General features: G+C 35.2%; 1 pseudogene; it reads right to left on the bottom strand.

Moving 5' to 3' along the window:
• Window positions 1-30,702: 30,702 nt before the first annotated feature.
• On the bottom strand, window positions 30,703-58,309 carry LOC141507354 (V-type proton ATPase subunit E 1-like; annotated as a pseudogene).
• Between the last annotated feature and the right edge of the window lie 13,780 nt (window positions 58,310-72,089).

Below are 72,089 nucleotides of genomic sequence, written 5' to 3'. Positions count from 1 at the left end.
ACTCCTCAGAAGGTACTGATTTTTCCCCTTTGGAGGATTCAAATAGAAGTTGAAAGCTATCTTGCTATGTGTGTTATAGTGGCTATTCCTTTTGGCCAAGGATTGGCCCCTACCAACCCTCGAAATCCAGATTCCATGATTCTGAAATAAAGGACATTAGCCTGAGGGTGATGGAAAGTTCAAGCAAATATCATTCTAAGATGGGAAATAGGTGTAGTATCCTTAAGGTCCAGAGAACTCCCCCAGAGAAAGAATTTTTTGATCTTAAGCAAGAGAAAAAAGCAAAATTAGGTTAAACGCACTTTGTTGGTAGTTCTCTAAAATCGGACCTTTAGCTAGCCTGCTTCAGGAAGCCCAGCTAGAGGCTCAAATTTCCAGTTACTCAATTTAAACACCATTATCCCATCTACGTCAGATGGTGTGGGGACAGGGTACAGAAGAGGTAGTGTAAACCTGGGAAGAGGTGGGGGAAAAAGGTAGGGTAAAAAAGTATTCAGGTAAGGACCTCTAGGGTCTATTTATAGTGTTAGAAGGTAAATCTTTTGCTTTGTGAGTCATCTCTAAATATTCTTTTCAAATGCTAATTGATTAATTACCAAGGGGGTACTAAAAAGGACCTCACTCAGTCCTCTTTGTTCCTTAATTTGAGCAAAAGAAGGGTTATATGAAATAGGGAAATTCCTAGTAATTTTTACAGTAATATGTTTAAAACTCATTCACTTTTTACAAAGTGAATGGCATGTTTATAGCAACTCTTTTTGTGTGGGCAAAGAACTGAAAATTGCAGAATCCCCATCAATTGCAGGATGGTTGTGGTGTATAGTTGTGATACTATTATGTTAAAAGAATTGATGAGCTCATTGATTTTAGACAGTAAAAACTTGTATAAAATGGTGAAGAGTGAAGTGAGTAGAACCAAGAGAATATAGTATACAGGAAGAATGTTTGATTCAATCCTTTTAATTATTATAAATACACAAATTAAAAATAAAGGACATATTGATACAGGGGAAAGATGAAGAGAATTGTGAATGTAACAAAGAAAATTGGGTGGAGATGTAAACTGAATTACACTTGAGATGTAAATTGACTAGAAGTAGAGAATTATGATTGTAACAGAAACAATTTGTAATCTTATGGGCTGCTCAAATTGAGTGGAGATCCCCATTCTTGATGTACCATTGATTCATAGTTTAATGGAAAATTTGTATCCTGATCTCCTTAGGCTTTATCCTCTACCTAATTCCAGGTCCAGTATAGGGGAAGGGAGTTCACCGTGTGCCCTCTGGATGAGAGGCAAGACATGAAAATTGAACTAGAGCTCAGGGCCACAGTCTTCTCTACCAACCTGTGGTCCAGCCAACATTGAATGACTGCTCTTTTATCTCTCTCTCTCTCTCTCTCTCTCTAGCTCTCCCTCTCCCTCTCCCTTCCTATGTCTTGTAATCTTTTTAATAAATTTTTGTTTTATTTCCACCATTGAAGCGCTTCCCCAAGTCTGAATAATGATACCTCATAGGTAGAACTGAACTCAAGTAGCCAGCAGGTACAATATGAAGAAAGATGCTATCTGCATCCAGAGAAAGAACTAATAAATAGAAGTATGTACAGAATAATCTTACATATTTATTTTTTGTCTAATGGCAACCATCTCTAGGACAAGATAGGGAAAGGGAATAAAAAAAGGGGAAAAAAAAGAAATTTCCATGATAACTTTTTTATATAAAAGGAATAGCAAGTTGTATGGAATAGATTTGTAGTTTCCTGTTTAATTGTCTTTTTTATTGCACTGCTAGGAAAATTCTTTGTTTTATTCAATAAATTAAAAAAACTCTGAAACAACATTATACAAATAGTACTGGGTGCAGTGTGTCATTAACAACTGGGGAGAATCAGGAAAAGCCTCTTGGTGGAGCTTCCATTTGAACTAAGTCACAAAAAGTGGTAAGAGCTATAAGAGGCAGGGCTGAAGAGGGAGAAAATTCTAGACATGGGGCCACAATATCTGCATGAAGACATGAAAGTGGGGAGTGGAACATTGAACATGAGCATGGAAAGGGTAGAAAGTAAATTGAATTAGTAAGTAAATTTCCTTCAAGTAAGAAAAACTTGTGCTACCGCTTCATTTTCCAAATGTCTCCCTGTGACTGTCTTCTGTCTAGTCTGTTGAAGTCTAACCAAATTGTTCTTTAAACTTGGCTAGGCAAAAGGAAAATTGAGAAACCACACCATCTGGATCAAATGAAAATTGCAACAGAAAACTAATGACATCAGCAACTTGACATTTGAGTCCCAAACATTTTAGCATCTTCCTCCATATCTTCATATACATAAGCACCAAAAATGGGTTTTAAGCTGAGCTCTGGGATTTATTGTATGAAAGAATCCTTTGAATAGATAAGCATCTGTCCCTTATGATTATTATCATTTGAATTAGTTGGAATCTGAGTGAACTACTGTATGCTGACTTAATTGGGCCAATGGGATTTCTTAAATCTCTAGTTAAAGAATATTTCTCATTTGTTTACAAAGTATTAAAACTTACCTTTTCCCTTCCCACAAATTTTAAGAGTTTTAAAAAATGCATTACTTCATTCTTACCAATACAGTATCACTCATTGTAAAGTTAATTTTAATTATTCAGTTGGGAAAGCTCATTACTTGATTTGTCTGATTTGTTATCCAGATGTATATAAACATAAGTTCAGAAAATATTCATGGTGGTGGTGAGTTTTAGAGAAGGGAGAAGTATTGATTGCCTTTTATTTTTATAGTGTTGCTTTCTTAAATCTGTAAAACTAAGTGGAACAACTCAGTTTATGCTAATATTACTCAGTTTTATAGTGAAATTAGCAGATAGCATTCTTCACCCTTTCTAGTTCAGAGCTTTTCAAGTCTGGAATTATTGTTTCCTTTTTCCTTTCCTCAATGAGAGGGTTTTTTCTAAGTAATTAAAATATTTTTCCAAGTAAATAAAATAATTTTGAAAACTTTTTTCCACAGTTCACATCTCTTTCTTTAAGGATTTGTGTGAAAGGTGACACATAAGCACTTAGATATCACTAAGGGTTTGAAGCTATGACTATCTTAAAGCCCAAATAACTGGTTAGTTCAGGAAAAAAAAATTAGCCAACTCAGTTAAAAAAAATCAGGCAGAATTGCTTTCTTTTTTCCTTATTTTAGTTCTGAAAAGAGTTCAATCACACTGTTTTAATATAATGCCTAGCTTTAGGAAATGTCATTTATTTTTTTTAACATATAGGTGATTTACCTGATTGCCTTAGTCATCCTGGTACCACAAATATCATTATCACCATTTTATAAGTTGAGGACTAAGAAGAATCTTACTCAGATTTTTATCATGGTTCTGCATACATACACAGTATTCCTGCAGTCTTAGTATAGTTGACTTAATATTGCACAAAGGCCTTTGGGACACCTTGTTTCCTACAGGAGTGAATTGGATGGGGGTGATAACATTAATTTTATACAAATATTTTTCATATCTTTTGCCTCCCACATCAGGGAATACTTTTCACTCTGTTACCTTGGTCCCTAGAGAAAGTAGGCTCAAATTAAAGAGCTTGTTAATAAACATTTGCCCTTTCAAGATTTCTTCTGATTAGTGTAGTTTTGAACAGGTTGCTCTCTTGCTGCAGAACTTGGTGTCAGCTGTCAAGCTGATCCTTTTCTGGGTTGATCTCATAGGACCCTCTTGCAGACTACACTTCTCGTCAAGTTTACCTGCTGGCAAACACTTATATGGACTCCATTTATTGGATTTCTATTCTACATAATTTATGCCAGTGCTCCTTTGATTCAATCTGATTCCACACTTATAAAGCACTAATCTTTTACTAGCCACTGTGCAGGCTCTGGTGTTACAAAAACAGAAAGCAAATTGTCCTGTCCTTTGGAAGTTTATATTTTACTGAGGGTAGAATTACACAAAGTTATTTAAGTTTCCTAATGGTTAGTGGTATACCAGGACCCTGTGACTTCTTTTTTATGATGAAAATACCTTCAAGGGTAGTAAGGTTTCATCTAGCATGTAATACAACAATCCATTTTTGAAAGCTTCACTGCTTGTGAGACTCACTAGAAAAAAATTCTAAACTTCTTGAGACTTGACTTACTGTGAGTATTCGATGGGAAGCACTTGAATCTGAAGTTGCTTTGGAGAATTTTCATATTTTGATTCTGACCTGGGAAATTCTGCCTAATAATCAAGTGTTCTCTGAAAAGAAAAAAGAAAAAAAAGTTGCTCCACAAAAGCAAACATACCTCCCAAGTTTAGAGAGAGTTTAATTACAATTAACTGTGAGACTAACAGCTGTCAAGAAATCCTATAACAGAGAGGTTAATTATTAAGAAAAGGATCAAGTGAAGAAGAGAAAAATGCTTGGCCAGCCTCCAGACTATGAGTTGGAGTGTTGTGAAACTGTGGGAATTGTGAAGAATTAAAAATCTTTCTAAACAGTAACAGAAAAACTCCTGTCTTGTGTTTTTCCTGGAGGACTTTACCCATTAAGGCTTTTAGGTATTCTCCTGAGCTTTGTGAATCCCTGGACCTTCTTTTAGGGTAGACTATTCTAGCTCTCTAAGGATTCATTATCTATGCTGTTTCATTGACTAGTTCTTGAAGATCTATTGAACTTTAAAGACTATATTTGTTCAGTTATCTCAGTTGTATATGATTTTTGGTAACCTCATTTGGGGCTTTTTGGCAAAGACATTAGAGTGATTTGTCAGCTCATTTTACAAATGAGGAACTGAGACAAATAGGGTTAAGTGACTTGCCTAGTGTCACATAGTAAATATCTGAGGGTGGATTTCAATACAGGTCCTTCTGATCCTGGTACTCTATCCACTGTACTACCTAAACTGCTCATAAAGTCTACCATATAGCCTGATAACTTGATGAGTATGAGAATGGCAGTCAGTATAAGATTGAAAGAATTCTAGAATTGAATTTAATCTCAAATCTAAGGCAAGATTTCAGAGAATACCAAGAAACATCTCTTTATTTCATTGCACCTAGGGAACAAGTATTCCTTGTTACAATTTAATATACTTTGTCTCTTCACCTCTAGCCCCTTCCACTTCCTCAGGACTATTACATTAGCTTCCTAGTATTTTTCTTTCTTTCACTCTTCTTCCAATTCATCCTGCACTCCAAATTCCTTAGGTAAAAATACTAATTATGCAGACTATGCCTTGTAGATAGGAGTTGATTTCACTGAGTTTCTTTTTATACAATACTAAATAATTCATGTATTACACTAATAGTACATATATATATTATATATATATATTTGAGACAGATGTTGCAAACAGACAATGAAATGGACCCCTAAATAAATGAGTAAGAGGAAGAGAACAGAAAAGATTGTTTTTTTGGGAAATTGAATAGTGCAATCTCAAGTTGTTCTTTGCCATTAAAATTCATCTTTTAAATATATTTCCCCTTAGTTACTGGAGACTTGGTTTGCAAATCTTTTTCAGTTCTTTCCTCTCCTGTTCTCATTTAATTTATAGTACTATTTTAAACTCATTAAAATAATTTCTTTTAGGAATTCTAATGGATCTTGTAGGAAAGCTGTATTTTTCTTCAAGTGTTGGTAGTAGGTATTTTGGAATAATTCTCTGCTCCCAGTTTGTGTCTGGGGCATCCTTGGTCTCAAAATAACTCTTTATCTTTTTTTTATTTAGTTATTCCAGAAATCTTCTTTTGACAACCTGAAGTAGTTAGCTTAACTAGAAACTCTGGGAACCCTTTTGAGAGACTCCACATTGCTGCTCTGAGTCCTGGAAGAGAGAATAGCTTTTAAAGTCCCTGTTTTTTCCTAGCTTTGACCAGGATTCTGGAGATCCATGTTCCACAGTTACTGTCCTGGTTACCTGTCCATAGGTCTAATTTATGGTCTTATGTTAGAAAGATGACACACACTACTTTTTCAATTTCCTAATCATCTTTTGGATCCACCATCTTCTTAGATGGTTTTGAAGTAATTGTGGGAAGAGTTGAACTGGTATGCTCCTTCCTCCTTCATCATAGCCTGTCTTGTTCATCTTTTTTTAACTTTCCTATTTTTGTCAGTAGTGCCACCAGTCTTCCAGTTTCTCAGCTCAGCAACCTTGACTTCTTTTTCTCTCATCCCATATATAATCATTTGAAAAATCTTGCCATTTCTGCCTCTACAATTGCTCTGATAACTGTCCACTCTCACTAACCACACAGCCAGATCCTTAGTCTTCATCTACTCTCAGACTGCTGCAATTGTCTCCTATTAGAAGTATCTATATCATCTTTCTCTACTTCATTCTGTTTTCCAAATAACTGCAAAAGTGATTTTCCTTAAGATTAGATCTGAACCCATTACTCCCCTATTTAGTAAGCTCCAGCAAATTCCTTTTGCTTGTGGAATAAAAGACAAACTTCTCTGTAAGGTATTTAAAAACACTTTACAAACGACCCAATCTATCTGATCAATTTCAGTATAAATAATTTGTCTTCATGTATTCTATTTTGACTGCAAAATGAGTTTCTCTTTGTTTCTTACATGGAATACCACCTCCCATTTCCAAGCCTTTATACTTGACATTCCTCATACCTTGAATATATTTCTTCTCTTCTAGGCATTAGAATTCTTTGCTTTCTTCAATACTCCACTTAAATATTACCTTCTCTATAAAACTTTTTTTGATTTCCCCAATTGCCATTGCTCCTAACCCCTATCTTGATTTGCTTTGTATTTATTCTGTTTTGGTTTTTTTTTTTGGTGAGGTAATGGGTTAAGTGACTTGCCCAAGGTCACATGGCTGATAAATATCAAGTCTCTGAGGCTGCATTTGAGCTCATATCCTCCTGACTACAGGGCTGGTGCTCTATCCACTGTGCCACTTAGCTGTCCCTTTGTATTCATTCTGTATATTCAATATAAGTGTCTTTTTTTTTCTGAGGAGGTCCTTGATGTCAAAAATGGTTATATATATATTGTATTCCTGGTGCCTTGCACATAGCAAACAATAACTCCTTCCTGATTGACTGATATGGAGAGGTTAGGCAAGGTGAGAAGGCAAGCATCTTCTAAAAACTCTACTGTATGGAGATCTTCATATAGAAAGAGATTCCAGAACCTAAAACATTTAAGGAGATAGTTTTGGGATGGAGAGTTTTGCAAGAAGGAAGCAGGGCCATATAGGCTTTCCTAGGCTTTGGTTGTTGGGTCGAAGACAATGTATCTTGTAATGACTGAATTTACAAGAGGAAAGACCATTCCTAGACTCAAGATTCTTTCCTTTATGTAATGGTGTTCTGGAAAATGTTTAATAACTGACTATATTGAAAAAATGTATACATCACATACTTTGAAGTTAACTCTGTATTATTGATGTTTTCTCCTTCATCTTAAATCTAGATACTCAACAGAGCAGAGAGTTGTACTTTTTTGCTAATTAACCAATAAACAAACTTTAAATATTGACATTGAAAATTTCAAAATTGGCTCTTGTGAACTGGTACAATCTGACTCCCATACACTCCTGCATATATTAGGACTGAGAACCAGATTTTGGAAGGCTATGAATGGCAAATCTGGTCAGTACCATGGTAATGGAACTATAGTTAAGTTTATAAGAAGGCCAAGACTGTTTAGGCAGGATGTTAAGCTAAGGAGAGTAGGTCATATGTCTTATAGGTAATGCTAAGAACCAGAATCACTTGAGAATCTTTGTAAACCACAAAATTATTAATCTTTACATTTATTACTATATCCATTCCCTCCCACTGTATATTCATAAGATTGTAGATTTAGAACTAGAAGGAGTCTTAAAGATGATTTCATCCAATCCCATAGTTTATAGAAAAGTAAAATAAGATCCAGAAAGGCAAAGGCAAAACTTATTCAAGGTCTTTCATGTTGCAAATAGCAAATTTGGGGTTCATCTCAGGTCTTCTGAATTCAAATTCAGTTTTCTTTTCATGTTATGAGCCATTTCCCCATATTAGGTTATAGTAATATTCTTCTATAGCTTTTCTTAGTAGTTAAAAATTACCAGGAAGTTTAATGTGTTATTAGGGAGTAAGAAAATATTGGGTGGGTTAATAAGATGAAGGAAATCCATGTGTTCTTTTCCCTAAGGGAATATAGGATTGGGCAAACTCCAGTAATCTAGGAGAAGTGGTGATAATTAAGAATGTGAAAGTCATTTCAGTAAACACAGACCTGGGCTTCCTGGTATGGAAAAAAAGTAATGATGAATTTAGATCTAGGGTTGGAAATGGCTTATTATATCATCTAGTCTACCCTCACTCCCATTTTATAGGTTAATAACTGAAGCCCAATAAAAATGTCATTTACCCAAGGTCACTTGAATTGTTAGTTATATTGTAATAATGAAATCTTGACCTTCTGTTTCTAGTGGAGCCAAGATGACGGTCTTCTGATTCTAAACTCTGTGGCCATTTCATTGTGACATGCTGTCTCTTCTGGCATAAATTGCTTAGTATGCTCAGCAATCTAATAATTTTACTGTTTTGTTGTCATGAATCAATTGTCCTCATTTGATAGGTAAATCCTGAATATTATTTGTTTGGTATTTTTAGCTTAAAAAAGTCATAGACATCCAATATTATCAAAACCATTCACAGCTCACATTATTGGACCAAGTCATTTAACTATAAATTAAAGGGTCAATGATAAGACTTATGGCTTATCTCCTCATTGATAGTATTTATTAGCTGAATGTCTTCTCCTGGAAAAATGAGAAATATGATAGAATTAATGGGAATGGACTTTGAATGTATGGGTTTTTGTTTGTGTTTTTGGTGTTTGTGTGTCCAGAGAATGTGTTGGTCTTTTCATGTTCTTCTACCTACTAAAGGTATTTAAATGGTACAGGAAAGAGATACCCTTGGTTTTTGCAAGGCAATGGGGTTGAATAACTTGTCCAAGGTCACACAATTAGGTAATAAGTGTCTCAGGTCTAATTTGAACTCAGGTTCTCCTGATTCCAGGGTTGATGTTCTATCCACTGTGCTACCTAACTGCCCCTCTTATTCTTTTCCATAATAATTAGCAGAGAACACCCTGGAATGGAGGCCTGGGCTGATAATACTGGTGAAAGATTCTTTAAAGGGGTATAATATAAATCATATAGGGAGACATGGTCTTGCTTCAAGGGACCTCATTTATCAGTAGGAGAGGGACAAGGACCTTAACCTCTCCGTTCCTGAAATTCATGATTTCCTTAGCTGATGGTACCAGGACATACTGGTACAATTCTTCGCTCTGGTTTTTTTGAAGGCTTGTTGTTATACTTGTAATTAATATATTTATTTTCCTTCTATTACTATCACATAGTCTATTTTAGCTGTTACATTTCTATTCTCTTTGCCAGTCAAATAAAAATGGAGGCTCTTTTAGCCAACACTGATAAGGATATGTTTCATGTGGTATCCATCACCCATCCTCTCATTTTTCCCTACATTGTAAAAGATTTTTCATGCCTCTTCTTGTAAAATAATTTACCCCATTCTACCTCTCCCTTTTTTCTGCAACATTTCTCCTCTTTCTCATCCCTAAACTACTTTTTATTTATCATTCTTTCAAATTCACCCTCTGTCTATGTACATTCCTTTTAACTGTATTATTAGTGATACAATTTTCAAGAAATACAAGGATGAGGGCAACTAGGTGGCATAGTGGATAGAGCACTAGCCCTGGAGTCAGGAGGGCCTGAGTTCAAATCTGATCTCAGACAGTTAATAATTACCTAGTTGTGTGACCTTGGGCAAGTCACTTAACCCCATTGCCTTGCAAAAATAAAAAAATAAAAAATAAATACAAGGATCATCTTCCCATGTAGGGATATAAATAGTTACACTCCACTGAATCCCTTATATTTTCTTTTCCCTATTTCCCTTTTTAGAATTCTCTTGATATTAAAGATCAAATTTTTCTTCAGTTCTGCTCTTCTTCTTATGAAAGCTTGAAATTCTTCTATTTCTTTGACTGACAATTTCCCCCTTGAAGTATTATTGTTAATTCCACAAGGTAGATGGTTCTTGTTTGTAGTACTACTTTCTTTTCCTTTCAGAATGTCTTTTTTTTGGATGCATGTATAAATTGGATTTAAGTGGAGTAGAGCTGCATGAAATCATCTGCCTTACTCTCTTCCAAAGCCAACATGATCCAGCATGGCATGACAGTCAAGACAACTGGTGATGCCTCTAGATGTAGTGAATGAACTTGGCATCTTTGAGGTCTAACCAAGCTGTAAGTACTTCAAAGCACCTGCTTCAGCTGACTTCATGGCAGTTGGAATGAAGTGATCTCATCTGCCCATTCCATTAGTGGAAGACTTCAAATGCTTGGGGTAGACACCCCTCACAGCTCACTGATGAGTTTGAGACTCTCTTGGTTACCCTCAACCTTGTTTAGCCCACCTGCCTAAAGGGTTTACTGAGGTTTGGCCGCTGACCATACTAAAACTTCTTGGAACCACAGGTGAGAGTTAAGTGACTCAAGTGGGTATCAAAGGTGGAAAGCAGACTTGAAAAGACTCAGCAGCCCTCACCTCAAAGGTATTAGTCTTCATTGAACACACCTTACACCCCATCAGAATATAATGTTCCATGACCTCAGTTCCTTTTATGTTGTTGCTGCTAATACTGTGCAATCCTGATTAGGCTCCCTGATATTTGAATTGTCTCTCTCTGGCTACGTGGAGTACTTTTCTTTTACCTAATAGTTCTAAAATTTATAGTGATTCTTGGAGTTTTTAATTTTGGGATCTTTTCCCTGAGTTGATTGGTGGATTCTTTCAATGTCTATTTTGCTCTCTGGTTCCAGGATATTAGGGTAATTTTCCATGATAATTTCAGCTCTTCCTTTTGCTTTTGGATTTCAGGTAGTCCAGTGATTCTGGCACTGTCTCTCCTGGAATTATTTTCAGGTCATTTGCTTATCCAATTAGATATTTTATATTTTCTTCTATTTTATCATTCATTCCAATTTGCTTGATTGATTCTTGATGTCTCAGAGAGTCATTAAGTTCCACTTGCCCAAGTCTAACTTTTTTTTATTTTTTTATTTTTTTAAATTAATTTTTATTAAAGATATTATTTGAGTTTTACAATTTCCCCCCATCTTGCTTCCCCCCCCACAGAAAGTACTCTGTCAGTCTTTACTTTGTTTCCATGTTGTACCTTGATCCAAATTGGGTGTGATGAGAGAGAAATCATATCCTTAAAGAAGAGAAGTCTAAGAGGCGACAAGATCAGACAATAAGATACCTGTTTTTTTCTAAATTGAAGGGAATAGTCCTTGAACTTTGTTCAAACTCCACAGCTCCTTATCTGGATACAGCTGGCACTCTCCTTTGCAGATAGCCCAAAATTGTTCCTGATTGTTGCACTGATGGAATGAGTGAGTCCTTCAAGGTTGAACATCACTCCCATGTTGCTGTTAGGGTGTACAGTGTTTTTCTGGTTCTGCTCATCTTACTCAGCATCAGTTCATGCAAATCCCTCCAGACTTCCTTGAGATCCCATCCCTCCTGGTTTCTAATAGAACAATAGTGTTCCATGACATATACATATATATATATATATATATATATATATATATATATATATATATATACACAACAGTTTGCTAAGCCATTCCCCAATTGAAGGACATTTACTTGATTTCCAATTCTTTGCCACCACAAACAGGGCTGCTATAAATATTTTTGTACAAGTAATGTTTTTACCCTTTTTCATCATCTCTTCAGGGTATAGACCCAGTAGTGGTATTGCTGGGTCAAAGGGTATGCACATTTTTGTTGCCCTTTGGAGATAATTCCAAATAGCTCTCCAGAAGGGTTGGATGAGTTCACAGCTCCACCAACAGTGTAAATAGTGTCCCAGATTTCCCACAACCCTTCCAACAATGATCATTATCCTTCCTGGTCTTATTGGCCAATCTGAGAGGTGTGAGGTGGTACCTCAGAGAAGCTTTAATTTGCATTTCTCTAATAATTAATGATTTAGAGCATTTTTTCATATGGCTATGGATTGCTTTGATCTCCTCATCTGTAAATTGCCTTTGCATATCCTTTGACCATTTGTCAATTGGGGAATGGCTTTTTGTTTTAAAAATATGACTCAGTTCTCTGTATATTTTAGAAATGAGTCCTTTGTCAGAATCATTAGTTGTAAAGATTGTTTCCCAATTTACTACCTTTTTTTTAATCTTGGTTACATTGGTTTTATCTGTGCAAAAGCTTTTTAATTTAATGTAATTGAAATCATCTAATTGGTTTTTGGTGATATTCTCCAACTCTTCCTTAGTCATAAATTGCTCCCCTTTCCATAGATCTGACAGGTAAACTAATCCTTGATCTTCTAATTTGCTTATAGTATTGTTTTTTATGTCTAAATCCTGTAACCATTTGGATCTTATCTTGGTAAAGGGTGTGAGGTGTTGGTCTAATCTAAGTTTCTTCCATACTAACTTCCAATTATCCCAGCAGTTTTTCCAAGTCTAACTTTTAAAAGTTGTTTTCTTCAGTTAGCTTTTGTACTAATTGATGTTTTTAAGGAGTTATTCTATTCAGGGGATTTTTGTATCTCTTTTTCCATTTGGTCAATTTTCCTTTTTAAGTAGTTTTCTTTTTCCAAGTTGTTGACTCTTTTTTCATAATTCTCTTGTATTATCCATGTTTCTTTTATTGCTTTTTTCTACCTTTCAGGGAGGTGATACTATGACATTCATGTGAAATAGATTTTATATGACTGGAACTGTGCAAAGTCAACAATTTCATTTTCTTCTTCAAAGTCACCTGGGTCCAGTGGGCAGATACAAATCAGGATGACTGGATATGGCCCTGGATGGGAGGCTGATAACGTTAAGTGACTTGCCCAAGATCACACAGCTAATAAGTGTCAAGTGCTTGAGGCCAGAATTGAATTCAGGTCCTCCTGAATCCAGGAGTGCTCTATGCACTGTGCCATATAGAATCCCTATATGTCACCATAATAGCTTTCTATGGTCAGATTCTTTTGTTGTTGTTGTTATTTTTGCTTATCTTTTTTGGCCCTTTCCCCTTTCTTTTAAATTTGAATTCTGCTTCTAAGATACAAGGACACAGTCTCATTCTTCTTGTGCCAGAGGCTGAAGACCCTTGCCATTTACCTGGTGTTGCACTGATGCTGCCCTGAGATCCACATGGCACCTTCATGTCTGATGCTATGCTGAGGGTTGGAAGATGACTGGCCTTACTTGAGGCTATAGGATTCTGGCAGTTTACCTGGTGCTGAACTGGGTTCTAGTGTCTGATGTGTGCTGAGGGCAATGGGTTGTTTTTGCCTTTTCCTGGGAGCACACCAAAGCATGTTGACATTCTGGTGGCTGGAGGCTGTCTGTTTGCCTAGGGTTATTATGTTGATGCATGTGGGAGAGCCATGAGCTGTAACCCAGTTACAAAACACTTTTCACACAAAGTCAGTTCTTAACAATTGGAAAAAATATCAATTGCTCATGGGAAGGCCTAGCCAATATAATAAAAAATGACAATTCTACTGGTTAATATACTCATTGAATACCATGCCAATCAAAATACCAAAAATTTATTTTATAGAGCTAGAAAAAAATAACAACAAAATTCTTCTGGAAGAGCAAAAGGTCAAGAATCTCAAGGGAATTAATGAAAAAATACAAAGGAAGATGAATTGGCAATATCAGATGTCAAACTAGAGTATAAAGCAGTGATCATCAAACCTGGTACTGGTTAAGAAATAATGGATCTGTGAAATAGATTAGGTACATAAAATGCATTAGTAAATAACCATAGTAACCTCGTGTTTGATAAACCCAAAGACCCCAAACTTTGGGATAAGAACTCACTGACAAAAGTGAGTTGCTGGAAAGATTCTAGAAAGGAATAGAACACAGTCTAGGTGTAGACCAATATCTCATGCCAAATACCAAGATAAGGTCAAAAAGGGTACAGGATTTAAACATTAATGGTGATACCATATGCAAAATTAGAAGATCAAGTAATAGTCTTCCTTTCAGATCAATGGAGAAGGGAGGAATTTATGATCAAGGAAGAGAGAGAGTAAAATAGATAATTTTGATTGCATTAAATTAAAAAACTTTTGAAACTAGAAATCTTATAAAATGAAAACTAAAAATTGTCTTGACAAGTAATTGGCAAAAATACTTTTAAAAAACAAACAAAACCCCAAATTAGATGGAGGCTTAATGATAGGAAGAAGACATAAAAAAGTGTAGCGAGACATATTTCAGGAATACTATCAGAACAGGTTGCTGCAGCAGAGAAAAGTGAGTATCCAATTCTAGTTCTAAATGATGAATTGGTCTCAACCACGAATTCTTGGTTTCACTTTTTTTCCCCTTAATTAGAATATAAGTTTCTGGATAGCAAGCATTGTAGATCATACATCTTTGAGTTCCCTATAGCACCTAGCATGGGGCCTTGCAGATGAGACACTAAAAATTATTGAATCAATGAATGTCTGAATGAATTTGATACATTCCTTCATTCTTTTCTTTGGTGATGGACTATCACCAAAAGTAGCAGTTAGATGACTCAATGGATAAAACACTGAACTTGGAATCATCTTCCTGAGTTCAATTATGACCTCAGACAATTACTGGCTGTGTGACCCTGGGCAAGTCATTGTCTGTTGTGCTTTCCCCTGCTGTAAAATGAACTGGAGAAGAAAATGGCAAACCATTGCCAGAACCCCAATTGAAGCCAGAAGAGTCAAACACAACTGAAACGATTCTACAATAACAATAACAATCAGCAAAAATGGCAATTTTGCCATTCAGAGTGGAATAGCTGGGAAAGAGATTCACCTACTCCATTGCAGCATCTTTTTCTCCCTCTGAAATTCAAATATAAATATTGATTCCTACTTCTTCCAAAGTCATAGAAATCTAGACCTGGAAAGGACCTTAAAAAATTACCTCATCTAATCACTTCATTTTATAGGTGAAGAAACAGATAACACAGAATCATTGAATTCTTTTGAGAAGTAAATGAAATAATATTTGTAAAGCACTCTTTACAACCTTAAAGAACTATAAATAAGCTATTACTATGTTAGTATTGTTCAATGTCATCATCATCATCATTATTTTTAATGAAAAATGCCTTGGATGACATCTTGTTTAGTTGTTTACAGTCATATCTGACTCTGTTTGGAGTCCATCATATATCTGAAAATTTTCCCCTCTGTGACATACCCAAAGATGTCCAGTCTTTGTTTGAATATTTCCAATATAGGAGAATCAACTGCTTCCTGAGACAAGCCATTCCATTTTGAATTATAAGGGAAATTTTCCTGACAGGAAAACTCAATTTGCTTCCTTGTAATTTGAACTTGGCATTCCTAGTTAGTGATGACCTCTGAAATCAAGTAGACCAAGTGCATTTCCTCTTCCATATGACTGTTTCCAAAATTTGAAGATAATTATCACATCCCTGACTTTTACCTTTTTCAGTCTTGACTTTGTCCTCTCTCCCTACAAGAGTTTTATTTCTTTTTTCTTAATAAATATTTCTTTTTGATTTTAAATAAAATAAATATTTTCATAATACCTAAAGATGATTGCACATAAAACTGTAAATCTGTTATGTACAGCTTGCTGTTCCTTTGAAATATATAATAACACTATCTTGTAAATTTCCATTTTTTTCCTCTTTTCCTCTCCCAACCTGGAAATAACTGTCATTAGTTGCAAATATGTATATATGTAGGTTCATTCTATTCATTTATTCATTAGTTTTTTTCAACTAATATTCATTTGGATGGGTATTATTCAAGGTCCTAGATTATTCTGGTTGCCCTTCTCTGCACATTCTCCAGTTGTTCAATGTCCTTAAACTCTGGTGTCTAGAACAGAGAATCATGTTCTCAATCAGAGGTTCTTAATTTGAGGTCCATGAACCCCCATATATGGATCAATTTCAAGATGTTTGTGGACTAAGATAGTATAAAAAATTACACTTCTCTTTTTATTAATCTCTAATTGAAATTTTTTTTTTAGGTTTTTGCAAGGCAAACGAGGTTAAGTACCTTGCCCAGGGCCACACAGCTAGGTAATTATTAAGTGTCTGAGACCGGATTTGAACCCAGGTACTCTTGACTCCAGGGCCAGTGCTTTATCCACTACGCCACCTAGCCACCCCAACTATGCCACCTAACCGCCCCTCTAATTGAAATTTAACATTTTTTCCATTTACTTAAAAACATGATTCTGTGAAGAGGTCCAGAAGCTTAACCAAATTAGGAAAGGGGTCTGTAACACACAAAATGTTAGGAACTTTTGCTTCAGATATTATCAAGAGGTAAAGTGATTCAAATAAGTCTTGGGATGAATGATAGTGAGATTGACATATGGTTCCTGATGTTTGGCTGGCACACATGCATGAAGCAATTGTTTTGGAAGCTTCCTATTTCAACATGAGCCTCACATTCAAACAGATTGCCCCCAAAGAGATAAAAATTTTTAATCAGGAAGAACCTATTTACTAGATAGGAAATCTTGATGGTAGACTATTGCTCTTCATTATGTATAAGTGGACTTTGGAATCCACTGCATTTTACCCATGAACCTGAATGATATAATTTGGTAGGTGCTTACTATTATCAAACTTGAATCATTCCTAGTAAATGATTAGTGAATAAAAAAAAATCTACAACCACAGCACTTAGGTCACTTTATTTACAAAAAATGAAGATACTTTAATATGGAAGTATTTAGGATGTCTTCTACAAAAAATTTAGATTTAGACCTAGAAAACATTTCCACCAGATTAAAATATAAAGTACTGTACTTTACAATTTTATTCTTCAGTTTTTCCTAGAGACTTTCTATATAGTATAGACTTTGTTCTATCTAGAGCAAAGTAAAATGGGATTGTCAAGGGACAGATGATAAGATTATAGGTGGAAATAATGAAAAATGAAACTGATAGAAGTTCAGTCATTCAGTAATTCATTAAATGCTGATCTCTGTGTGTTTTGGGCAACTGGTGGCTCTCTATGCTTTGGATCCTTCATTTATAAATTCAGTGTTAGTTTCCTCCTCTGAATCTAAAATCTTATGATAAGCTTGCTTTTTAACTGACAAAAGTATTGACAGTGAATACTAGTCATGGATCCATGCAATTATATAACCAAACAGAGAAAATAAAAGTAGAAGGGAGCTGTTCTTATCTCGTCCTTTCTCAGTCTGGGTGATGTCCCTATTCTATAGGTATAGTTGGCTAAAGCTCTCCTCAAATTCTTGAAGTTGAGGTCCGTAGCAAGTGAGATAGGCACCATGTGATTGGAAGTGAGCAAACATGGTTCCAATTTTCAAAAAAAGGAATGAGATAGGTCATTCAAGCCATTTGTCTTGACTTTGATTCCTGTTAAAATTCTAGAATAAATTTCTAAAAGGAAAATTTGTGAGCATCTAGAAAGGGAAGTAAAGCCTTAAAACCAATATCATTTTATCAAGAACTGTTCATGCCAGACTAACTTCCTGTTTTTGGTGATATTGTTGTTAGTTTGTTTTATTTTGCTTTTACAATGTTAATAGACTTGAGATGAGAGAATAATGTAGATAGTATTGGTTACAATAAAGGATTTGAAAAGTCTTTCATGATTCTAATGTGAATGGGGTTGAACTGGATTACATTACCCAGTTAAGAAGATTCAGAAGTAGTTGAATTGCTGGATTTCAAAGTAATCAATAATGGGATGATATAAATCTGGAAAGAAGTCTTTATCAAGAGTCTAGAAGCTCCCTTCTCTGTTGCCAGAAGTTTAGCTGCTGGAAGTTACTTCTTTCTTCAAATACTCAGTATCTGTGTTTATCTGGATTGAAGAGCTGCTTGTATAACTTTGACCCTGTGGAAGTCACTTACCCCTGTTTGCCTCATTTTCCTCATCTGTTAAATGAGCTAGAGAAGGAAATGGTAAACCACTATATTATCTTTGCTAAGAAAACTCCAAATGGAGTTATGACTGAAAAATGACTTAATAACAATAACAAATCCTCTTTTGAGTTGAGGGTTTCTTCCTAGGAATGTGTTGGTAAAGATTTTTAACAATTGACTCTCCAAGAAGAAAAGTATTCATGATACATTTTTAAGTTTAATGTGCATTAATAATAATAATAATAATAATAATAATAATAATAATAATGCTAAAATTTATATATCATTTACTATTTGCCAGGCACCTTGCTAAGTATATTACAATTATAATCTTATTTGATCCTCAGAGCAATTCTGGGAGGTAGATGCTATTGTTCCAATTTTCAAATGAGGAAATGAATGCAAACAGAGATTAAGTGATTTGCTGTCTGTCACACAACTAATAAATGTCTGAGGTCATATTTGAACTCAGGTCTTTCTGACTCCAGATGCAGCATTCTATCCACCAAGTCACCTTACTGACATTTTCTTCATCACTTTAAGACTAGACAAACAATTTGATTATTATTATCAGGATTTGATTGTATTGATTTGCAGATTTTTAAATTTGATTTTCAAAGGATAAATGCTCCCACTGAAAATTTAGTTTTTTCCCCCCTAGCCTATTGCAACTGACTCCACCATCATACAGTTGTGCTTCTTCTAGAATTTGGGTTTAATGACTTTACTATCCTCTGAATAGATGGATCTCCTGAGAATCTCCATTAATGGGTTGTCCAGGCTAGCTATGTCTCATTCCTTTTAGACTATACTCCAGACTTTCTCTAGCCTATACTAAAATCCTTTTAATCCTGAAGCAATCTTTGCAATGCATACATTGAAAGTGCCCTCACCATTGTTTGCCTATATATTCATGATCCTTAGCACATAGTAAACACTTGATGACTGTGTGACTTGAAGTCACATAGCTTTCCAAAAGGCCAAGGGGAAATATCTCTTCTTATGGCAATTCTCTCTCAGGAGCCAGATTTTCCTTTATTTTATTGAGATAATGAACTCCCAAATTGCATAGTTAAATTATTTATGTAATCCCAAGGGCCATGTGTGATTGATTTTTCTAGCCAGTGATTATGATGAATCCTGAATGGTGTCAGTTGCCTTTTCCAATGAACCAAGGTACTATAATTCTCTCAAGTTGATTGAGGAATTTTTTTTTCTTTTTCTTTTTTTCCCTACAAGGCAATGGGGTTAAGTGACTTGCCCAAGGTCACACAGCTAGGTAATTTTTAAGTGTATGAGATCAGATTTGAAGACAGGTCCTCCTGACTCCAGGGGCCAGTACTCTATCCACTGTGCCATCCAACTGTCCCTTAAGGAATTTTTTCACATATTATTGTGCTGTTATAGGAAAAATCAATACTGCCTTTAAAGAAGCATAGTCTGAGACTGGTTAGATATAGTGTGTTAGGTGAATTTGCATTCACTCACCTGCCAGACCCAAACAATTCAGTTCCAGGGTGAAGTTCTAGAGTTAAGTGGATACTTCCTTTCTGCAACTCACTCCCTTTCCTCTCCTCCCTTCCATCTCCCTCCTTCACCCCCTCACCTTCCACCTCTCCAAAACTATGGTCTTTGGAGAATCATAGTATTTATAGAAAAGTCACTTCCATTCTCCATAATCATAGTGAATGTTTTTGGTAAGTGTATAACTGTTTTATACCTAATTCAATATTGATAATCTGTGGCTCATTAGAGTAAGTAATCTCTGTGGTTGCATCTACAAGGAATATTTAATGATCTTAATATATGCATTGAAGACACCTTGTTAAGACTTCATTTTGTCCACTTGATTGAATACTTTCTTCTAAATAGGCAGCAGATTCTTATAGTTTCTATATTTCTCAATGAGTTGGACTATTTAAATGTGATTTGCTGCGGAGTATCAGCAATGAAAATCTGTCTTTCTCTTCTTTATATTATAATTTATTTTAATTTTTACAGTTTTCAAATGTTTACAGTTTCAAATGATCTACAATTCTACATGGTTTAAATGAATATTCTACAATTTCACAGAAATATTTAGTAAAATCCTGTTTTGAATGTCTGTACTAAAGTAGATATTTTAAAGACATTGAATTGTAGAAACAAATCAATGAATCATATGTTAAAGTGTAAGGTATAAAATTTTTCTTGATTTCTTTTTTAAATTGTTGAACTTTATTTTTGTTATTTTGAATCTGAAAAAGTAGTGAGCATGAGTATTTTCATATCCAAAGAAAAATAGGTAAACAAAAGACACACAAAACCACAAATCCCCCATGTCTTATTTGGTCCTTTCCCTTCTTTAAAGTCTGCTTTAACTTTAACATGCTGATTCCTGTCCCACATATCTATTTCTCTCTAAACTTCTTGTGAATAGACAGAATTGTCTAGTGGTGGTACTTCTCCGGGAATCTAGATTTGAAGGAAATCCAAGGGAGAGAATGGAGAGAATGAGCTAGCCCTGGGGTTAAGTAGGTTTCTATATACCTAGATGATAATACATAGATGATAGAGATGAAACTATTTTATGGCTGTCAAAATTCTAGATGTGACATTTATAGCTGGCTTTAAGCTTAATATGAAGCTTGATACTGTCCTGTGGGTTGCTTACTGTCTACCATCTTCCTACAAAACATTCTTTATATCTCTTATATATTCTATATTCTCTACTTCTTCGTCAGTCATCATATCACTGAACAAGATGTTTCTCTAAATAGTAGAATTCAAAGATTTCCAAAAGGCATCATGGCATAGTTTAAAAGGCACTAGACTTAGAGACAGGAAGTCTTGATTTTAGGATACTTAATAGATAGGCTGAATATAAGGGAAAACTTCCTAAGGATGAGTGCTGTTCACAAGTAGTGGCCTCTCTTGAAAGGCAATGATTTCTTCCCTTAGTTTTCTTCCAGCAGAGACTAGGTGACTGCTAGTTGGGATGATATAGAAGCGACTCCTCTTCAGGTATGCTTTGCACTGTATGACCTCTGGGATCTCTTCCAGTTTTGTCATGCTATGATTATGGAAAACAGAAGGGAAAACTTACATGTAACCAGTGGGAAATATCAAGAACTGATGAGCATACAAATTCTTCTTCATGAAACATCCTAGTTATATATTGCTTCTTGACTTATATGATTTATTTTATATTAGAGAATGACCCCACAAACAATTGCCTGCAGTAAAAGGCATTTGCATGCATTCTTGTAATATTTAATACTATCTCTAATGGATCTAGTTGAAAATTCTCCACTCATTAAAATATTCATGGCTACAAAATTCCAGTTCTTGGTCAAACAATGAAACAATTATTCAGCAGGATTGGCACTTGAGGAATGACACAATAGCTGAAATAAATCATTAGCTAGTTAATATTTATTTATCAGTCCAGGTATTTAAAATAAATGCATGTAGTGTCTCATCTATCTGACATATTCTAGGAACGAACTATTCCATACACTTGGAATTTCCCCATAAATTCTTGAATTGATGGAAATATTTCTAAAATATACTTCTCTCCTTCTCTAAACAGAAAATGTGGAATGTAGCTTAATGTTTTCTTGATGACCCAGGGTAATCTATATAACCCATGGCCCAGAATCCTAAACTCCAGGTTTATGTGAACTAGGCTTAGTCATGGGACAGAGAAGTTATATCCTCAAAGTACAGCTCTTTGGTTAATAATGTCCCCTTCTTGTGCTTCCTCTGGAAGCCTAAGATGTTTCTAATTCATATCTAGGCTCATGAATAAACTCTTGTATAAAAGGGTCCTACTTCCTGGGCAAACAGTAACTAGCATTTGACTTTTACATGAAAGTGTAAGGTAGATAATATATTTTACAAATGCTTTCTCTTTTTATCTTCACAACAACCCTGGGAAGTAGATGTATTCCTATTTTTATAGGTGAACAAATTGAGGCAGATAGAGATAACGTGACATTCCCAGGGTCACACATCTAGTAAATATCTGAGGTTAAATTTGAACTCAGATCTTTCTGATTCTAAGAGCAAACTACTCTAATATCCTTGCCAAGAAAACTTCAAATGGGATCATGAAAGTTGGACAAGCCTGAAATAAATGTTTGTTCCTATCCCCCATTCATCCTTCTTCCCTTTATTTCACCCTGCAGAGGATGCAGAATGAAGTGAGCAAAACCAGAAGAATATTACACAGTGACAAGAACTTTGGGTGAAGATCAACTAAGATGGACTTGTATATTTTAGCAATATAATAATCAAAGACAATTCTAAAAGATTTATGATGGAAAATATCATCTATATTCAGAGAAGGAACTATGGAGTTTAAAACTTATCACTTTCAATTTTTAAAAGTTGTCATGTATTTTTTTTGTAAGGCAAATGGGGTTAAGTGGCTTGCCCAAGGCCACACAGTTAGGTAATTATTAAGTGTCTGAGGTCAGATTTAAACTCAGGTACTCCTGACTCCAGGGCCGGTGCTCTATCCACTGTGCCACCTAGCTGCCCAAAAGTCATCATGTATTATGTCTTTTTTTCTCTCTAAAATTTTTTGGATTTGATTTGATTCTTCTTTCACAGCATGATTAATAAGAATCTATGTCTAGCATGGTTATATAAGTATAGCTTTATATTGGTTTGTTTTCTGTCAGGGGGAAGGGGAGGGGGAGGGAGAAAAATGTAAAACTCAAAACTTTGCAAAAAATTTTTTTGAAACTCCATTGCATGTTAGAAAAATAAATAAATAAAATATCTAATAAGAAAAAAGAGATCCTTCTTGAAGGGTAGTCAGTGTAGTGTTGCTCGAGAGAGAAAAGACTTTTCCAAGTGAACCTGCATTATCCAGAAAATTTAAAGTTGAGGCAGAAGGCAAAGTTGAGGTCATAGGATCCTATATCCATACCCTTTTCAGTTTTTAATTAGTTTATTTTGTTTTGAATATTATTTTTTAAAATTACCTGAAAAGATAGTTAACATTCATCTTTTTGTAAGTCATTGAGTTCCACAATTTTTACCTTCCTCCCTTTTCTCCTCCCCAAGACAGTAAATAAACTGATTTAGGTTATATACATATGATCATGTTTAACATTTAACATTACCATAAAAAATAGTCATGTTGTGAAAGAAGAATCAGAACTAAAGGGAAAAAATAAGAAAAAACATAAAACAAATTTTAAAAAGTGAAAATAATATCATTTGGTCTGCATTGGGATTCCATAGTTTGATTTTTTTCTGGATGCAGATGGCATTTTACATTGCAATTCTTTTAGGATTTCTTCTAATTTTCTCTGAGGTCAGTCAGAACAAGTTAAGAGCCTAATATGTGAAGACAATAACATTCCTATATTGAGACTTGTCTTATCTAGGCAAATATTCTTAGTTACTCCAATCCATCCTTACACCACCTCCAGCTTCTTCAAGTTTACTTGTCACAGTTCCTAGGAGACAGCTGACTACTTCACCCATCAGGGTTAAAAGTCAGCCCCAAGGGATTGTAGCTTCTAGTTTTGTATATATGAGCCACCACTGATGTGTTCCCCATTGATTTTTAGCCAGAATTAAATAGCCCTAAAAGAATATTTACTAAGTAAGCTTAGTTTGTTTAGTCTGTCATAGAAACATTCTTTCAAATCAGTGGTGCACTCTTCCCTTGCACACATAAGGTTCTTAGGGAAAGAGGGCTTACATCTAGCCAAAGGGTACTCCTTTGGAGCAGTAAACACAGCTCCTTTTTATTCGAAGTGCTTTTCAGTCTTTGTGATCTCCTCATGAAGTTTCCCTTAGATGAGACTCTTGGTTGGTCTCTGATGGTGGATGCCCTTGTAGAATCTGCCTTTTCTTATTGTGTCTTATTTATCCTCAAATATCTTGATCGGTCCCTACTGCCCTAGGGAAACTGCTACAGATGCCTAACACAACTGTAGATATTTGGATTATTTTTGAAGTACACAAGATGATATGTTGGTCATTTGGACTGAGGATTGTTAAGGATCCTCTATTACACTTTCAACCCTTGTAAGGCAATTCTCTCTCAGGAGTCCTTCACCATATCATCTGACCACCATTCATCAGCTTGCTGTTGGAACTTTCAATTCATGACTTGTTTATTGTACTGTTATACATTAGCCCTGAGATGTGTCTGATTCTTTTAGCAAAATCTTTATTACCATTAATAATGTAACTAGCATTTAATATTAAATATCTTATAGCAAGGTATTTCTGTGTGATATTGAGCATCTGATGGCCAAATTATTTTATTCTTCTTATACTAATTTGTTTTCACCTTATTTATATTTTTGATTGTTTCAATTCAACTGTCTGAGCTTTCTCTGATTACATGAATTGAAAGTAGGATTTCCTCCTGAATTCTGATATTTGTATTTGTTACTATCCTGGTAACTCTTTATAAGGATTTCCAGTTTATAAATGCCCTTTTTAAAAATAAAATTCCCAGAAATGGACAAAATTCTTTAGATGTGATTTGAATCTGGTGGCACTCTTGAACTATTGTGCCCCTCTATTAATAGCCTAGGGGGTTATCTTGTGAGGATGCATGGATATGAGAGACTAAGGTTGCCCTAATGCCTGGAATATTTGGCTGAAATAAAAAGTTTATAAAGGAAAGTAATGTGTAATAAGAACTGGAATGGTACTTTGAAGTCAATTTTTGGTGAAACTTAAATGCCAGGAAAAGGAATTTTAATTTTCTCCTGTAACAAAAGGGAGTTATTATTGTAGTAAGCTACATAAAACAATGAATATCTCTCAAGGGCAACATTTTCCTGGATAGGGTTATTTGCTCCTTCACTAAATGGTCCCAGAGTGTTTTCTGATCAGTGGTTCTTCTCTTTTGTTGCTTCCCTGGGTATTAGTTGTCGCTTTCAGTGTTCTAGCTTCTGACAGCTTCTCCATTCCAAAGCTTCTTATGCTACAACCTAAGGGGAAATTAAATAACAAGACTTGTTAAATCAGTTAGCTTAATTTAAATGGAGTTTTCCAATTTTGTGTTCCTTTGGCTTAGGAGGAACCATGGACTTCGGGGTAGTTGATTTCTTTTTTCACTTCCATTTTCATTTGTAGCTATATTCTATTTGGTTGAGACTGTCAGAAATCTGATTGTTGGATAAGTGAAATAAAAATGTATTCTGTTAAAAATGTACTTGAAGCATTGATTATATCTTGAAGCATTGAATATATCTTGAAGCATTGATTATAGTATTATTTAAAATGTCCCATGATTTAGTAATCTTGAATTAGGTTTCAAGAGGTACTTTTAAAAGCTTGACTTATTGGTGGGCCTAAAGACTGTAAAAATACTCAACTTCTTTAGTCCCTGCCTGTATTGATTTATCATTAAGTAGGGTGTCTCTGTGAATCTGGGAGAATGTCTTTGTTGGAATGCTATTATTGTGTAAAACAGCTGATATAATGTAAATCTGTTTCGTAGGAATGACATGTATGTGAGGGAAATGCCATAGGACCAGTTCAACATCAAAATGGATTCTAGATAGTGTAGCTTGGTAGGTGAGGGTGGACAAGAGAAGAAAATTTCAAGCCTATAGATGGTTTGAACTCAGGAAATTTAAAACTAATTGGGACCAAGTTTAGTACTCTAACCTGTGATTAGAGAAAGATTATTCTGTTTGTTTGTTTGTTCTTGGTCTTTTTGCAAGGCAGTGGGATTAAGAGACCTTCCCAAGGTCACACAACTAGGTAATTATTAAGTGTCTGAGACAAGATTTGAATTCAGGTCCTCCTGACTCCAGGGCCAGTACTCTATCCACTTAGACAGGTTATTCTAGACAAAGGAGACCTTTATAAGAGGGAGCATCCTGTTTTGTATATGGATCAGATCATATTGAGTTAGAGTGCTCCAGGAAACTAGTGTAAAATCAATAAACATTTATTAAATATATACTATATGACTGACCCTGTCCTATATGCTGAGGATACAAAGAATGGCAAAAGACAGTTCCTGTCCTCAAAGAGCTCATAATCTAATGGTCTAGACATTAAGCTTTAGAAACATATAGTCAGGGGGCAGCTAGGTGGTGCAGTGGATAGAGCATGGATCCTGGAGTCAGGAGGACCTGAATTCAAATCTTGTCTCAGACACTTAATAATTACCTGGCTGTGTGACCTTGGGCAAATCACTTAACACCATTGCCTTTCCAAAAAAAAAAACAAACCAAACAAACAAACAAACCAAAAAACATATAGTTTGGCTTCCAGACCACAACAAGATGGTGAACCATCTCTACTCTCCGAGACTTCTCAGGTCTCTACAAGGCTGTTTCCATGGTCTAGGACACTTAGAATCCAAAAGATTAAAAAAAAAACCCTAGTACTTAATTAAGAAGACAGCAGCTGAGTAAGTTTATAGGAAGGCTTCTACCATGAAAGGTTTATTAATTTAGTTATCAAGATAGCTAAAAATATCTCATCCTCTATTTTTTCAAGTTTATGCTTTCTGCTAAGTAGATGTGATCCTTGTTGAAATAAATAGGCAGACAGGATGTACATGGTTGGGTTGGTAGCCTCACACAGAAAGAGAAAACTAGTTGATGAGTAGAATGGAAGGTTTTTGAAATAATTATATTACTTCTTTGATGTACACTTTTTTTGATTATTGCATTCTGATAATAGAACAAGCGACTATTATTATGGAAATTCATGATAGTCTTTTGAAAACTTTGGAGAAAGAGGTATGTATTTAACTTGATTCAAAAATCCTCAAAATTCAAACATGTCAGCTATAGACAAAATATTATCATTAGTATTTCCCCCTTCATTTCCTATTTTGATGCCCATTGCTCAAGCACATTATTGCTTACCACTTCAGGGCTGCCCATACTCAATTCATTAAAAATTATTGCAGCTGTAGGCTGCATATCTCCTTTAATTAATTAATTAGTTTTTCAAGTATTTATTTAACATCAACTCTCTCTTGAATTGCCCCACTAATTTCATAGGCTCTGAACTCATGAGACTGTCTCTATAATGATGTGGGGCTGAACCACATCATTTGCCTAGACTATAGTCACCTACAGCAACCTGGTTCAGTTCAATTCAATTTCACAAACATTTATTACATGCTTACTATGTATAAGGCAAGGTGATAGGTGTAAGGGATATAGAGTTAAAAAAACAAAAGAATCCCCTTAAAGGGACTTACGTTCTATTGAGGGGGAAGGTTGGTGAATGTAACACAGGTAAGTAAATCCCAAATAACTATAGAAGGGAGAAAACATTAACAACTTGGGGCTCAGGAAATTTTTCTGCAGTTGGTAGTACCTGAGATAAACTTTAAAGGAAGCTGTTAGCATGAACATTGCCTGTGTGGATATCCTGGGCAACCAGCTCCACTTTGTCTTTTCTCTGAGTTTCTTTGATCATACCAGCTTTAACTGTCTTTAACTTAAAATGCTTTCCATTTTAAGAAATCCAACAAGATGATATTAACTATTAATCATTAAACATTTGCTGCACACAGTGCCAAAAAAGAATAATCATATTATATAGTCTATCCATTGGGCCACAATTTGGGCCACACTCTCCCATTGTCTATGGGTAGGAGTGGGCACAAATTATATAAATCTAGCAGGGAGGCTCATGCATGGGGAAATCATGTGTATAGGATAATGCAAACATCTGGGCTTCAGGCCTTGATCTCCTTGATCTTAAAGAGTTGTTTGAATTGCAGGCTTCTCTACTGGAACTACTTCTTGACTGAGCTCTAAGGTGATATCACATTCTTTTTTTCAATTGACATTTTATTTTATTTTTTCGATTATATGTTATAAAAGTTTTTCAATATTTATACACATGCATATGAATATTTTTAAATTATAGATTTCCTTCTACTCTTCCTCCCCAACCCCATCCCCTTAGTGGTGAACAGTCAGGTGAATATTGTACATACAAATTTGTGTTTAACATGTTTACATGTTTACAGATTAGTTATATTTGGTATGAGGAATTAGGATTAAGGGAAAAGAAAGAAAACCATGAGACAGGAGAGAAATACATAAGAGAAATTTTTAAAAAGTTTATGTAGTGTTCATTCAGATTCTGTAAGGTCTTTTTTGTTTTGCTTTGTTTTTCTTCCTCTGGATGTGAATAGTACTGTCCATAGCTGTCTCCTAGGGTTGTCGTAGCTCTCTGAACTGCTGAGAGGAACTGCATCTATCATGGTTGGATGTCACATTCTTTTAGCAAAAATAGCGCCCTAAACGTGGATTCTGCCGAACTATTCTAGTTTTCTTGCTTGCCTGGACTCTGAGGGATTTCTGCCTCTCAAGCAACAGTGCCAGTGAAGAGCAAATTGAACTAAAAGAATAATAAACATATACAGTGTCTTCAGGAGACAGATAAGGATTTATCACATAACACTAATACATGTAATTTTAAAACATTAAAATCTTTTCATCTAATATTTATATAGCTCTTTTAATTTTTTTTAATTTTTAATTTTAAAACTTTCTTTTATTTACATATTTACTAAAATATTCTTGTTGTAAGAGTAAACACAATATCCCCTCCTCCCACAAAAATATAAAACCTTATGAGAAATAAAGTGAAAGGAAGAAGAAAAAAATGTGTTTCAGTCTGTGTTCTGATACCATCAGCTCTGTCTTGGGTGGATCACATTCTTCATCATAAGTCCATCATAGAAGTTACTTCCATACTTTTCCACAGCTGCTGCTGCTGATTGCAATTCCCTCCATCCATTCCTCCCCACTACCATCTATATTTTCTCTTTCCTTTCACTCTGGTCCCTCTTTAAAAATGTGCCATGGGGCAGCTGAGTGGTGCAGTGGGCAGAGCACCGGCTGGGGTTAAGAGGCCCCAAGCCTACATCCCATCCGGAGATACAGCAACACTTGGCCCCATGGTCCTGGACAGGCCACCCAATCCCACCAACTTGCAAAAAAGTAAAAAAGAAAATCTGTTATATCTGACTATCCTCTCCTGACTACCCTCTCCTCTATCACCCATATCCCTCTCTCCCCTCCCCCTATTCCCCCTTCTCTCCTCTTTCTTCTAGATTCGTATACTCTATTGAGCATGTATGCTGCTCCCTCTCTGAGTCATTTCTGATGATAATAAAGGCACCCTCATTCCCCCTCACCTTGCCCCCTTCCATACCATTGCAAAAGCTATTTCTTGACTCTTTTACATAAAATATCTTGGTCTAGTCTACCTCTTCTTTCCTTTTTCCTGGTACATTTCCTTTTCACCCATTGACTCCAATGTTTGACTCCAGTAATTTCCCATTGACTTACAATACATCATATCTTCTAATTTGGCTCTCTCCTGTGCCTCATCTATAAAGGCTCCTTCTACCTGCTCTATTAAATGAGAAGGTTCATGTGAGTATTATCAGTATTATCTTCCCATGCAGGAATAACACAGTTCAGCATCATTAAGTCCCTCATAATTTACCCTTCTTGTCCACTCTCTCTATGCTTCACTTGAGTCCTACCTGAAGATCAAACTTTCTGTTCAGCTCTGGTCATTTCAACAAGAACATTTGAAATTCCCCTGTTTCACTGAAAGTCCATCTTTTTCCCTGGAAGAGGATTTCAGTTTTGCTGGGTGGTTGATTCTCAGTTGCATTCCAAGCTCTTTAGCCTTCCAGAATATTATATTCCAAACCCTACAAACCCTTAATGTAGTTGCTGTTAAGTTCTGTGTGATCCTGACTGCAGTTCCATGATATTTGAATTGTGTCCTTCTGGCTGCTTGTAATATTTTCTCTTTGACTTGGGAGTACTGGAACTTGACTATAATATTCCTGAGGGTTGTTTTTTTATCTCTTTCTGTAGGAGATCAGTTCTAGGATATCAGGGCAATTTTCTTGAAGAAATTCTTTGAAAATGATGTCAAGGCTCTTTTCCTGATCATGACTTTCAGGTAGCCCAATAATTTTTAATTTATCTTTTCTGGATCTGTTTTCGAGATCAGGTTTTTTTTTCAATGAGATATTTCACATTTTCTTTAGTTTTTCATTCTTTTGGTGTTAAATTGCTGTGTCTTGATTTCTTGCTGTCATCAGCTTCCTTGAGCTCCATTCTACATCTGAAGGATTTGTTTTCCTCAGAGAACTTTCTTATCTCCTTTTCCATCTGGCCAATTCTGCTTTTTAAAGCATTATTCTTCTCAATAACTTTTTGAACTGTTTTATCCATTTGACCTAAACTGGTTTTTAATATTATTTTCTTCAGCATTTTTTTTGGATTTCTTTGACTAAGCTGCTGACTTGGTTTTCATGTTTTTCCTGCATCTCTCTCATTTTTCTTCCCAATTTTCCTTCTATCTTCCTTACTTGATTTTCAAAATCTTTTTTGAGGTCTGTCATAGTCTGAGCCCAAATTCTATATTTCTTGGAGTCTTTAGATGTAGAAGCTTGGACTTCCTCATCTTCAGAGTGTGTATTTTGGTCCTCCTTGGTACCAAAGTAATTGTCTATGGTCAGGTTCCTTTTTTTTCTATTTACTCATTTCCCCAGACTGTGCCTGGGTTTGGGGTGCTTCCTGAGCTTTTGAGTATTATTGGGACACCTCTGCAAGGACCTCAGCATGTGAGGCTCTGACTGATCCTCCTGATCTGTTGAATAGTCACAAGCTCACCCCTCTGGGGCCCCAGACTGCAACCAGGATCTGAATGTGGTCAAAGGGACAGAGGACAGACATTGGCAGTCTCCCTCCACTCCCTTACCTTCCATGGGCTGAGCACTCAGGGAGCAGCTGCTAGGCGGCTCTTGCTGGGTGGTTCCACAATCCTACTTCCATTTCCTGGGATCTGGGCTGCGCTGAGGGCCATGGCCATGCTGAGGAGGGCCACGCTGGCCTGGGCTTTGTGCTCACTCTGGCAGAGGTTTCCCTGCTGATCTTCCAAGTTGTGCTTGATGCTCCCTGGGGTGGCAGGTCAGGAGATTGCTGCTGCTGTCAGGAGACTGCTGCTGCTGTCAGGAGCTGGGGGCTGTTCCTGGAAAGCTGAAGCTCCTTCCCTCTGGCATGCTTCTGCTCCCTTCAATCCAGTGGAACAGAGCTTTCCCACTATTTTCCAGGTTACCTTGGACTGGAGAATTGCCTCACTGGATCTTTCTGTGGGTTCTGTCTCTTGAAAATTTAGAGTCATAATTTTAGGGTTTTTTAAATGTTTTGGAGAGAGCTCCTAAGAAAGGCTGTTCTCCTGCTGCCATCTTGGCTCCGCCCCCTATATAGCTCTTATTATATATCAGGGGCAACTAGGTAGTAAAATGGATGGAGCAACCAACCCTGGAAACAGGAAGACCTGAGTTCAAATTTGGCTTCAGACATTTGACACTTACTATCTGTGTGACTTTGAGCAAGTCACTTAGTCCTGAATCCAGTTATCCTGATTCATATCTCTCCACTGAACCCAGATGACTCTAGAGGAGAAAGAGAGGCTTGTGACTTAGCACAGCAGCCCTCCCCCCACCCCCATTCAAATCCAATTCACATGTTTGTCATGGCATCTCTTCCCTGTTGTCATGGTCTTCTATGAGAATGAAGGACAAACCACAATTTATAATTATTATTTCATTTGGCCCTAAGTTTGTTTTCTTTCTACTGTATTCTTTGATATAATAACTTTCCTAAAAGAAACTAAAAAAGTTAGGGGCTTCCAGGATCCATGTGCAAACTTGGTTAATTGTGACCTGAGCATTAGCTGCCATGATGGTGAAATCTCCATGATACTTGCATAAAATTATGTTGTCCTTCCCAATTCTCACTGGAATGACATCACTCTACCTTGAAGGTCACACCTGAAGAACCTAATCTGAGACTTCTCTCTTCTTTCTACAGATGTACTTCCTTTCCTTCTGCTATTGTTATGAGGCAGAGCAGAGGATTAAGTGATTACTCATGGTTTATTATTGTTGCTGTTGTTTAGGTGTTCAATAACGTCTGACTTTTTGTGACCTCATGGACCAAAGCGCCCTCCTCCACTCTCCTCCACAAAGTCTGTCCAAGATCAGGCTTACTGTTTTCTTGATATTATTTATCTATCACATCCTCTGATGCCCTTTTTTCTTTTTGCCTTCATTTTTTTTAGGTTTTTTGCAAGGCAATGGGGTTAATTGGCTTGCCCAAGGCCACACAGCTAGGTAATTATTAAGTGTCCGAGGCCGTATTCGAACTCAGGTACTCCTGATTCCAGGGTCTTTTCCAGTAAGTTCTGTCCTATCATTTTGTGACCAAAATATTTAAGTTTCAGGTTTAGCATTTGACTTTCCAGTGAATAGTGTGAATTATTTTCTTTAAATATTGACTGATTTGAACTCTTTGCAGTCCAAGGAAACTTTCAAAAGTCTTCTCCAGGACCACAATTTGAAAACATCCATTATGCAGCACTTGGATTTCCTTACAGTCTAACTTTTATGGTCATATATTGCAACTGGAAAAATCATATCTTTGACTATAAAGACCTTTATCAGCAAGGTGATGGCTCTCCTTTTTAGTATGCTGTCCAGATTTGTCATAGTTTTCCTTTCAAGGAGCAAGCATCTTTTAATTTCAAGACTGAAATTACAAATTACAAAGACTCAGTCATTTGTCCACAGTGATCTTTGAGCTCAAGAATATAAAATCTAGTCCAACTTCCATTTTATCTCCTTCTATTTGCCAGGAAGCGATGGGATCAGTTGTTAAGATTTTAGCTGTTTTGAGGCTAAGCTTTAAGACAACTTTTACACTATCTTTTTTCACCCTCATCAAGAGACTTCTTAATTCCTCTTCCCTTTCTAACATGCACTGACATCATCTGCATATTTGTAATTGGTGCTATTTCTCCCAGTAACCTTAATTCTGACTTTTGATTCATCCAGCCTGAAATTTCACTTGATGTACTCTGCATAGAATTTAAATAAATATGGTGACTAACACAGGCTTGTCATACTCTTTCCTAATTTTAAACCAATCAGTTGTTCCATGTGCAGTTTTAAAAATTTTTCAGGAGACGAGGAAGGGTTCACTACATAATATTACACATTTAAGTCCTTTCAGCAATAGATTACCAACTGGCTGGAAGCAATTCCAAAGCTCCCACAGGGTTAATCAGAATCAGGAAGAGCAAACATGAGCATGCTTCATGCTCCTGTTACACAAAAGAAGAAAGATAAATTTAGAAGATCAACATCAGACTCTAATAGAAGGGAAACAAGCTCACTTATTGCTTCTATTTGAATTTTGCCTTGGCAGGTCAGCAACATGATACTGGAAATGACATATCAAATCATTCTCAGCATAGTGAATTATATACTCATGGGATATTTTTGAATGAATGAACCTTTCAGCTCCTGGGTAAAATGGATACTATATGGGACAAGGAGGGACCTTGAGATTTCATTTCTATAATTAAGACACTAGAGAGGGTGGGGGGAAAGGGAGGCAGAGAATTTCCTCTGCAATTGAATATTTTTTTGTTTGTTTTCACAAGACAATGGGGTTAAGTGATTTGCCCAAGGTCACACAGCTAGGTAATTATTAAGTGTCTGAATTCAAATTTGAACTCAGGTCCTCCTGACTCCAAGGCTGGTGCTCTATCTACTGCACCACCTAGCTGCCCCTCTCTGTAATTGAATCTTTTTTTTTTTTTTTTTTAGGTTTTTGCAAGGCAAACAGGGTTAAGTGGCTTGCCCAAGGCCACACAGCTAGGTAATTATTAAGTGTCTGAGACCAGATTTGAACCCAGGTACTCCTGACTCCAGGGCCAGTGCTTTATCCACTATGCTACCTAGCCGCCCCTGTAATTGAATCTTACAGATGTCTATAGCATTAGAAATTAGGTTACTTTCCCAGGGTCACATGGCTAGTATCTGTCAGAGACTGAATTTAAGTCCAGGTCTTCCTGACTTTCAAGTTATTTATTATAATCCAAGTTTCCTTTTATATATAAATTATGGTCTTTTATTGTTAATGATATAGAGAAAAATTTAAATGTCTTGAACGGAGTCTCCAGTTACTGCTTATTTTTAAGCATTTTTGTGCCTTTTTTCATTGATTTTTATGATATGACTTTCATACGTTGTTACTTAGTACCATATACTGTTCATAGTATAGACATAATGATCTGTCAAAATGGGCAATTGTCATTTCCATTTATTTAAAAGATAATTTTAACCACAAATGATAGAGCTGCCTCAACATAACATTGTTTGGGAGTCTGCAATGAATTGTTCAATGTCAAAGACTAGCTCTCTGTACACATGAAAATAATTACAAAAACTGTTCACATTGTCCTATAATCAATTCTGTCTTAATTATTATTACAGTACAATGGAAAAAGGGGGTAATAGTGCTTATAGAATTTTCTCAAATAAAGTAGCAAAGCTGAAGAACAGAATTAGAGGAAGCAATCTCTCATGACTCAGGGGATAATAAAATGCAAATGCTTGAGTGTTTGTGTGTGTGTGTGTGTGTGCACGTGCACGAATGTGTACTCTTGTACACAGAAGAGTATTACTAAATGTATCTCTTTGTTGGTCTTATATAACAAGGATAATAGATTAGTTCATATTTCTTCAATCTTTTCCAATTCAATTTCCATCAGCAAGGATTTTTTAAATGCCTATTATGAACTAGGCATTCTATTTTTAAAAATATGATTTTTAGTATGCTATCCATATTTGTCATAGTTTTAGGGAAAAAACCCAAATTGAAAATAGTACCTGCCCCAAAGTGCATTATTTTCTATATGTTTAAGTTGCACAATATGAGAGTATATGAAATGATCATAGTTAGAATTAGTCTTCACTAGAGAGGCAATATGGTATTGAGGATAGAGTAATGACCTTGAAACCAGGAAACCCTGGTCAAGATCTGCCTCTGATACATGCTGACTTTAATCTTTCAAAGCTCTAAGAAGTTGCTCAGGCAGTTTGTACTGGATACAGGTACAAACTAGCGATAAATCATGAGATCCATAGTTGTCATTGAATCAAATGATGATACATTTAGACCTGGAAGGGACCTAAGAGGTCATCTAGATCTGATTTTAAATTCTTCACTCTTATCCAAGGATCAGTTAGCTGAGTTTGGATAAACTCATCACAAAAAGGCTTTTTAACCAGATAAATATATGTTTTTTTTTCCTTAGAAAGAGAGTCTGGAAGAGGCACAAAAACCTCAGGTGGATATATTGAAAGAACTCAGAGTTAAATTCAGAGTTAAAAGACCCAGATTTAAATTTTAGCTTACTATTTATGTGATCTTGTAAAAGGCATTTTACTTCTTTAGAACTCTTTATTTCTACAAACGAGGAGGTTGGAACAGATGGTTTCTGAGGTCACTTTTGAATTCTAAGTCTATTATCTTATGGTCCTATGAATCCATGCAGATTTCTTACCAAGCCATCAAAGGGTTGTCTTCTTTGTTTTTTTTTTTAATACCTACAGCAAGAAGTTGTGGATCTTTGGAGGACTAAAGTAAGTGTGAGTCTGTACACATATATGCCATTATTGATTATATAATTGAAAAACTTTAGATGTTCATTGGAATCTGGTCTGGGTGGAAAACATTACGAATTTGAAAACAATACCAATTAATGGCATACACATATTCATATTTACCCATTTGTTTGTTCTTAACAAGATCATCTCATTTTTGGGAGAATGATGCCTTTTTTTTTGCTTATTCAATCATTACAGATAACAGGTTATAAATGATTTAGTAAATCACAGAAAATTAGAACTTGAAGTGATTACTTAGTGTAATCCCTTTTATCTTAAATATGAGAAAACTAAGGGCTCAGGTTGGTAAAAGAATTTTCCCTCCCTAGCTAGTGGAAGAACAGGGTCTTTACCTGTGGTACTTGGTGGGGACCAGTATTATTTCTCTGGATCCAGTAGCTACCATGTCAAACTCCTGGATATAGAAGCTTAAAAGTATTATTTTGAAATTTTATATATATAAAATGGCTTATAATACTAATTATGCAAATATTTACACATTAAATAGTGGTTATTTTAGTGGAAATTTTCTGTCAAAGATGATTTTTGACAATGATTCAAATGTTTATGCATGAATTAAGAATATCAAAAATTATATACAGTAAGCTGTTATTATTTTTCTCATTTTAACATGGTACAGCTAAAAAGTACTGCTAAATGGGAAAATTGATAGATGGTAATTTTTTAAAAAAGTGATTTGCCCAAGGTCACACAGCTAGGCAATTATTAAGCTTCTGAGGTCAGATTTGAACTCAGGTACTCCTGACTCCATGGCCAGTGCTCTATCCACTGCACCACCTAGCTGCTCCCCTAATTCTTTTGTGAAATATGAAAAAGAAACATTTCTAAGAATCATTGAAACATGTTTGGCACATAGAGGATCTATGTGATTTTGAAAACTAGGGGAGGAAGAGGGAGATTCAGGATGATTTTAATACTAGAAAACACTCATAGAGGGGTCCTTTTCAGGTCTATAGAAACTATTGAGGGCAGAAAGATGTGTAGAATGATCTTTCCTCCACCAGTCAGGACTATAACTCTGTTGACTCTAGTCCTGTATTGAAAGGGCATTAGTCAAAAAGTCCATTTACAGATGAGCATGTTTGTCTCTGACTGGGTATAAATCCAAAGCTGTGTTTTTTTATAAATATAATCTAGAAGGCTAGGCAGAAAGAAATTATTTTAGATTTTGATTGACTCTGTGTGTGTGTGTGTGTGTGTGTGTGTGTATAGGACTACAAAACAAATCTTCCTAAATCATATCTCTGATCACGTAACAAAAAAGCTTTCACTGATGTCAAAACCAAATTCTTCAACTTGGTTTTTTAATCCAACTGGTTTTAACATACATAAGATTAAAATTTGATAGTATAGGATTTTACATCTGAAAATGTATTACATAGTTTCATAGATTTAGATCTTCTAGGACATAAAAATTAATCCTCTAATTTTACAGTTGAGGAAACTGAGATTGACAGAGGCTAAGTATCTGGCTCCAAGTCATACAGGAAGTAAATATAAGAACCAGGATTTGAACCCAAGTTTTTTTGACTCCACACTCAACCTCCTTTTCATGAAATCATTAAGCATTTAAAAAAATAACTCTTATTTCATGCTTTCTAATGCATTGAACCAAACTTTTGACACTATTGGAGATCAGTCTTGAAAAAACAATAATAATAAACCCTTTTGGGATCCAATTTCCTAGTTTATAAATTGAGAGGAGCTCTAAAGTCCCTTCCAAGATCTTAAGTCCCTCTTGGCTGTGCGTAGAGTGATAAAAGGCAGAATAACTTCCCTCAATATTTCGGGGTAGAAAATGCTGAATAGCCTCCTGTGAATGGAAATAGTATTGTGCTTGGCTTTCCAGATTAGGAAAGAGAAATCTTGGAGTTACATATATATATACATATATATATATATATATATATATATATATATATATATATATATATATGTATGTATATATGGAATAGAGGGAGAAGAAAGTTTCCTGGGTTTCTTCCTGTCTGAAACTGGGCCATATATGTCTCTATTCTAGTTCCTCTTTTTTACTCTAATATGACCCTTTAATATGAATATTTCCCCATGCTCTATCCTTTTCTTTTTTTTTCATCCTTTCTGTCTTTTGGTAATCTCATTCACTCACATGACTTGCTTATCACCTTTATGTACATTACTGCTAGTATTATTTTCCTCCTTTACCACATCTATTTTTTCAAGGGAAAGTTACTAAAAGAGTAATTGTTCTTTAGTTATCTTTGACTATCTTTTTCTTGGGCAACTCTCCCAGAATGAATGAATTGTACCTAATCCACACTCATCATCTTCCCTTCAAAACCAGATTCTACTCCTGATTACCCTCATTTATGTAATTGCATCACTCTCATGGTTATCTAGGTTCAAAACCTTGGAGTGGTCTTTAACTTCTTTGTCACTCTTATTCTTTGTCTTGTAGGCCCGCTTGCCTGGGCTGACTTCCTCTACATTTCTTTCACCTAGCTTTTCTTTTCATTCTTAGTGCTTCACTCCCTAGTTCATGCTCTTTGTGACTTTCTCACTAAAATAATTTGCATTTATTCATGTCTTGTAGGGGACTTTGGGTTCTTTAAGGCAGAGTACAATTACATCTGATCTTTAAAACACTTTGAATAGGGGCGGCTAGGTGGCGTAGTGGATAAAGCACCAGCCTTGGAGTCAGGAGTACCTGGGTTCAAATCCGGTCTCAGACAATAATTGCCTAGCTGTGTGGCCTTGGGCAAGCCACTTAACCCCATTTGCCTTGCAAAAAAAAAACCAACCTAAAAAAAAAGACTTTGAGTGTGGGTCCAGTGATGGACTATGCTACTGTTGTCTGTGGTTCAACACAGTTGCTGTTAACTTAAAGTTCTTCACCTGATTGATTATTTGCTGATAATTTTTTTTTGGCTATACTAATTCTCCTTTAAATTACAGAGGAGTTTCAAACTGAAAAACTTATGTAGATAAATTACAGTATTTGAAGTATTACCTCTTATCTGAATTTTTCTGGTTATCTTTCAAGTGGTCTCTGGTCTCCATCTCATAATCCATACTACACCTCATAATCCATACTACATAGTGCTGCAAACTAATCTTTCTAAATCACACCTCTGATCATAGAACTAAAAAAGTCCACTGGTTTACCTACCCAAAGATGTACAAACTCATTAATGGGGTCTTCTAATCTAGTAAGCATTTATTAAGCACCTACTATGAGTAGGACCCATTATTAGGGAATGAAAATACAAAGACAAATTGCCTTTTACTTGAGGGCTGGGGGGGATACAGCCCTGCAAAAAAAAGTTAAGTATTTGTTCAATTATTTGAAGAGGAGGAAGGAAGAAAATGCTAAAAACTAGGGACCTAAAGAAAACTCCATATTATGCATAAACTGAACCTTGAAGAAAGCTAGGGATTCATACAGGAGTAAGGAGAAAGTGCATCACAGGCATAGGGGCAGGGTGCAGACTGAGCAAAAGCATATAAACTGGAGATGTAATGCAAAGTTCAGAGACCAGCAACAAGACTGTTTGTTTGGGACAGAAAATGAGTGAAGAAGCATAACATGCAATAAGCCTTGAAAGGTAGACTGGAGTCAGATTGGGATGGGTTTTAAATGTTAGGATGAGGCATTTGTTTTGATCCATGTTATTTATGTGAATGACAGAGTGAAGAGGGAGGTAGGCTCAGAGTCAGTAATCCAATTAGAGGGCTGTTGTAACAACTCATTAAATGGTGATGAGAGCCTGAATTAATGTGGTGATCATGCTTACAGAGAGAAATGCAAGGGATGTTGTGGCTATAGAACAACAAGACACTTGCAAACTGATTGAATATGGGATGTGAATGATAGTGAAGATTCTAGGACAATACTCAGATTGACTCTGGAAGAATGATATCACCCTCAGCAGAAAAAGGGAAAATTGAAGATGAGATGAACTGGGAGACAGAGAGAAAGAGAAGAAGATGAGGTCTGCTATAGATATAATGAGATTGAGATGGTGATGTGGGATTGGAGCTCAATAAAGAGATTAGGACTGGCTAAGTAGGTATCAGAGGAAAACTGTACAAAGATGATAACTGAATTAATGGGAGCTGATAGGATCACAACAGAAAGGGTATTGAGAGACAAAAGAAAGGAGCCCAGAGCAGAGGTTTGGGGGACAACCATGGGATGAAACATAGATGGTGATTCAGCAAAGGGGACTGAGGAGTTGTCAGACATAAGGAGAACTTGGAAAGAGCAATGTTAGGAAAGGAAAGGGAGTATATCCAGGGCAGGGAACAGGGTCAAATACTTTGCATCAAGAAAAGATGAAAATAAATGAAAATAATCAATTGCTAATTAGGATTTCACATCAACCTTAGAGAGAGAATATTCATTTGTCAGAAACCAGACTGCAAGGTGATAAGAAATGAATAGTTTTAATCTGTATATTTGTATTAATTTGCCATAATAAAATCCTGAGCAGCTTTAACATCCCAGAGAGTGCAAATTCATTCACCTTTTAAGTGACCCCCGAATTCCTTTGCTTATCTGGTTGCCCCTGATCCCATCGACATCATGGTCTCAGTTTCCTCAACTCTAAAATGAGAGGTTTGGACTTAGTGACCTATAAGACTCTTTCCAGTTCTAAATTGATATTCTTGATGTTGTTCATCTCTCTTATCCCAGTAATTTTTTTGTCTCTTTATAACTATTTCAATGTTCCTGGTTTTACTATTAAGACTTTGACTTGATAAAGCACACAGTGGCTTAGTCTTATGATTCCTTTGTGATTGAAGTAAGTCTAAATTAAGTTTATTTTGAAAATCTAGTATAGAAGTTGGAAAGTTGGAAGTAACTTATATTTAGTACAGGTTTTCTTCTACTCCTGACTCATTTTTGACTGCCATTTTCTTTTTCCTAGAAATTGCAAGGTTGGAGGTCAGTGACATAGAGTAAATATTAGATAATGTTAGTAATAATAAGTAATATTACTATTCAGGAACTGTAATCTTATTTAAATTATCGAGTGAAGACTCTTATACTCTTCTTGGGGGTGCAGTGGAGGAATGAGTGGGTTATTTTAGAAATGTCCCATTCAATAAATGCCACTTGTGATCAAAGAAAACAGTTGTTTTAAACAAAGGAGTGTCTAAGCTTTAAGATGCCTCCATTCTTCCCTCCTTCTCCCTTTTCCCTCAGATTGTAGAGCTTAATTTTTTTTTTGGCAAGGCAATGGGTTTAAGTGACTTGCCCAAGGTCACACAGCTAAGTAATTATTGTGTCTGAGGTTGGATTTGAACTCAGGTCCTCCTGACTTTAGGGCAGGCGCTCTATCCACAGTGCCACTTAGCTACCCCAGGAGCTTAATAAGTTTTATTGAAGAGGCTTCTAAAAAAGATATACATAAAGGTACAAGTGAGTAATAGTAACTAACACATAATTCCTTCAAATTTACAAAACACTTTGCAGAGGTACTCATTGCTTTTGGCCCTGGGCAAGGGCTGAAGAAAGTACAGTCATGGACCCAATGTTTCTTTGTAGTTCCCATAAAACTTCTGGAGGTGGGCAGATGCCTTGATTTCATTGTTTTAGAACCTCTGTGTACCAATTTTAATTGCAAGTGTTCTACAACATGGAGTACTGAGAGTTTAAGCACCTTAGAGTATTGGAGACAGAATTAAAGCCGAATTCTATTTGAGGAAAAAAGTTCAGCATTCAGTAATCTGTTTTGGGGTGCAGACTGCGGTCTGAGGGTCCAATCTCACTCATTGCTTGTTTTTCTATAGTCCTTGATATAATAATGATTGTCGCATTTTAAAATATAATAAAGCTTTATTTTTAAAAATGTAAAAACAGATTTAATTTTCTGACCACAGTTTGCCAACCCATGATCTATAGATTTGGCCTCTACTTCCCAAGTTAAGTTTACTTAAGAAATGTTACATTGGAAAAGTAATTATTTATTGACATAATCATAATATGAAGATGAGCATCTGATGTACTATATTTTTAAATTCCCTTTCCTTTACATGAAATAAAATTTTGTGTCATAGTCGTTAGTGCTAGTCTTTTTTTTTTTTTTAGGTTTTTGAAAGGAAAATGGGGTTTAGTGGCTTGCCCAAGTCCACACAGCAAGGTAATTATTAAGTGTCTGAGACTGGATTTAAATCCAGGTACTCCTGACTCCAAGGCCAGTACTTTATCCACTACGCCACCTAGTTGCCCCAGTGGGCTAATCTTAAATCCAGTAAAGCATTGGTTCAGATTTGGACATATACTTACTTTGTATCTCTGAGCAAATCAGTAACTCTCAAAGCTCTAAGACCATAAATTTTGGAGAAAATGTTGACCTTAATTGGAAAAGGGAGTTTCCTTATCTGAGAGTTGTCAGTATCAACAGAATCACAAGCCTAGTCCTTACCTTCTCATTTCTATGTCTTTGAAATTTTATATAACATAGTGAACTGAGCAAAGGAGAAAAATTTTAAGATCTCGTTTTCCATGATGTTTTCCATGATCATTTATCAAGAAGCTATTTGTCTGGGTATATATTGGTGAAATTATTAGGAGAAGACTGTTATTCTGAAATAATGCAAAAAGTTTCAAACGTAGAGAGGCTGTAAAACAGGGTTCAGGGGGTATAGGTAGAACATAGTTGGGTTATGTTAGTAGAGAAAAGGAAGAGGGACCATATGGGTGAAGCCTCAAGGGTGTTCTCAAATTCAGGAGTCTGGATCCCTGGAGTCACAGAGATGCATATCCACTCATGTGATATTATAGAAGTTCTCCATGACAGCTATTAAGATTAGTCTGAGAAAAGATGTATATTCCTTATTGTTTTCTCCACTCTTTCTACCAGCTTCTACTATATGAAGCTCAAGATGATACTATTTGATTTCTCCATGTTATTTGCCCTGCTAAATCTCAAGAACTTTGACTTTTTGATTTAAGGGTCCTACCAGGTCTATATGAGATTACACAACAGAATGGAAGATTCAGGTGGTGTTTGTGTAATTATGAATACCCTAAATACATTATACTGTCCCTACACCTTCTACTCATTAACATGTTATAAGAATATAATAAATACATGGAAATAGAAAGTTCTTTAATCATAGAATTTGAGATGTGGAAAAATAGCTTAGAGATCTTCTTTGTAAAATTCTCTCATTTAATATTTTATGTGGAACCTTCTGATCTGCAGGACTGAGACTTTCTATGGAGTTTAACATGCAATCTGGTTCCCTTCTGTGGATTATATGCTCTGGTCCATTGATAAAGGAAACATTTATTGAGATGATGCAGCAGTTCCTTATTGGACTTTATGATTGTGAAGCTGTGTTGAAGATGAATGATAACTGAACCAATAAGAGTGACCCATTCTCCTCTTTGAGAGGAATTGAAGAGAACATATTCCCTCATTTGGAATGTACTGTGTTTCTATCTTCCATACTCTCAAATTCAATAGTGGCTATAAGCACAAAAGGTAATGAGAATATGAACTTTCTTAGACAAGCCTTTGTCCTTGGCTTAAGGTTTGGTTGTTTTTCTATTCTATTCCTTAATCACCCACCAATGACCTGAGATCCTGAGAAATGGATGTTTCTAGTTCTGGTGGTAACTGTGTGAATTTAAGAAGACAACAATTTCTGAGTCAAGTCCTGACCACCCACTGTGTGGTGATTCCTGTAATAGTGCCTCTTTCTCCAGGAAAAAAAGCATCACCACCTAAATTAGGATCTCTTACCTCTTCAAACATTTGAAAAACAACAATAATTTTTGATATTCTGGGAAATCACAGAGTTCAACATGTCTGCAGTGCAATGTATAAGTCTCACTCTGAGGAAATCACTGTTGTGAGTATGGAATTTCTACCACTAGCTAAGACAGCCATTGGAATGAAGATTCTTTGAGTTGGAGGAGCTTAAAAACGGTGAAAAGACTTCATCAGTTTTTTCCATTCATTTCATTTCATTCAACTGGTGGCAAATGCCTCTCCAAATGGTGATCTTGTTTTTCACTAGGGAGAGGAAAATGAAATCTATGCACCAAGCTTATGTATTCAAGGAAGATTCGTTAAAAGATTTTTTCCCCCCAGTCAACTTGAAGTTGAAACCGGAATATTATAGACCTTCAAATCAGTATCTGTATTGGGCAATGTTGTGGTGGTTTCAAAGATGGTTACCCAACTTTCCCTTTTCATATAGGAAATTTCAGATTTCTGAAATAATAATAATAATAATAATAATAATAATAATAATGATAGATGGCATTTATATGGCACTTAAGGATTTGTAAGGCATTTTACATGCTCAGAACAACCCTTTGAAGTAGGTGCTATTATTTTTATTTCCATTTCACAGATGAGGAAACTGAGATTCCAGGGTCATACATGCCAGGAAGTATCTGAGGCAGGATTTGAACTGAGGTTTTTCTGGCTCCAAGTTCAACACTCCATTTGCTGGGTCACCTAGTTACTTTCAGTGTGATATAATAGTGTAAGATTGTTCTTTTTCAAGAGTAGATGGATGGGGGGGCGTATAACTAGTCTTCCAGTATGATGATTGTTGTAGCAACATATGTTCACTTCCAGATCTATATATTGGCACCTTTGAATTAGTAGTTGATTGAGAGGTATGAGAGTGAGAAAATGAATTATTCTTGATTTTCTCAAAATTAGCTATTGAGAGATTTTAAAGATCTTACCTATGGTGTATGGGGTCATTTGACTCAGAAGGATATCTTATCTATGAAGCTGATTTTTGGCAAAGAGGAAGAGACCTTCTTGGTTGATTTTTTGGGTAAAAGTAAAAAGAAAAAGGATAATTAACACATATTGAATATATTCCAATTATCTGACAAGAGCCAGGAATTTGGTCTCAGCTTGTTCTCTGAAGTGAGGAATCAAAGTTCTCATCAAGGTACTTGTGTTTTTATTTCCAAAGAGTTGCCACCTGTACAAAGCTAACTCAGATCCCATTGGAAAATAGGAATAAATTTCCAGTGGGGAAAGATCCTAACAAAGTTTTTTTTTATTAATCTATTACTATGCACAAATGTGTATATTATTTCATTTAAATTCCTTGAAGAGAGAGGGAGATTAGTAACTTGAAGTTACAAAATTCTACGAAGAAAACCCATGTCTTTATATTCATAAGGACAAACTCTGTCAAACTACAGAGACAAGATATTATGGAAAGCATATGATGAGAATTCTCAGAGGAAAGACCAAAGGGAAAACTTGAACTATGTCCTGGTTGTTCAGGAGATCTTTGTGAATTGCTAGATCTGAAATGAATTTGAAATATTTTAAATATCTGTTCAGCAGTCCCACGCAGTTTTCTCTCTCCTGATCTCCCCTTACCCCTAATAATGAATGTGATGGGTAGTTTAAAAAAATATGTCTCTATTCATTATTCAAAACAGCTAACTGGATCAAGAAACTTCTATTAAGCATTCACTAAGTTCTAGGCACTGTGCTTAACTCTGGGAATACAAATATAGGGAGAAAGACACTCCCTGCCCTCAAGAAGCTTATATTCTATTTGGGGATTGGGTTTTTGGTTGTTTTTCATTTTCACAGAGGACCAAAATGATATCACAATGTTAAGAGTCCAGTTGCAGAATGTCAAACTGATCAGAAAAAAATGAGCTCAAAATGGTCTGCCCTAGGTTGTCCACAAATAGGTCAAGAGAGCATTTGGGAGATAAATTCTATAAATTTGTGCATCTCTAATTGGGGAAGAGAGTATATAAAGGGGGCTGAAAAGTTGCAGGGAATAGGACCCAACTGGAGTCTTGGTAATGAAGTCCAGAAAGTCAAGAGCAGAGTTAGGAGACAAAGGAAGGATGGCTGGCACGATCCTGCCTTAAAATAGAGATTCCCAGTGGGCCTCATTTAGAGAGAAGGGGGCCACAAGAATGGTTAGTGCTTGCTTATTTGTGTCAAACATTTTCTTTGAGAAAATAAAGCTGACCTACATCTAATACCTATATTATACATTCAGTAGCCTTTTGAGAAGAAAACTTTTCTTTCACTTTTTAGAGAGGCATAAATTATGCCTATGTTAATAGATATTTCGGGAGTTAATGAAACAGAGATTGAGAAAAGCAAAGCGTCTCCTTTAGGATCATATGAATAGAGATCTAGAGCAAAGCCCCAATCTCATTGTTCCTCAACTACTTACTAAAGTCAACTATGTGTAATTGGTTTCCAAGAGGTACAGTGACTTGTCTGAAGTTAGGCATAAGAGTCAGGATTAGATTTCCAGGGATTGCAATAAGATTTTTTTTTTTGGTTCATTTGAAGATTCCGTCCAGGGAAGTTAATGCAATCATTTTATCAGGAACAAAAAGGAAAATGTTTCCTCTCTAAGTAACATAATTTTTTTTTTTAAGTTATGGCCTGGGATGGGTTGATGCCATTCTGCTAAGCATCCTACATTCCTAGGAGGGGATACTTCTTTTGGAAATATTTACTTATGCTACAAAACAAAGCATTCAAACCTGTTCTTAAGCAAACAGTGCTCTTAGGGATTTGCTGTGGTCTGAGTACTATAAACGGTATGTTCAGAGCAACACTAACCAGGATCGCATGACGCCATCATTTCAATTAAAAAATCCTGGAAATGACAAACCATTTGTTTGTGGTTTAAGCCCTTAAGATCCTAAATCTCTCCAACTGCAACAGGGCCTGGAAGGATACTGGGACTCTGTTGGAGTTAATGGAACAGATCTGGTACAAATTAAAAAAGAGATCAGCAGAGGGCGATATTGCAATGCATTTGATTCTTTCAGGAGCCAGCTGGAAATGGTTTTTACTGTTCTTCATATGCAATCATTCAGTAGAGCTTTCTATCTGGGTAATTTTCTTATTCTCCACTAAAGTTTTATTCATGTATAACCAAATGAGATATCATATGAAGCATACTTTGCAAATCTTAAAACACTTTATAAATGTTAGCAATGTTAATGGTAACGCTTGAATAGGGGTTCTTAACCTTTTATAGTCTTGTGACAGTATTCTTTTTTAGTTTTCTTTTTATTTTTGCAAGGCATGGGGTTAAGCAACTTGCCCAAGGTCACACAGCTAAGTAATTATTAAGTGTCAGAGGTAGGATTTGAACTCAGGTCCTCCTGACTCCAGGACTGGTGCTCTATTCACTTCACTGCCTAGCTGCCCTAGTATAATATTTTTCAATACCAAAAAATAAAATACTTAGAATTACAAAAGAAATAAATGATATTAAAATTGATTAACAAAATGTTCATAATAGTGGTATGGCAAAAGTGACCCTGGATCAAATAAGGATCATCTTATCCTTATTTAGGATAAAATGAGATAATATTTGCAAAAATGCTGACCTCAGTGTTTAGGATGAAGTAGGCACTACATAAATGCTTATTCTCTTTCGCTTTCCAACTAAGTTCTAGTTTGCTGATCCTACTAAGCTAGATGAGATTAGAATGTAGACCTGGTGATACACTATATAATTGTCATAGGAACAATCATCCTAAATTAGGTGAGATCATTGGTATTGTGAAAAAAGGAATCTATTTAGAATCACATCTCTGATAAGCATGAGTATTGATTTGGAGGTAGGCATCCTGGTATATGAAGTCAACTGGGTCTTAAGGAAACATTGCTAACAATAACACTGATGGAAGTGATAGAATTCTGGTTAAGCTATTTAAAATCCTAAAAGATGATGCTGTTAAAGTGCTAGAAAATTTGGAAAACACAACAGTTGGCTACTATATTTGAAAGATCCTAAAGAATCCTAAATCCTAATCCTAAAGAAGGGCAATGCCAAGAATTGTTCAAATTATTGAACTATTGAATATATTTTAACCTATCAGTAAGGTTTTGCTTAAGATTCTGCAAACTAGGCTTCAACAATATATGAACTGAGAATTACAGAAGAGCAGACTGGTTTTTGAAGAGGAAGAGGAACTAGAGGCCAAATTGCCAACATTTGCAGGATTGCAAAGAAAGCAAAGACATTCCAGAAGGAAAAAATCTGCTTCATTGTCTAGACTAAAACCATTTGCTATGTGGATCACAACAAAATGTGGTGATAGGTATACCAGATCATCTTACTTGTCTGTGAGGATCCTGTACATGTGTCAAGAAGCAACATTTAGAACTGAACCATTTAAAACTGAGAAAGAAGTAAGACAAAGCTATATATTGGGACTTTGTTTATTTAACTTATGTGCAAAATACAGTGTGTGAAAAGCCAGATTGAATGACTCAAAAGCCAGAATTAAGATTTCCATTAGACATGCAGTCTCAGATAGATTATTCTGATAGCAGAAAGTGAAGAGATATTAAGAAGCCTCTTGATAAGGGTGAAATAAAAGAGAGTAAAAACTGACGTGAGGTTTAACTTAAAAAAAAATAAAAAAATAACAACACAAAACAAAACTAAGACCTTGGTAACTTATCTCATCACTTCCTGGCAAACAGAAGGAGAAAAATGGAAACAGCATCAAATTTTATATTTTTGGGTTTGAAGGTCACTATAGACGGTAACTGCAGCCATGAAATTAAAAGACATTTGCTTTATAATGAGAAAACAGGACTCATTGGAAAAGACCCTGATTGTTGGCAAAAATTGAAGGCTAAAGGAAAAAGGGAGCAGTGGATGGGAAGAATAGATTGTATCATGGAAACAATGAACATAAACTTGGATAGATTTTGAGAGCAAGTAGAGAATTGAAGGCAATAGTGTGCTAGGGTCACTCCTGAATGACTGCACAACAACAAATATTTGGAATCAGAAGACCTGAGATATTATCTCTGCCAAATACCATTTATATGGTCTTGAGAAAATAATTTCATCTCTCTGGGTCTCCATTTGCTTATATGTAAAATGAATTGTTTTTTAGTCATTTCAGTGTGACTCTCTGTGACTCCATTTGGTGTTTTCTTGACAAAGATATTGGAGTGCCTTGTCACTTCCTTCTCTAGCTCATTTTCCAGATGAGGAAATTGAGATAAAGTGTCTGACGCCAGATTTGAGCTCAGGAAGACAAGTCTTCTTGTCCCAGATATAAATCTCTGTTGAATTAAATGACACCTAATGATGCCTAATGTTTCTTCTAGCTCTTATACTGTTAACCTGTGACTATGATGGTTAAAGTTAATGAATATTTTGGGCCCAGAGACTCTGGAAGACCACTTCACCAATGATTTCTGAATTATACAATAACAACAAATTTTCAAAAGCCTTTTCATGGTCCTCATCTTTTCTGATTCCTGCAGTTTGATCACATTCTCCCATAAATTCTTTTTTTTTATGTTTCCAGGATGAGGTTCTTTTCTGTTTTTCTGTCTACCTGTTTGGTTACCTCTTCTTAGTTTCCTTTGTTGGATCATTATATATGTATATTATGAATTGGTATGCTACAAGATTCTTTTCTGGGCTGTCATCTCTGCCCTTCTGGGTTCAACTAATATCTTTATAAAGTGATTTCTGAATCTACATATCCAACTACTACCTTGCTCCTGAGCATCTCTCTGACTCAAATACATACATCTCAAACTCAACATATCTAAAATAAAGCTCATGATCTTTTCCTCTACCCCTCCTCATGACATCCTTACAGTGCCACCAGTCATCTTCTCAATTATATAGACTCACTATCATCTAGTCATCTTTGACTCTTCCCTGTCTCTCTGTCCCTCCATTCAATCAGAATATCAATTCTACCTTCACAATATCTCTTGTTATCCATTGCCTTTTCTCCACTCATATGACTACCTTCATCACCTCTTTTTTGTCTCTAATCTCTTCTCCAGTCTAATATATTCTCCTCATAGCTACCAAATTTATATTCCTAAAGCATCAGCCTGAGTAACATTTTCCTAATGAATACACTTCATTATCTTGAACATAATATCAGCTCCTTTGTTTGATATTTAAAATCCTTTAAAATATGACAAATCCTCCAATATATCTTTCATTAAGTCATGGATTCATATCTGAAAGTGACCTCAGGGTCCTTTGAGAACAATTCCTTCATTTACAGATGAGGAAACAGTCTGAGTTCATAATTGACTTGACTAAGATCACATAATACTTCTCTGAGGAAGTACTTGAACTCAGGTCTTCCTGAATCCAAGCTTAGCACTTTCCAGTCTGATTTCACATTATTCTCCCTCTTGAACACCATGCATCCAAACTGTTCTACTTACAACTCTCCTAGAACTAGATTCCATTTCCTGCCTTTGTGGCCTTTGTGTAAAGATATGGAGCCAGAGTTCAAACCTTCTTCCATCTCTTGGACACTCTACTTTCTAAGACTTATCCTAAATTGATACTGGTTTCAAAAAAGTCTTTTCCTGATTCCTATAGTTATTTGATTCCTACCTATTGTAACTTTTGCTATTCTGTCTGCATTTCTTTTGGTTAGAAATTTAAAAAATTATTTTATTTTTAATTTATGGAATAAAAACAAACATTTCCATAAGACAGTATAACAATTATCTCCATCTTGTTGCCTTCCCATCAGAGTGTAAACTCTGATGGTCAGTGATTGTGTCTGTTTGTACCTCTAGAGTTTAGTATGGTGCCTGGCAAAAAAAATGGTCCTTAGCTTTTATTGAATTGCTTGATTAACAACTAAACCATAAAAAATTAAGATTTATGTCAATGCAAGGAGGACCCAAAGTGACATATATGAGAATCTAAAAATTATTTTGATTATTTACAGGCTTTTGTGAGCTATTTATGTTTTGAATTTTGAATGAGCCAAAATAAAGGCTATACTGTATTTAATCTACATTGTTGGCCTGAGTACTTGCTTAGGAGTTAAGGGTCTTTTCATTTTTTTTCTGCAGAAATCTAGACAAGAGTTAAAGTAGGATGTTCCCAACAAAACACAGTGAAGAGGGATCCAAACCAAAGATTGATTTTTGAGGAGTCACCCAAGACTAGACAAAGTCTGAGTGAACCAAGAATTGTGGTGTTGAGACAAAAGTCCCTCTTTCCTATATGTAATTTAAATCAGCAGGTCTCAGACTTTTTGATTTCAAAATCTCTTCACAGTTTTAAAAGTTGTTGAGGTTTAAAAGAGCTTTTGTTTATGCTAGATATGTACATATCTATATACATAGACATGTATTGATATTTACTGTATTAGAACTTAAAACAGTTGAATTTTTAAAATATTTGTTAATTTATTTAAAATAATAATGAATTACATGTTAACCAAATTATATTTTAAAATAAAAAGCTGTATTTTTTAAAAATAGTGACAGGTGTGACATAGCTCATGAATTTCTAACTCAATAGAAGATAGCTAGATTCTTTTCTCTACTTCTGTATTAAATCTGTCTTGATATATTAACTTAGTTGGAGTATATGAAGAAAATTTTGCCTCACCTAGATATATAACTGGAAAAAGGAGGGATGTTTTAATGGGTAAATAATATCAATATTGTTATGAAAATAGTTTGGCTTTGTAGACCCCCTAAAAAAATCTCTGGGACCCTGAGGACCACACTTTGAGAACCACTAGGCTACATTCATGTCTTTTGATAATGTGTCTTTCTCAAAACCCAGTTTATCCAAGATGTTCAAGCAATCAGTGCTTTACAGTCTAATTACAAGGAATCATGTCTTACCCTACATAAAAATTTTCTTTGGAGAAGATGATTAGTATCACTGCCTCAGAAGGATTTTTCAAAATGCTTTTTTAGGCAAAGACTGTATAGGACCAAAGTAGCAACAGATGTGATGAAATGACACTTTTCTGTATGCTTAATTGCAGAAGGAATGTTGGCACCATCTTCAGTCTCTGATGATAAAAGCAATTCCTCAGGAGACCGACACTTAACAGAAATAAATAGTTGCCTTCAGTTGGAAATTGCAGTCCTCTAGAGCATGAAACTAAATGGAATTTACTAGCACCAGCACAAGACTATAACTGTGTCTTTACACTGAGGATCAATTGTATTAGCACAGTCAACCCATTCATTTTTTTTCCTATGTCTTTTATAGATACTGATCACCATAGTCAAACTGCATTACACGGTGAGGCACAGCTGTCATGAAAGTAGGCAAAAGGAATGGACCAACTTTAGGAGCTTGGGCACAGTTTATGGCTCTTCTAGTAGGGTAATTGAGAACAAAAAGACTTCACTAAGGGATAATTTCTGGCCATAAGACTCTCTCCACTCCAGTGAATTTTCCTTTCAGAGTCTAAAGTGATTTTCCTAAAGCTCAGGTCTGACCTTGTTATTCACTTGCATGGTGAACTCCAGTGGCTCCTGCCTCAAGGATATCTAAAGGATCAAATATAGAAACCCTCTCATTGCCTTTAAAATCCCCTTAGCACTCCTGCCTGCCTCTGATTGGAGAGGGCTGAGAGTGGGAAAGTGGAGGACTTCTGCTGGATCTTCCATTTAAGGAGGGCTCCCAGGGCAGCCATCTAATCATTTCTCACCCAGATGCACTCCTGTGTACTTCATCATGTCTTATTCCTTACATTCTTCACTTCCCCCTTTCAGCTCCTTTTAATGTATTGTTTTCCCCAATTGGTTGTGAGGCTTCTTGTGAGCCGGGTCTGATTTTTCCTTCCCTTGTAACTGCAGGATTTATTATAGTCCCTGGTATACAATAGGCAATTACAGCATGTTTATTGGCTGACTGACTTTATAACCTCACTTCTTCCTAGCTTTGCAGCATTTTTTAAACTTTTCTTCCCTGCATTCACTCTTCTAAGCCTCCTTGCTGTTCCTCACACAAAATGTTTCATCCCCTATTCCGGTGTCTGTGCTCTGGCTAACCTCCCCATTCACCCCTGCTCTCAGCTTTCAGATCCAACTCCAAATCCATCTTTCAGAGGAAATCTTTGTCCCTCACCTCTTTATTCATTTCATATCTTTCCTCTCCCATTTATCCTGCATTTATTTGTGTGTGCACAATTATTTATATGTCTACTTTAGGGGAATGTATGTCTTTGAGGGCAAGGGATTGTTGTGGTCTGTGGATCTCTAGTACTTAGCATAGTGATGATGTTTGTCCTTCGTTCCATAAGAAGACTATAATATAAGAGAGGTGACAACATGACAAGCAGGTTATTTGGATTTGAGTGAGGGGGTGCTGTGTTAAGTCACCGGACTCATTTTCTCCCACGGAGTCATCTGGGTTCAGTGGTCAGATATGGATCAAGATGACCGGAGATGACCTTGGGTGCGAAGAAACTAGGGTTAAGTGACTTGCCCAAGTCACACACCAATAAGTATCAAGTGTCTGATTCCAAATTTGAACTCAGGTCCTCCTGACTTCAGGGCTAGTGTTCTATCCACTGTGCCACTTAGCAGCCACTTAACTATGTGATAAATTGCCATTGACTAAGTTTCCTTTGAGAATTAGAGAGGCAGGGACCTTAATTTTATGGAATTGTTGGGAACTACATCCACTGATTAAAACTGGCAACCAATTGTAATTTATAGAGTGAAGAATTGTTCGGAAATCTGAGAATAGGTGACCTGCCAAAGATATGGTAAATCTTGAACCCAAGTTTTCCTATTTCCAAGGCTAGCTCTTTTTCCACTAGATCATGTTACCTTTCTCAGAGCTTTTATTTCTTAAAAGGAAGATATTAAAGAGATATTGTGATTAACTAAATGGAAATTCTCAGATAATTGATGATACATAAGTAGAAGATGCTATTTGTTCAGCTATAACATCTAAACCATGGGGAAAAGCAAAACAACAAATTCCCCAAACTTGCTCCATATAATGGAGTTTGCACATAAAGCAGGAATTTCTTTTATTTTCCATTCATTGAACCATTCTTAAGAAGTGATTTAACTATTATTTGTAAAGAGAATTTATTATTTCTTTCAAGTCACTAGGATACTTATCACCTTTAGAGGACAAAATTTGCTTTAGGGTTTTATATGCAAGGTGGTTGAAATATTCATGTTTTATGAGTACTGTTAATATTTTATTCCATTTAATTTCTAGAAATTGTATGTTAAAAGGATTTCAGGGATAAGGTGTTGCAGAGTTGTAATTTGACTTGGAGTTTGAGGACTGTAGGCTTGAGTCTTTGACCTTTCAGGGATCCCAAGGACCACACTTTGAGAACTATTGGGTTATATTTGTATAAGTAGATAGTCTGTATTTTCTCTCTAAGCAGTTTTCCATAAGTAATGGAATTTCTATAAGTGACTTTATTATTCTGTTTTTTTTGGTTTTTTTTTTTTTTTTTGCAAGGCAATGGGGTTAAGTGGCTTGCCCAAGGCCACACAGCTAGGTAATTATTAAGTGTCTGAGGCCGGATTTGAACTCAGGTATTCCTGACTCCAGGGCTGGTGCTCTATCCACTGTACCACCTAGACACCCTGTGACTTTATTATTCTGAAACTCAACTTGTACCTCTGTAAAATGGGAAACTTCATCAAACTTCACAGAAATTAAATAGACTCTTAAAGTGATGAAATTTTATTTTATTTATTTCTTCAATACACATATTTTTGATTTTAATAGATTAAATATATTCATAGTTTGGATTTTTTTGAATCATGGTTAAAACTGAGGAAAGTCTAGTAAATGCATACTCATGCCTACTAAAGTAACCTTTAGATACTAAATAGAAAGAGGCTAGAATATGCCTCACATAGCTCACTCTAAGGCAGATCACAGAAGAAGGATTCTCAATGAAAATCATACATATATTCCCTTTGTCCCTAAAATGTAGATCCAGTTTACTTTCTAGGGTATTAAAAACTTTTATTTTGTGATCCCCATTATAGATCTCAATACCTCCATCTATTTCCTCTGCCAGATATGCATCCTTACCAACTTGGACATCAATATCTTTTTTTTTTTTTAATTTAAATTCTGTTAGATTTTATTTTCCAGTTCCATGCAGAGATAGTTTTCAACATTCATTCTTTTGCAAGATTTTGAGTTCCACATTTTTCTATCCTTCCCTCCTTCCTCTCCATGGCAGTGAGCATTCTGATATAGGTTGAACATGTACAATCATGTTTAGCATATTTCCGTATCAGTCATGTTGTGAAAGAAAAATTAGAACTAAGGGGGGGGCATGAAAAAGAAAGAAAAAAGCATAAAAGAAGTTTTAAAATGTGAGTATAATATGCTTTGTTCTATATTCAGACTCCATAGTTTTTTCTTTGCATATGGATAGTATTTTCCATAACAGGTCTTTTTTTTTTTTTAGGTTTTTGGCAAGGCAAATGGGGTTAAGTGGCTTGCCCAAGACCACCCAGCTAGGTAATTATTAAGTGTCTGAGACTGGATTTGAACCCAGGTACTCCTGACTCCAAGGCCAGTGCTTTATCCACTATGCCACCTAGCCGCCCCCATAACAGGTCCTTTAGGATTGTCCTTATTCACTGAACTACTGAAAGGAGCTTCTTCTAGCATAGTTGATCATTTTACAATGTTGCTATTAATGTGTACAGTGTTGTCTTGGTTCTGATCACTTCATTTAGCATCAGTTCATGAAATTCTTTCCAGGCTTTTCTGAAGTTCGGTTGCTCAAAATTCCTTATAGAATAGCAGTGCTTTTTTCATTGCAACCTTGAGGGAGATCCTCTTTTTTGAAATGGACAGTCATTTGTGCCTCCAGGAATTGGTATAAACTTTGAAGGACCAGACCATTCAAAAGCCCTTGATCTTGTGTTATCTTTTACTATCTTGGAGAGTCTCTGCTTTGCTTCATCTAATAAATCTGAGATAAGGTCATCCTTGGCTCTGAGGACTTTGAATCTTGCTTGATTCAGCAAGTTGGATATTTCAATTTTTTTCTGTTGTTCATCTTGTTTCTCCTCATAATATTTCATTATCTTCAATCTCTGTATTTGTACATAGTGACCTTTCTCTATGCTCTTTTTCTGCCTTTGTGTCTATTTCTTTGGTCAATGAAAGCCATTATAAGTTTTTTTTAAAATGCTTTTGAATATTGGTGTCTCTGAGAACCTTGGTGACAGTAGCATCTCCTACCCAGAGTTACAACAAATTCCCTTTTCTCTCCCCCCCCCCATGCCCAGGAGGACAACAGAAGAGGAAGCACCTAAGTGACATAATTTTAGATACAATTAGACTTCTGCCTTTGCACATCCTGTCCTACATGCCTGGAATGCCCTCTTCTTCTAGATTCTGTCTCTGAGAATTTCTAGCTTCAGGCAAAACTCAATTCATGTACTTTTTCTGATAAGGAACCTTTCTTATCTTCCTTGTTTGTAAGTGCTTCTCCTTTTTCAGTTATTTTTATTTAGTTATCTCTTAACTGTTCTATCCTCTGTAGACCATTAAAACCCTTGAATAACAAGGGTTGATTTTCTTTTGTCTTTGTGTTTGTTCCCTGTGCCTAGAATATATCCATGTACATTGTAGACCCTTACTAAATAATCTTTGACTTGAATGTCATAGAGATGAGTAAAAGAGATGTCCAAAAAATTAAAAAAAAAAGAAAACAGGCATATAGTGTTTTTACTTTTAAAAAATGGGGAAGCCATGAACAATTACAGAGTCAGATGCCTGCTTTTTCATCTCTATAAAATCTGAATTTTTATGGTCTAATTCCTTACGTGAAAGGATCCTGAATGAAGACTAGAGAAAGGAACAGGCAGACCTTTACTCATAATACTCTAACCAAAACCACATGTTTGCACAGATGCTTGAGAGAGATAAAGTATGTTGTTCTGTCTGTGTTTATTGTTTGTTTATTTTGAGAGAGTATTTGACTTATTATAATTAAATGTGACCTTGAAGTTTCTCCTCAGAGAAGAATATATGAGACAGTAATATAAAAATTAATACTCTATGGAATACAAGTGAGAAGTTAAACAGGGAGCTGTATGCTCACCAAACTTTTTTAACCAGTGTCATGGAAGTATAATATCTTAACAAAAAAAGGATTTCCTACTAAAAATTAGATTCTTCAAGTGCAGATAACATCATACTAATTGCATTAAGCTTCAAAATACTACAAAGCCTCTTCAAATGAAAAAAGAGATTCCATACTGAAAAACCCTCCACTAAAAGATGAAAATTCATATGGTCTAAACAAAGAAATACATCTGAGCAGACAACTAATGCAATAATTATGATTATGAAGATGAATGATGCTGATGCTAGCTAACACTTATTTAGAGCTTTGAGGTTTGCATAACACTTTACATGTTATCTCATTTAAGTCTGTCAATATCTAACATCTTTCTATCCATACATTCTCCATCCATCTATCTATCATCCATCCATCTATCTATCTATCTATCTATCTATCTATCTATCTATCTATCTATCTATCTATCTTTTATCCATCTACTCTTGGATGAATGCTTTAGCTAGATAACAAGCTTGTCCTAGAATTGAGTAGTAGTGGCAGGAGATTATACTAGAAAGTGTTTAGGAAATTACATAGAACATATAGTAGTACCAAACTTTTCTCCACTATAAAAGCAAACTCATCTCTTTAGCTCAATATGGCACAAAAAATTATTCATGACACACTTTTGATGATGATGTTTGTTCTTCATTCTCAAAGAACATAACATCAGAGGAGGTGATGCCATAGATTGCAATGGTGTCAGAAGAATTAAAATTATAAGTATCTCAAAGGGCAACAGAAATATTCTCAGAGGGTATAAAAGTAGGTCTACCATATTAAAAATGAAGTATCCCTATTTTCAACATCTGAGCCAGGTCTAATGGGTGACTATAGTTCCCAGTTCTATGTAACCCCTTAGGGTACACATTCCAGGTCTTTTGATGTCCAGCATCTAGACTCAGTGTAAGTAGTACTCTGGGAGGGTAAGTCAACATGTAACTTGAGACTTAGGCAGAGCTATAGCTACGTACTGGGAATAGTGTGAAGAACTATTTTTTTATGACTAATAAACTTTCTTTTACTCTTCTCCAAGTCCCTATGATTTAGTGACTAAGGCTGCTGGATAAATTCCCCCTTCCCTGCTGCCCCATGTCCCTTATCCTCATCTACTACAATGTTAACTCTACTAAGTCTCTAATTTACTCTTTCTCGTCCCCTCCATTGTGCCTCTGGAGCACTGATATTATTAAACTGCCCTTCATATTTAACTTCTTCCTTTAGTGCAGAAATCTGACCTTCTCAGGAGACATGAACCCTACCCCCCCAGTTACTCCTTCTAGGAGTAAACCCCAATATAATAGAAGAGGAGGAAGAGTAGGTGATTTCTTGCCCTCTACCACCACTTTCAGACTCTACCACATTTACAATACTCTCTCCTTTGAGATTCACTCCATCTAGCTAGCCCCCCCCCCATTCAGATCAGAGTAGTAGCTATCTTTTAGATCTCAGATCATCCTCTCCTTTTTTTCAATGAGTTTAGCATTTAACTTAGAATCTTCATCTGTACTCTAGCTCTAAAAACTTGAGAACTTCAGTATACTTCAATCTGCTTTCCTTGTCTCTCATGATTTAAATCTGCATTCGCCTCAGCTGCACTCAGGGACAATTATATCCTTGTCAACCCTCATCTATAACATTTTCACCTTCTGGGAATTCTCAAATTCATCTCAAACTATTACCTCTAATTCTGCCATTGCCTCCTCTACTTCACTCTGTTTTTTGTTTTTAGTTGTGATTTTCATTCAATCCTTTCTTCCTTACTTTCCCAAGCCATCACCCATATTCCAGCCTCCCGTTCCTTTTTTCCTTGTCTTGATAATCAAACAAATTGTCATATCATGATGAGGACACCTGATTTACAAGGTTCAAGTAAACAGTTGGACCATACCATAGTCTATTTGACTACATACAATCAAAGCCTGTGTTTCTCCCATGAAACGAGCTGCTTTATATGAAACCAGATCCCTGGGACGTGACATTGTGGCCATGTGTTTCTGTCCTAGGTCTTTAAGTTTCAGTGCTTCCATCTGTTTATAATATGACTGATTTTACAGAAATCACTCTATTGCACTTTGGCTTAGTGACTCTATGTCTACTTTCAGTGTTGAATGTTATTGGTAAGAATTTGTTGCTGCAAAGTCTTCCTGGATTTCTCTGCTTGGTTTACTCTTGAGGATATCAGTTATGCATATCACATTCATTCTCACTCTTTTTGGACAAATTGTTTGTATTAGTTGCAGTTTGAATAATTTAGATTATTGAATCTCTCTTCTACATAGTCTCCCTGGAGTCTCTAAAACTTGGTATTTTGATTATTCCCATAAGAAAAAAAAAGCACTCATTCACTTAATGTTAGACCATGAAAAATTTGGGCTTTTTAACTCAAATATGCCAACAGAATCTGTGAACTCATTGATGTGTGTGTTCTCTTCAGCGATGCAGGTCATAGTACATCCATGCAAGGTCGTGCAAGTATCTTTTAACAATTGACTACCAAAAAAAAGTATGCAGGACACACTTTTGATGATCATGATGTTTGTCCTTCATTCTCAAACATCTCATAACATCAGAAGAGGTGATGCCATGAAAAGCATGTGAATTGAATTTGAGTTGAGGGGGTTCTGTGCTAAGTCACCAGCTTCACTTTCTTCTCCATAGTCATGTGGTAGCCAGATATGAATCAGGGAGACTGGAAATGGTCCTGGATTCGAGGCAATCTGGGTCAAATGACTTTCCCAAGATCACAAGCTAATGTCAAGTGTATGAGGCTGGATTCAAACTGCTCTCCTCCTGACTCCAAGGTCAGTGCTCTATCCTCTGTGCCTCTTAGCTGCCTCAGGACATACTTTTAAGTTTAATCTGCATGATTAACATCTCCCCCATAACTTTATAAAGTCTAAAAAAAATCAACAAAACTTTAAATCCAGCCTTGATTTGAGTATTTATCTATTTCTGTTGTAAAAATGTTCCTATTGAAAATTTAGCAGTTGTTCTCTGAAGAACCAATTTGAAGTGGCTTCAGCATACTCCGGTATCTCACCACAGGGGACCAGGATCCCAGAGAACTTTCTTGAATTTTTCTGATGTTGGGAGGATGCCAGGAATCTGAATGTTATATCTGATTTTCCCTTGTTTTGTCCATATAATTATATACGATCTTTTTGTTATAATTTTTGTGACATCCTTTACAACATTTTTCCTTAAAAAATTTGTTGATATATGGCAGCTTCTTCATACTCACTAAGTAGTATAACTCACTAAATAATATAAATTATAGGATATTACTAAAGGATATAAATTTTCTTCTAAAATACTACTTTGCTTCTAAAATACTATGTTTTGATATTCTGGTATTGTCATTTTTCTGATTTCTTCAATCAATGTTTAAAAATTAAATTCTGATGCAACTAAGGTATGCAGTGGATAAAGTGCCAACAATGGAGTCTGGAGGACCTGAGTTCAAATGTGAACACAGACACTGTCACTCGACCCCAGTTGTCTCTTAAAAATCAATAACCTACTTTCTAAGGTTCTATGTAGTTTATAATTTCTGCTAATGTAACTTATTTGATTTAATTTTATTACATTATGATATGAAAATACAATTTAATTTCTACTTAAAAATTTTTTTTTCATACAGTTGCATGGCATAGTAGATAGAGGACTGACCCTAGGGACAGGAAGCCTTGGGTTCAAATCTAGACTCTGAAAAGGCACTAGCTGTGCAATCTTGGTGGTCATCTCACTTGTCAGTGCTCATCTGGGACTTCTCTAAACCTATGACATCCCAAATTCAATCCCTAGCCCTATTTTTTTGTGGCCTAACATGTGATCAGTTTTTTTTGTTTGCATTCTATATGTATTTGAAATATTTAAATATATAATTCCTGCTTCTAATTATTCCCTTCATTTTAATTCCAATTTATTCCAACTTAGGGCAAATATATGATTTCTGTATTAAATTCACATTTTTATTTGGTTAGTTAGATGAAGTTCTTAAAATTGATTCATATGACTTATGGTATTTTTTTCTCTCAGGAGACAAAATATCTGCCAATGAAATTGTTGTCGGAATGCATCTTTTTAATAAATCAATATATATATATCCTAGTTTATTATTCAAACTAATATTCATTATGCTTTTACTAAATTACCAGTCTTAAAGTATGATAAAAAATACTGCAATTGTCATTATTATTACTGTATATCAGACACTGTCCTGAAAGTCCCATGCAATCTGGACCAACATCATTTTGGTTTTGTAGGATAATTTTTGCGTTATTTACATTATTTTAAAAGACCAGACATAGAGCAAATAACTATTCTGTTTTACTACTTTCTAGTATAGCAGAAAACTGAAACTTGCCAACTATTGGAAGACTATTTGCAGCTTTTGAGATAATAGGAAGTTGATTGATTGGATCAATCTGTTTTTGTTAAATACAACTTTTGAAAAAGTATATTGGGTCTATACGAGAATAAAAATGAAATATTACAGAGATGTTCATCATAGTGCTATACTTAGCATTCTTTGGCTTTGCTGCTGCTAGGCTAGGATCTGCTTTATTTTTTGTTCCCATGATGTACTTCTGTTTCAGAACCTCCTTATCCATAATCTTTTCTCCAGTGCAATATTAAACCTCGACCAATCCTGTTCAAAACACAAGCCTCTATTCAGAGTGCTATGTGTTTGGTTTTGGCAGATTGGAAGTCATGAAATGTGCACTGCTAGGTGGGTACATACAGTAATACACACATATGCAGCTGAGAATGAAGGCAGACTTATACGAGGGACCAAAAGTAATCATAAAGGACTCCATCTGAACGGGAGTCTCAAATATCCCATCAATTTTCTTGGCTGGATCTCCTTCTCCCGTGCAAATGGAAACACAGCTGCATTTTCTGCTTAAGATGATGTTTTAGTAGTCATTCAAAGGATTGGAAATGGTTCAGCAGTCAAAATATTGATTTATTTTTTTAGAGAGGTTCTACTCTATTCCATGGAAGCCAGTAGCTGCTATACTTAATCATAGAATCTATATATTATTTGGTCAGCTACAGTCTGTACTTCTCTCTTTTTCAGCTAGATGATCTTTTCAGTGATTTGGATTCTTGTCTTTTAATAATGATAACAGCTAAGTATTTATATAGTGCCTACTATTAGTCAACCATTGTACTCTGTACTTTACAAATATTATCTCATTTTTATCCTCATAACATCCCTGGAGGAAGGTGCTATTATTATCTACATTTTTATATTTTAAATTTGGGAAAACTGAGGCTGAAAAATGTTAAGTGATTTGTCACACAATTGGTGTCACATAATTAGTATTGAGATGAGATTTAAATCCAGGATTAATACCCTATCCACTTTGCTCCTTAGCTATCTTTTGCCATGAGGGTGACATGGCTGAATATGAGTATTCTGAAATTGAGGTCTTCTTAGAATAAAGGATTAACATTTAAATCTGGCCTGGCAAGATCACTCTAGACTTAACAACTGACTTTCAGCGTACCATAGTGTACCACAGTTTATTCCAGACAAGGAAATGGTTTCATTCTTAGATTGGATGGGAGATTCTAGTTTTTGTTTTTGTTATAAGTGTTTTCCTTTTTTTTGGAACAAAAGGTCTCTGGGTTTGGTCTCTGTAGGATTCAGTCACTTGGCCTGTTTTACTTCCTCCCTAGTGAATCCTTGTGTGATGGGACCAACCTAGGGGCAGTGTCACTATTTTAGGTAATGTAGTAGAAGTTTATGGAATCTAAATCTGGTGCTACTACTTAATTTCCCCATTTAACTTTTCTCCTGCTTTCAAGGGGGAAACAGGAAATATTCAATACAGCTGTTTTAAATGTTCACTCTCACTAACAAGAGGTTTAATCTAAAACAATAAGGGAATGAAAAAAGAAAGAAAACAAGTTTTGTTATTTTTTTAAAAGATACTACAAATTACTTGGGCTGTGGAAGACTTTAAATGTATTTCCATAATTCAGATAGAAGTAGAGAATGAAATACAAGAACAAACTTTTTTTTTACTTGAATTGTTCTAGAGATTTGTTTCAATTCCTCATTTTTTTAAAGTTGTTAATCCCTTGATTCTGTGAGTTACCTAGATTACTTTCTATTTAGAAAGGAAAGAATATTTTAAAGCCCCAGCCATTCTCTATTTGGTGGCTCTAATAACAGGGAAAAGAGATATTTTTGAGGTTCTAGTATAAGCCCACTTTATTTTTCTGTAGTTTTTTTTTTTTTTTTTTTTTTTTTAGGAATATAAGGAGAATGTGTTTAGGGTTGCTCTTTCTGATTCCTGATGATCACATATGTAGTTCAGAGTTTGGACATATGACAAACTCCTTGCTCATGTAGGTTATTCATTACTGAAAAGATGTTGCATTTTGATAAGATGGGGTAGGTCCTGAATCTCTCTTGGTCATCCTTCTGTCAGTCTACTACTCATGACAGAGACAACGATGAAGGAGAGACCGCTTCTGATACAAAGGTATTCTCCTCACTTTGAGTCTCTGGATGGTAGCCATGTAGCTCTAGCTCTACCTCTAAGGAGAAAAGAGGCACTCTGCATAACCTGAGCCAAGTATAGGACTAGTAACTGATTTCTATACATAAAAGGAATGCCAAATACAGGATACTCATAAGTTCACATAAACCCAATGAACTAAATAGGATTATATAACTTAATTTAGAACTGTACTTACAATCAGCTGGTAGAATAATAAATGAACTCTAATTACAAATTGAAGCATTTTTCCACAATATTTTTCTTATTTTGTTCTTTATTTTTGCAACATGGTTAATAAAGAAATTTTTACATGACTCCACATATATATAATGGATATCATATTGGTTACCTTTTTTCAATATGTGGGAGAGGGGCTAGAGGAAAGGAGAAAATTTAAATTAAATTTTAAAAAATGAATGTTAAAAATAGGCACCATCAGACACATTTGATATGTTTAGGGATTTTACAAACTGTATTTTTCCTAGACATAAACCATAGCTTAAAATTTAATTTTTTCCTCTATCCCCAAACCTATGGGTACTGGGTAAGAGGACTTAATGAAATGAATAGTATGAAAAAGGGGAGCCCAATTCCCCTAATTAGACCAAAACTAAGCTTAGTCCAAATTGTATACTTGTATACAGAAGAAAGAGTGGTCCAGTACTTAAGCTCTTGTGGGATCAATAGTGTCTTCTCATTGCTATACTTCTTTGTTAGAAATAGTGACAAGAAGAAATGAGGAAAGTTTTTGTAGATATAAAGATAGAAAATTAAAAATAATTTTATTTTTTATTGATAGTCTTAATTTTTACATCACATTTTGTTTGTGAATATGAGAGAAAAAGAGAAATCCCTTGGAACAAAGATTAATAAAAGAGAAAAATGCAGTTTGTAAAACTCCCCAAACATACAAAATATGCATAATAATGTATGAAATATCCCTTCTCTTTACTTCTCTGCATCTGCTATAATGGGAAGGAGGTATATTTTCTTAGTTCTTTTCCTGCCATGCATATAAAGATGCATCACATAGTTTCTTTTTTTTTGTTCTTTCCATTCTATTCTTGTAGTCACTGTGTATGTGGTATTTAAGGTTCTAATTAGGCAATTCCTTTTTACCCTCCATGCCTTAGCTATCATAGTGTATATTGTGATGCTGCTTTATGCATATGTGATTTTGTTTTAGGTAAGTCTTTTGACATTCAGTCTTTTTTCAGATACAATCACAAGAGGATGTTCAAAGGTTCCTTCACAGTCTTTATTATTGATTGGTTTTCCTAAAGAATCATAAAGCTGGACTCATTTGGAGGTGGCAAGAATCAACCAAATGAAGGTCTATATTCAAACTTGTTACCTTATTTCATGACATAATTGTTCAATAATGCTGTCAGTACAAATAGATCAAGCCTATGATGTCCCTTTCTTACTTCCTGTTTATATCTTCTCATTAACTGACTCCTTATAGCTGTAATTGTTCTGGGCTATGATTCCTTTCCTTACCAACCTCACTTTGCTACTCCTTACACAAGGAAATTGAGCTCTTTGGAAGAATGATTCATTTCTTGAGTATTTCCCAGTAGGAGTCTCATATTAGCAATAGAGACTTTTTTCTAGAAGTGTAAGAGTTTTTCAGCCTCTATATGGCATTCATCTGCCCTGATTTCCCTTTATTTTTTGTTTTGCCTTTGGGTAAAAAATTTGTAAAAAGCAAAATAAGCACTTACTAATGCATTAAATTTGACACGTCAGATCTTATGACCTTCTATTGCTTTTCTATCAGAGTATTGTCAGGACACTGACAATTTCTAAGATAGTCATTACATACTTTTTTCCTAACAGTAAAAAAGAGTATTCCATTTTCCATAAAGTCCCTAAAACTCTCTTACAATGAATGTTCTTTCTCTTAAGGTTTTATGATAAACAGTCATAGATGAATTTCTTTTTTTTTTTAAATTTTACTTTATTATATGAAAATCTGGTCAGTCTTTTAATATTTCTCATCTTTATTTGTAATATAAACTTAGCACTTAATATATGAAAATACTTTAGGAATTTCTAGGAATTTCTTGGTTTGTTTGACTCTTTTCTTAATTCATTACTCAGTACTTGAAAACTATCTTTCCTTTTTAGATCTGAGGTATAGTATTATAGTATCCCTCCTCTGAAAAATGCTTTCAGGGTTTCCAACTTTAAGGATAGTTTAAACTTGCATTAGAGATTGTTAGAAATTCTTTCAATCTGGTTACAGAGTTCATTGTGCTGTACTAAAAATCTTCAGAGATTTGATCTTGATAATTCTTGTGGTCCTAAGGTAAGTTTGAACTGTTACTTTCTCCAATAGATGAAAACTTTGGCAGAATTAGACATGATTATATAACAATTGATAGCTTTGTGCAAAGTAAAATCTGAATTTCTCCTCAGCCAAGCAAAATACAGAAATAGTCATTAAATGTAAAGCAAAACATATAGACCAATGACATGTAGGTATCGAGAGGAAAATAAATTACTTTGGGTATTTTTCTATTTTTTATTTTCTTTGGCCATTAGGAATATAGTTTATCATTCACTTGGAAGGTATGAGAGAAGTAATACATTCTAAGTATAGTACTAATTAAGAAAAGTAGCAATAGAAAATTTTTTCTCTCATGAACCTGAGGCATAGTCTCCTGCATTTCACATTGCATATTAACAGCAGTAAGAAGAGTTGAAAGGCAAAGATGTCATACACTATGGGGTCTCCTAAGGGACAGGAAATGAAAAGTTCCAGAGAGGACTGAACTTAAAGTGGGTACAGCACTTAGCCTCTTCAGAGAGTCACATGTACCTGAGGACTGGTACATGATGGAGACTTACTTGGAAAGTGGTAGATACTTCATAATATAGAAGATAGAACAGTGGATAAAGTGCTAGAGTACAGAATAATCTAGATTCAAATCGAATCTTTGACATTTACTAGTTGTATTACCCTGAGCAAATTTCCTGGTCTCTCTGGGTCTCATTTTCTCTTCAACAAAAAGGAGATAACAGCATCTTCTTCCCAGGGTTGTTTTGAGGACAAAATGTGATAATGTAGATTGATAATTTGTAAAGCATTTAAATATGCATATTGGTTTCACAAATTCTATAGTATTATATAAATAAATGTTGTCATTATTATTGAAAAAAGTGAAAGAGGAAATGGATGTGAACTTTGATGAGAGGCAGGAGACAAAATCGGTCAGTTTTGGTTGAATCTTGAAAGAGACCTGATGACCTCACCATCTCTAGCCAAAAGACAAGAAAAATTCATACAGTAGAAATAATATACAATGAGTTATTAACCTAAATTTATCCTTTCTCTGGTAAAATGAGCTATATAGAACCTAGAGATGTGAAGGGGAGATTAGAGTCCTCAAAGAGATTTACTTGAATGTGTATGTACGGGATAAAATAAAATGTATCCAATATATATGATATTATTAGCTTTAATGCATGCAAGGGAATTAAGTCTTACAGAGAAGAGTCAAATGTTGATGATTCCTTAGATGGAGGCAAAATGAAGTAATTTTTATTTATGAAGTATTTATGAAGTATTTTTATTTGTTTTTCAATTATATATATATACATATATACATATATATATATATATATATATATATATACATATACATACATACAATTTGTTTTCCAATTATATACAATAGTAACTTCTACCTATCACTTTTTTGGTAAGGTTTTGAATCTTACAATTTTTTTCTCCCACCTTTACTTCCCTCCCCCCAACCCCACAAGAAAGCAATCTGATAATTTTTACATTGTTTCCCAGCTATACACTGATCAAAATTGAATGTGTTGAGAGAAAAATCATGTCCTTGAGGAAAAAATAAAATATTAGAGAGATAGGAAAATTATGTAGCACATAAGACAACTTTTTTTTTTTTAATTGAAGGTAATAGTCTTTGGTCTATGTTTAAACTCCACAGGTCTTTTTCTGGATCCAGATGGCATTCTCCATCATAGATTCCCTAAAACTGTACATGATTATTGCACTGATGGTGTGAGCAAGTCCATTAAGGTTGATTATCACCTCCATGTTGCTGTTAGGGTGTACAATGTTCTTCTGGTTCTGCTCATCTTGCTCAGCATCAGTTCAAGCAAATCCCTCCAGGCTTCTCTGAATTCCCATCCCTCCTGGTTTCTAATAGAACAATAGTGTTCCATAACATACATATACCACAATTTGTTCAGCCATTCCCCAATTGATGGGCATTTACTCAATTTCCAATTCTTTGCTACCACAAATAGCTGCTATGGGTATGGATCCAGTAGAGGTATTGCTGGGTCAAAGAGTTTGCTCATTTTTATTGTCCTTTGGACATAATTCCAAATTACTCTCCAGAAAGGGTGAATCAGTTCACAACTCCACCAACAATGTATTAGTGTCCCAGATTTCCCATATTCCTTCCAACATTGATCATTGTCCTTTCTGGTCATATTAGCCAATTTGAGAGGTGTGAGGTGGTACCTCAGAGATGTTTTAATTTGCTTTTGGAGCAATGATTTGGAGGAATTTTTCATATGACTATGGATAGCTTTGATTTCCTCATCTCTAAATTGCCTTTGTATATCCTTTGACCATTTGTCATTTGGGGAATGGCTTTTTTTTTTTTATAAATTTGACTCAGTTCTCTATATATTTTGGAAATGAGTCCTTTGTCAGAAATACTAGTTGTAAAACTTGTTTCCCAATTTATTATATTACTTTTGATTTCAGTGGTTTTGTTTGTGCAAAAGCTTTTTGATTTTATGTAATCGAAATTATCTATTTTATTTTTAATGCTGTTCTCCATCTCTTCTTTGGTCATAAACTGTTTCCCTTTCCATAGATCTGACAGGTACACTATTCTTCAATCTTGTCTTTTATGAAATTTTGGTCTAATCCAAATTTATGCCATACTAACTTCCAATTTTCCCAAAAAATTTTTATCGAAGGAAGTTCTTAACCCGGAAGCAGGGCTCTTTGGGTTTATCAAACATCATACTACTATAAGAATTTCCTGCTGTCTCTTTTGCACCTAGTCTATTCCATCGATCCACCATTTTTATTTCTTAGCCAGTACCAGACAGTTTTGATGACTGATGCTTTATAATATAATTTTAGATCTGGTAAGGCTAAACCACCTTTCCTTGCACTTTTCATTAAATCCCTTGATATTCTTGACTTTTTGTTTCTCCATATGAATTTAGTTATAATTTTTTTTCTAGCTCATTAAAGTAATTTTTTTGAAGTTTGACTGGTAAGGCACTAAATAAATAGTTTAATTTTGGTAGAATTGTCATTTTTATTATATTAGCTTGGCCTATCCAGGAGTAGTTGATGTTTGCCCAGTTATTTAAATTTGATTTTCTTTGCATGAAAAGTGTTTTATAGTTGTTTTCATAGAGCTTCTGAGTATGCCTTGGCAGGTAGACTCCCAAGTATTTTACATTGTCTGAAGTTACTTTAAATGGGATTTCTCTTTCTAGCACTTGCTGCTATATATCTATATATAGAATATCTATCTATCTAAATGTTGAAGATTTATGTCAGTTTATTTTATATTCTGTGACTTTGTTAAAGTTGCTAATTGTTTCGAGTATTTTTTTAGATGATTTTTGTAGGATTCTCTGGGTATACCATCATGTCATCTGCAAAAGTGTGAGAGCTTTGTTTCTTCCTTCCCAATTCTAATTCCTTCAATTTGTTTTTCTTTGCTTATTGCTGAAGCTAGCATTTCTAATACAATTTTGAATAGTAGTAGTGATAATGGACATCCTCCTTTCACCCCTGATCTTACTGGGAATGCTTCTAGCCTATCCCCATTATATACAATGATTATTGATGGTTTCAGATAGATATTGCTTATCATTCTAAGGAACACTCCATTTATTCCTATACTCTCTAGTGTTTTTAGTAGGAATGCTGTATTTTGTCAAAGACTTTTTCAGCATCTATTGAGATAATCATATGATTTCTGATGGGTTTGTTATTGATACAGTCAATTGTACTAGCAGTTTTCCTAATATTGAACCAACCCTGTATTCCTGGGATAAATCCTACTTGGTCATAGTGTATTATCCTAGTGATAACTTGCGGTTATCTTTTTGTTAAGATTTTATTTAAGACTTTTGCATACATATTCATTAGGGAAATTGTTCTATAATTTTCTTTCTCTTTTTTGACTCTTCCTAATTTATGTAGCAGCACCATATTGGTATCTTAGAAGAAGTTAGGCAGAGTTCCTTCTTCATATATTTTTCCAAAGAGTTTGTATAGAATTGGAACCAATTGTTCCTTAAATGTTTGATAGAATTCACTTGTGAATCCATCTGGCCCTGGAGATTTTTTGTTATGGAATTCAATGATGGCTTGTTGACTTTCTTTTTCTGAGATAGGGTTATTTAGGTTTTTAATTTCCTCTTCATTTAACCTGGACAAGTTATAGTTTTGTAAATATTCATACATTTCACTTAGATTATAAAATTTATTGGCATACATTTGGGCAAAATAATTTCAAGTTATCACTTTAATTTCCTTCTCATTCTTCTTTCTTTTTAAAATTAAATTAATCAAAGTTTTATCAATTTTATTGTTTTTTTCATAAAACCAACTCTTAGTTTTATTTATTAGTTCAATAGTTTTCTTGCTTTTGAATTTATTAATTTCTCTTAATTTTTAGAATTTCTAATTTGGTACTTAATTGGGACTTTTTAATTTGTTCTTTCTCTAATCTTTTAGTCACATGTTTGGTTAATTGCTTTCCTCTTTTTCTAATTTATTCATATAAACATTTAAAGATATATTTCCTCTAATAACTGCCTTGACTGTATCCCATAAGTTTTGTCATGTGTCTCTTTATTGTCATTATCTAGGATAAAATCATTAATTCTACCTATGATTTGTTGTTTGATCCACTCATTTTTTAAAATGAGGTTATTTAGTTTCCAATTAGTTCTGGGTCTGTCTTTCCATGGCCCATTATTGCACATGATTTTTATTGCATTATGATCTGAGAAGGAACTATTCACTATTTCTGACTTTCTGCATTTGATTATAAGGTTTTTATGCCCTAGTACATGGTCAGTTTTTGTGTAAGTGCCATGTAATGCAGAAAAAAAGTACATTCTTTCTCTCCCCATTCAGTTTTCTCCAAAGGTCAATCATGTCTAAGTTTTCTAACATTCTATTTACCTCCTTAACTTCCTTCTTGTTTATTTTATAGTTTGTCTAAATCTGAGATTTGTCTAAATCTGAGAGAAGGAGGTTGAGGTCTCCCACCAATAGAGTTTTGCTGTCTATGTCTTCCTGTAACTCATTCAACTTCTCTAAGAAACTGCATGCTATACCACTTGGTGCCTACATATCTAGTACTGAAATTGCTTCATTGTCAGCAATTTATGATGAAGGAAGAGATGGAGAACATCATTAAAAACAAACTAGATAATTTTGATTACATTAAATTAAAAAGCTTTTGCACAGACAAAACCACTGTAATGAAGATCAAAAGAAATGTATTAAATTGGGAAACAACTTTTACAATTAGTATTCCTGACAAAGCTCTCATTTCTAAAATATATAGAGAACTGAGTCAAATTTATAAAAAAAGCAAGCCATTCCCCAACTGACAAATGGTCAAAGGATATGTGGAGACAATTTACAGATGAGGAAATCACAGTGATTCATAGTCATATGAAAAATTGTTCTAAATCATTACTTATTAGAGAAATGCAAATTAAAGCAACTCTGAGGTACCACCTCACATCTCTCAGACTAGACAATGATCAGTGTTGGAAGGGATGTAGAACACTAATGCATTGTTGGTGGAGCTGTGAACTCATTCAGTCTTTCTGAAGAGCAATCTGGAATTATACTCAAAGGGTAATAAAGATGAGCATACTCTTTGATCCAGCAATACCTCTACTGGATCTATAACCTGAAGAGATTGTGAAAATGTGTAAAAACATCACTTGTACAAAAATATTCATAGCAACTCTCTTTGTGGTAGCAAAAAAATTGGAAATTGAGTGAATATCCATTAATTGGGGAAATGGCTGAATAAATTTTTGTATATGTTCGTTATGGAACACTATTGTTCTATTAGAAACCAGGAGGGATGGGAATTCAGGGAAGCCTGGAAGGATTTACATGAACTGATGCTGAGCAAGATAAACAGAACCAGAGGAATATTGTGCACTCTAACAGCAACATGGGGTTGATGATCAATCTTAATGGATTTGCTCATTCCATCAGTGCAACAATCAGGGACAATTTTGGGGTATCTGTAATGGAAAATACCATATGTATCCAGAGAAAGAATTGTGGAGTTTGAACAAAGACCAAAGACCTTCAATTAAAAAAAACCTTTTTCTTATTACGTAATTTTGCTATCTCTTATATTTTATTTTTTTCCCTTAAGGATATGATTTCTCTCTCTCCACACTTTCAACTTAGATCAGTGTATAGCATGGAAACAATGTAAAGATTAACAGACTGCCTTCTGTGGGGGGTGGGGGGAGGGAAGTGTGATTAGGGGAAAAGTTGTAAAATTCAAAAATAAATAAATATTTTTTTTTAAAAAAAGAAATTGCTTCATTGTCTATTATATTTTTTAGGTGGATATAGTTTCCTTCCTTATCTCTTATTAATGAGATCTATTTTTGCAGCTGCTTTGTTTGAGATAAGAATTGCTACTCCTGCCTTTTTATTTTAGGTTTTTTGCAAGGCAAGGGGTTAAGTGGCTTGCCCAAGGCCACACAGCTAGGTAATTATTAAGTGTCTGAGACCAGATTTGAACCCAGGTACTCCTGACTCCAGGGCCGGTGCTTATGCACTGTGCCACCTAGATGCCCCCACTCCTGCCTTTATCACTTTGAATGAAGCAAAGCATATTCTGCTCCAATCTTTTACCGTTACTCTATATGTATCTCTCTACTTCAAATGAGTTTCTTGTAAGCAGTATATTGTAGGATTCTGGTTTTTAATTCACTCTACTATTTACTTAGATTTTATGAGAGAGTTCACACCATTCCCATTCAAAATTATAATCACTCTTTATTGCCTTCCATGCTATCTTCCCTCTTTTTGTATTTTCCCCTTTTTTTCACCTTATCCATATTCCCCATTATTTTGCTTCTGAATACCAGCTCCTTCAGTGTGTTTGCCCACTTATATCCAATCCCTCTTCATTTTCTTTCTCCTTTCCCCTTCTTCCTTCCTTTCTTT

The sequence above is a fragment of the Macrotis lagotis genome, chromosome 1 (genome assembly GCF_037893015.1).
Source record: "Macrotis lagotis isolate mMagLag1 chromosome 1, bilby.v1.9.chrom.fasta, whole genome shotgun sequence".
NCBI classification, from domain to species: Eukaryota; Metazoa; Chordata; class Mammalia; order Peramelemorphia; family Peramelidae; genus Macrotis; species Macrotis lagotis.
The sequence above is the reverse complement of the archived record's forward strand: the minus strand, read 5'-3'. Positions and strand labels throughout refer to the sequence as shown.